Here is a 72089-nt window from a genome sequence, read left to right as displayed (position 1 = left end):
AGGGCCATTCTATTTTGAAATGTCATTTGGGAAGTGGCTTCTAGCTGTTCAGCTATACCTTTAAGAGCATCTTTGGTATCATTAACAAATCTTTGTTGATTATAATATATATAATTAATCCAGGCTACGTTTTTATTTACAGTTACTATAGGGAACAATGACTCAAAACCCGCAGCCACCTCATCTCTAGCTTTGAACTCATTTGGAACACCTCTTGGGACCCCTATAGCATCAATGTACACGTGGGGGTCAAAGCTACCTCCTGGGAGTGCTCTTTTCTTTCGATTAGCAGGAGTATTAGAGGGAGGATTGGGGTCATCGGTGATCATTAGGAGTGGCATTATGACTTTGGCCAGGGCACACTCACCATACCATGGTGTGTCTAATTTAGTTCTAAGCTTCATATCCCCACATATATAATAAATGTCGCCTAGTGATCTAGTTTGGTTAACTAAAACAGTTGTTCTTTTATTTGCACAATACCCTGGTGGGAAGGTTTTTAAATTTCTCCCTGGGGTGATGTTAGATGTATAACAGGTATAGTTTCCAGGATATATGGTTATGGTGCTTCCTGGGTTGGGATTTTTTTGACAATATGGGATATTCCCTTTTCCACATTTCGCACTGACTATCATTTGTTTTGGTGTCATTAAAAAGGCTGAAAAAACAATTTTCCTGTTCTAGGGGTATATTAAGGGGCACTGTACCTAGGTGGGGCCTAGATTTGCCACAGACATAACAGTTGCTTTTATTGTGTTTGTTAGCACTATACTTCATCCATTCCAACCAAAAATTAATGTCAGAGAAACCAGTTTCAATAGCTAGGGTGTCTTCAAAGGTAGGGTTAGTAATAGCCACCATATCTTTAGAAGTGGCAATATGGGGCTTTAAAGGTTTGTTTTGGGGAGCAATTTTAGGCTGGTATTTTGGGTTTTTATACATGTCCCACAAATAAAACATTTGTCTTGCACTATAGTACCATTCGTCAGTAACACAAATATATACTGTCTCAGACATTCCTGATTTCCTCCTTTGTTGTATATAATATTTGTCATCAGCAATTTTGGGGAACATAAAATAATCAAGGATGTATGTGGCTACGTGTGTATTGGAGGAATTGTACCACAAGGTGGGGACCCCATCTGTTTGTGTGATGTCGACTTCACATATTGTGAGGTGAATGAGGGCCAGTAGGGCTATCGAGATAGTCCCCAGGATAGAGATAGGGGACAGGTTCCTCATCTTCTTCTGTTCTTCTTTCTTCGCTAGGTGGGAGGTCAGGGCTGTCTGCCCCGGTTCGTACCTCACTGGAATCACTTGCTTCCCTCTCTAGGTCTGGTCTAGGAACCTTTTTTACTCGGGATGCATGGATCCAGGTAGGACTTTCCTCTGTCAGGACTGCTGTCCGGGTAACTGCTACGACCTCTGTCTCTGGACCATAGGTGAAGTCTCCTGGGCTCTTGTTCCTGGGGAGCACCTTCACCACGACTCTGTCTCTGACTTTAAAGGGGTGTGTAGGTTCCTGTGGATTCAAAAGGGTTTTTACAAACAACCTCATGTTCAATTACATTCAGTTTTGTTATCAGGGACCTGACATACTCTTCTCTGATGAGTTCTAGATCTCCTTCCTGTATTACTAGTGGTTTCTTAGCCCAGGGTGTAGGAAAAGGGTCTACCCATTAGTATTTCAAAGGGTGAGTATCCTAGAGTTTTCTGTGGGGTATTCAAGATGCTGGTGTTTAGCTTTATTAGGGTTGTTCCTGAGGCAAGTGATGCATCTGCTAACATACTGGTCCACAAGTGATTTGGCATTAGTAACATAAAAATCATTGGTTAGTAGGAGGAGTGTTGTGGCTTCACCACGGTGACCAACACCACGGCACTGGGCAACGAGCAAAGGGGCACTGGACTGGGGTATACAGGGTTTCCCCTCTTTGCAGATTAATCCTGATTTAGGATTTTTTCTGCAGAATTGGGTAAGTCCAGTCGGAGAGATCAGTATTAGTCGCAGCAGCTTGAAGTTGAGTGAGTAGATGGACGTTGTCAAGGGAGGGACATGCTCTAGTGAGTGCAATGAGTTCTGCAGCTTGCGCGGACTGATAAGGTATTGGTAGGGTTTCCAACACAGTGTCAGGGAGGGTGACAATGGCATAGCCAGCCTGGTATGTATTGTCATTGGGCCTACTACAGGAGCCGTCAACAAAAACTATATCTGCGCCTGGTATGGGAACGGGAGACATGTCAAGTCTGGGAGAAGTTTCAGCGTCAATGGAAGCAGCACAGTCATGTAGGTCGGGTGGTTCATCCTCGGGACCCAGAAGAACTAGCAGTGTACTTAATGGTAAGGGTAGGGTTACTCAAAAGGAGTACTTCATATCCACTAAGGCGTTGTGCTGACATGTGCTGTGTGTGCAAGCTTTTAAGTATTGCCAGGACATCATGTGTGGTGTGGAGTACTGTGATGTGGCCCAAAGTGAGGGTAGTGGCCATTTCTGCAACCATTGCACAGGCTGCCAAAGCCCTGAGGCAGGCAGGCATACCTTGCACAGACACTGGCATGACTTTGGAAAAAAAATGCCACGGGGCGCAACTTCCCTCCATGAAACTGTGTGAGCACCCCCGCCATGGTTTTACAATTGTCCCTTGCATATAGATGGAAAGGTAGTACATAATTGGGGAGGCCAAGTGCCGGACTTTTCATCAACATACATTTTAAACTTTCATATGCAGTTAACATTTCTTGTGACCATTGTACAGTTTTAGGTTTGTCCTTCAGTGTGGCTTGTCTCAAAATGTTATCATAACAAGAGCAATCAGATATCCACTGTCTGCAGTAATTTACCATACCCAGGAAGGACAATAGTTCCTTCTGGGTAGTTGGGGTGACCAGGCCCAATACAGACTGTATGCGTTGTGGACTGACTTTCCTCTCTCCCTGAGTGAGCACAAAACCTAAGTAATCAACATGCTTTTTACACCATTGCATTTTTATTTTGGACACCTTGTGTCCACATTCACAAAGCCAGTTTAGTAATGAAACACCATCCTCTCGGCAGGCCTCCTCAGTTTTACTACAGAGCAGCAGATCATCTGCATACTGTAGCAGGACTGAACCATGGTGAGGTTGCCAGGGCCTCAATGTGGCCTGGAGACAACAGGTGCGTCAATAATCTGCACCAGGTAAGTTGTTTACCCTCAAAAGAAAAGGCAAAAAGTAATTGTGTCTGTGAATCTACAGGTATGCTGAAAAAAAAGGCATTCTTCAAATCAAATACAGAGAAGAACGCAGCATCTGCAGGGATTGCAGAAATGAGTGAGTTTACATCTGGAACAATTGGTGCAATTGGGACAATTAACTGATTGATCGCTCTGAGATTCTGTACAAATCTTATACTGCCATCAGCTTTGGCAACAGGGTTCACAGGAGTACAGTATGGTGATACAATATGTCTGAGAATACCCTGTTGTAAGAATTGCTGTATCACGGGGCGGAGACCTTCTATCTTTTCTGGTGAGAGGGGATACTGCATAGGTCAGAACACAAAACACTGGTTGTTGCACCGCTGTCCACTAAAAAGGGAATTTTACTTCCATTTATAATAAGTGGCAGCAGAGGTGAATCTTTACTATGACGGGAGAGTTGAATAAAGGCTGGGATACCCTCCTCCGGGCCCCGTCAGTGCGCGGGGTCTTTGGAATCTTCCCTGACTGCGGGGTTGGTTCTGTCTGTCAAAGCGTCTGGAGTTCCGATAGTTATGAGTGAGTGGGGAAGTGAGTAAGCTTTCTGAGTTAAGCAAAGGTAAGCCAGCGTCATCTGTCCAGCAGTCCTTAAACCTTTTCCAAAACGCAGTAACAGACTATGAAGGTTTCTGTTTACAAGCCACAGCGACAGGCTAAAAAAAAAGCACAGGCAAAAAAGCCTTCCTTCATATGTGTATAGCTGCGTCCTTTGCAAGCTTTGCGCAAATAAGATATACAGCCATCGAGGGTAATGGTGGGCTTGGGACAGTGTTTTACTATTATCTAAACTCTGGGTTATTGGTGCGTTAGGGACAGAGCTAGTGGACGCACCCTCCAGCAGTGGAGTTGGAGGCGATCCCATTTAGTGTGAAAGGGTTACTGCTGCCAAGAGATTTGTGTCTCTGAGCGCAGGATACATTGGAATGCAAGGGGGAGGGAGAGAGATTTCAAAGATTTATAGTTTCTCACTGCCTCGCTTCTGTGCTGTTGGAAACTGACATTTTTTCTTAAATCTCCATATAGAAAGGGTAATTACTGCCTTCCCGTAGGAATGGGTCCTGTCCTGCTTTCTCTGTCCATCCCGCTAAATTATCCACCCATGGGTTAACTAAGTAATAATCTGTGGTGGAGTTACGGGCAACATACATCTTGCATGTCTCACCAGGGAGGGGCGGGGGATATGCAGTTTTTTACTCTGACTAGAGCCCATTGTCAGACAGTAATATAAATCAACAGTACAACTTTAAAGGAAAATATCTAAAATATACAACACTCTACTTACTATACATGCATCAGCTTAACCAGTTAATTAGTCATTGACAATATCACAATATTATCTGTATAGTGAGAACATGAAATCTTTTGACGGTACGATACTTACCATTCGTACAAGATGTCAGAAAAATACAGCGTTTTAGACAGGAAGCAAGAAAAGTGTTTGAGTAAAGATATCTGGCAGACGAAAACTTACCAGCCGTCTGGACCAAATATAAGAACTTATCTCACTACAAACATACAAGAATATAGACGATCAAATCGGGGTATTCTCTACGTTACGTATAGACCCCAGGTCTATGTTTTTTAAGTATCCCAGATACTGACGTCTTTGGAGAATTGCGCTTGGACCCCGGGTCCTTTCTCAGACGTATCTTTAAGTCCCAGACATTAAAGATTCTATGGTATCCCTGATACCTGTTTTATGCTTTTACATAAAACTTCGTAATATTAAGTCCCGGACTTAAATATTACCTTGTCACGTGTTCCCGGAACACTGACACGGATTCAGCTTCAGTGTATGACCGCAATCCTGTATGGCAAAGACAGACAATAAATTCTCTATCCTTACCATTCAGGGACGATCACTGAATTCCGGACATAGCCCCCAGCTGAAAGGATTTGCCCTTTATTCTTTAACCCTCGATGTGATGGCCTCTTAGACGTCTGGAGTATGAACTTTTAGCCACAAGGTACATGCACAACACAAGCAGTAAAAATTCACACTGTTTTATTATGAGGTTAACAAAAGTATAAAAGACAATGCATATGGGTGTATACAATATGTGCAAGCATATGATTGGATAAATAGAAGTAGCATACGACATTACATGCAGGATATTTTAGTAACACACAGAAGTAACAGTTTTGATCTGGTATGTAATTGTCCTTGAAGATAAGACACACACAAGCCTTATATTATATGAACAGACAAAGGCATCTTGTAGAGAGTGCGTACGTGTCTATTCAAACACATAACAATTCATATAGCATGTTTAACCCTTCAGTCAGAATGATGTGGGGAGATTATGGTGCAAAACTTTATAGGGAGCAAAGTTCAAACCTCCAACTTGTTGTCGTTTCTCTCTTCACAAAGAAAACTGTGTCGGCTGATTAAACACTGATATAAATAACCTGCACAACTTATATAGCTGCCCAGATTGGCACAGGGCACAAATTCAAGTTCTGCTACTTTTTAATTACATTCCCACAAAGATGGTACAAACAAACACACTTGTGACATTGCGTGTCACCTAACTTCCTCCTGCCGCCAGCTGTAATACACTGACTGAAGAAGTTGTATCACATGCCGCACACACTGTGTACGCAGTTATATGCCAACACTACTACACAAACAGTAGCTTCTTCTGATGAGCGGTGATTCAGGCTTTGGGTTTGTTTGTACTGGAGAACAGGCTCCCATTCAGCCCTGAGACCTAGGTTTGGGGAAGTCGATTGATCTCTGAATACAGTAGAGCTGTCCTGGAAGGTACTGTTAGACGTTCTATCTCCTAAGTTCCTCTGCTTTTCCATGGTGTATTCCATTCCATGAAGGACGACTCAGCTGATAACTGGCATTGCCAAACTTACTGGGAGAACTCCTGGTGCTGCCTGAAATTGGAGCCTCACAAACTAATGGCTGCTGCAATCTCAATGGCTGACCTCCGTTAATTAAGAAAAAAAACATGTAGACTAAACAGTCTGTTTCCATGGTTACAAACAGATGCATCCTCATACAGTGTGTCTTCAGTCACACCAAACTGCCCCCCTTGGTGCGCCATGTCCCAGGCATCTTTCTCGCTCAAAATGTGCGTCTTATTGGCATAAATAAAGTATCTGGAAGCGGTAAAACTACTCCGCTAGATTGTACTGATCAAATTTCACTTGTGACATTATTACATCTGTGCGTGAATGAGTCTGAATCTGTATATGAAGTGCTACCGTGCAGCAGTTGCGTTTTTTTCCCCACTCAAATTCGTGAAGCTTTATTTGTGACTGTGGGGGTCATTCCGAGTTGATCGTAGCTGTGCTAAATTTAGCACAGCTACGATCATGTTCCCTGACATGCGGGGGTATGCCCGCCCCGCACGTCAGTGCCCCCTGCAGAAGTGCAAAGGCATCGCACAGCGGCGATGCCTTTGCACTTCAAGAGTAGCTCCCGACCAGCGCAGCTTTAGCGTGCTGGCCGGGAGCTACTCCTCGTTCCCCGGCCCGCAGCGGCTGCGTGTGACATCATGCAGCCGCTGCGGCCCGCCCCCCGTTTGGTCCAGCCACGCCTGCTTTGGCCGGACCGTGCCTACGAAACAGCGGCCAAACGCAGCCGTTCCGCCCCCCTCCCACCCAACGACCGCCTCTGCCTGTCAATCGGGCAGAGGCGATCGCAGCCCTGCAATCGCCTTCGGCCGTCTGGCATGTGCCGGCGCACTACGGCGCCGGCGCATGTGCAGTGGAGACCCGGTCGCTCGGCTGCGAAAAACAGCAGCGAGCGAACGGTTCAGAATGACCCCCTGTGAGTGTTGTTTTGCTGTGAATGCAATGCGAGTAAGGAATAAACAACAAGACGGTATGCTACACCTCTCGGAGCAGTTCAGACGTGACGTATGGCAATAATACGCTAAGTGTTTGAGGACTCACCCATAAGTTACTTGGCTATAACGTCCGCGTCTTTGTAATAAACAGGAAACAACATATTTTTCCCAGAAAATTGTCATAAATGGGCAACCCACAAATCGAGAGAATGTGGCCAGAGCGTTGTATGCCATTTTCAACACTGACTATAAGGAAAGAGCTGTACCAGTCAACCAAGTGCCATAATGAGCCATAGATACCATACCCGGTAACCAAAGGGCTGTGTATGCCATATAATGCTCTGTCTCTGTGATAGCCATAACAAGGGTGTAATAACCCATCCCGTAGGACAGTAAGCCTCAGCAGTACTCACCGCTATATAATGTACAGTCCCAAGTATTGCCATAGAGCCCCATCTTATTTCTAGACGCAACCAATAAGCTCCCTCCCTAATCTTCCACAAGGGGGGAAATGTAATAGCCTGTGACAGCATTAGTGAGATCCTGGTGACTCAATGTTTTAAAGTGGCAGTCAGGGAAGAACTGGGGCTGTATTACAGACCTGGCAGTTATGTGACCGCGCACGCCTACAGTGCCCACCTACAGTGCAAAAAGGGGGTGCGGTCACGCCTCACAGGACACCCTTGTATCTCTGTGTGTTGGGTGGCTGTGCAGAGCACTAGGAGGCTGCGCTGCTCAGCCGGCCCATCTCTCTGTGTGGCCGGACCGGCCCATCGGAACATCGGCCTTCTGTCATTTATATGTGCGAATATATGTTTAATGTTGATTGCTGACGGATCTAGAGACACAATGCTCCAAACAATCCCAATACACTTGTGTGTGTATGGACTGCTGCCTGGTTTGGTGAGGTAAGTTGGCTCTTTAGGGTGCCTCTTTCTGTATTGCACATCTCCTATATAATAGCCCAGATCTGTGACTTTGTGATTCATTTGCTAATGCTGGGCGGAGTCACAACACTGGGCGGAGTTAGTCAAATGAGTCACAGATCTGGCCAAATCTATAGGAGACTAGGAGCAGAAGCAGATAGTATGGGCATGGCACAGGCAGGGGTGCATACCTCCCAGCTTTCTGCAGGAGCTTTCTTCAGGCAGAAGGAGGGACACACACTCGGCGAAAAGGGGGCGTGGCTTCACGGGAGGGCCCCCGTTTTCGTCAATGAGGGGGCATGCCCAGTGCTCTGTGAGCTGCTGGCATGCCCCCAGGGGCTGATTATGAGTCCGGGGGGCCCAGGGCACTTGTGACAGGGGAGCCCTATCTCATAGCTGTGCCTGCTGTGGGTTGGGGGCGTGGCATAATCGCGGCCCGCGAGGACACGCCCCCTTACGCAAATTCCGTTTTTGTTTTGTTTTGTTTTTACATGGAATTTTGGCCCCTCAGCTAGGGGTAAATCCAGAGGGGGTGGTCGCTCCCCTCTACACACCCGCACAGGCAGAAGAAAGCAGGGAGACTGCTGCCTCCCTGCAACACCACAGACCTGCCAATACGCAGCAGCGTGTGCTGACAGTAGCACAATGCTGCCGTTGTTGCTGGCAGGACAGGGGGGGGGGGGGGGGGGGAGCTTCTGAGCTGGGACAGAGCTACTCGAGCCGGGGGGCCCCCTAAAACTGTGGGGCCAACGGTACGTACCCCCTGCCCCCCCCCCCTTAATCCGGCTCTGCTGCTGGAACCCCCCCTTAATCCATACCCCCTGATGCCCCCTCTCCCTCTGTCTCCACTATTCACCGCTGCTCTGCTAAGCAGAACAGCGAGTACAGGAGCTTTCCAACTGACTCCCCCGTTACCGCGGGACACTGCGACCCGCGGGTGGGACAGCCGGACAGACCCAAAAAAATGGGACTGTCCCGCGAAAATCGGGACATTTGGGAGGTATGGGGGTGTGTGAGGGGGTATGCCGTACAGACAGACGGGCACCGGCTCACTGTGTGCTTGACCCCCCCCCCCCCCTCTCTGGCGCGGAGGAGCGTCACTTTCTGGCACACTCCACGCTTCTTAGCTGCAGTTTTGTGGGGCACCTGCCGCTGTGCAGGTTCCGTACTGCCTCTGTTATCTCCAGCCCCGGCAACCCCACCGCCAGCTGCAGCGCTGCCACCCACAGTGAGGTGCGCCCAGCTCCTCCACACACTTTAGCCGGCGGGTAACGCTGCAGAAGTCCGAGCTGCTTGCAGGCTCCGACCCCCTCCTCCCTCCAGCCGCAGCATCTCCTGGGGGCTAACCAGTCACTCCCAGTCTCCCCTTACCACAGTGCCCGGCAGCTGCGCGAGGTCTGCGGTGTGTGACTGAGGAGGGGGGGAGGGATGCGGACGGGCAGAGGAAGCAGGACTCCAGCCTAAGAGAGTCAGCCATGCCAAGTCTCCACCAGCAGCAGATCCCAACAGGTTGGAGTGGAACAGCAGCAGCCAGCAGCAGTGACTCCGGTAAGACACATCTGTCTGTCACCACTGTTTTGTCCATAATACCAATCTCTCCCGTGCCCTGTGTTCTGTCATGTCCCTGGCCTTGCCCTGCCACCCTTATCCTGGCCCTTTCACCCTTATCCTGGCCATTTCACCCTTATGCTGGCCCTGTCACCCTTATGCTGGCCCTGTTACCCTTATGCTGGCCCTGTTACCCCTATCCTGGCCCTGTTACCCCTGTGCTTGCCCTGTCAACCCTATACTGGCCCTGTCACCCCTGTCCTGTTCCTGCCACCCCTACCCTGGCCTGTCACCCCTATCCTGTCCCTGTCATTTCTGTCCTGGCCCCGTCGCCCCGGTCCTGGCCCCGTCACCCCTTTTCTGACCCTGTCACCCCTGTCCTGGCCCCGTCAACCCTGTTCTAACCCTGTCACCCCTGTCCTGGCCCTGTTACTGCATACCCTCCAACTACCTTTTTGGCAGGTACAGTACCCGCAGCGCCTCCAGACCTCTCCCCAATGCACCACACCTCCGCACCTTCCCCGCCACCACATGCGGCACTCCACCCCTCCCCCCACACGCTGTGCCTCCAGACCCCCTACACCACCCGCGGCTCCCACTCCTCCGCCCCTTCACCACCCACAGCACCTCCAGGCCCCCTCCACCATCCACCCTCTTTATATGTCTCCCCCCACACCTGCCCCCCTCCACCCGCAGCATCTGTAGACACCCTCCTCCATCCGCGGTCCCCCCCTACCCCACCCCTCCCCCACCAATGGCACCACCGCACCTGCCCCTCCACCACCAGCAGCACCTCCTGACCTCCTTCCCTATGCGCCGCACCACCCGTACCTGCCCCTCCCCTACCCATGGCGCCTGCGGACCCCTACCCCACCCCCGGCACTCCCGCCCCTTCCCATCCCACAGCACCTCCGGAACCCTTCACCCATCCACAACATCCCCACACCTGCCCCTCTCCCACCCATGGCACCCCTGCCCCTCCCCCACCTGCAGTGCCTCCGGACCCCTCCCCAATCTGCATCCCCCACTCCTCTGCCCCTCCTCCACCCGCAGCACCTCCCGACTCTTCCCCATCCGGGCCCCACCCCCACTTTTGCCCCCCCCCCTCCACCTGCAGCATCTACAGACACCATCCGCAGTCCCCCCCGCACCCGCTACATTCTGTACATCGTGCCCTGCAGGTGCTGTTCACGCCGTCGCAAGGGGCTGCGCCTCCTTCACCATCGCACGCCCTTTCATTGTGCAATATTTAACCACTAACAAAGGAATGCAGGTAATACTTTATATAATACAAATATTGAACCCCAGAAAGGCATGCAAGGGTTAAGGGGGCGTAGCCCCTTGCGACGGTGTGAAGATATAGCAGTGGATGCCTCCCCTCACACTTGTAGTATGGCCACTAGACAGACGGTGAATATATAGGGGTCTATTTAGAGATGAGCTGATTCGGTTTTACTCGGTTCTCAAAACCGAATCTTATTGGCTCACGGATGTCACGTGTTTTGGATAGCCAATAAGATTCGGTTTTGAGAACCGAGTAAAACCGAGTAAAACCGAATCCGTTTTACTAAGCCTTGGATGGAGATAAAATCAACAGAGATAAAGGGGGACATGTACTAAGCAGAGAAAACAGTGAAGAAGTGACCCAGTGGAGAAGTTGCCCATGGCAACCAATCAGCTGCTCTGTATATTTTTATAGTATGCAAATTATAAATGTTACGTTAATGCTGATTGGTTGCCATGGGTAACTCCTCCACTGGCTCACTTCTCCACTTTTATCACTGCTTAGTACATGCTGTCCAAAGTACCAGCCAATAGGCTCCTAACTGTCATTTTTCAAACACAGCCTGTGGCATGACAGTTAGGAGCTGATTGGCTGGTACTTTATCTCCGTTGATTTTATCTCCATCCAAGGCTTAGCAAATAGACCCCTATATCTGGGAAGTTCGTATGCCCCTTTAGAGTGCTCCTTTCCGTACTCCATGCTGTGGTTACGTCTCCCTGCTCACAAGCTGATATCCATGTGATCGGGGTTTCTGTGTGGCATAATGGGAACTGGGGGCACTAGAGTTTGGGTAACACATTTGTGGTGCTAGGAGTATGATACTATTATGACATTGCAGTCTATAATATTAACAATTTTATTGGTAGGAGCCTCCACTAGCTAGATGCCTTGGGGCCCCCACAAACCTTAGGGCCTAATTCCAAGGCGATCGCTGCAAAGGCAGCGCTCGCACTCTAAAGCTATTTGGGGAGTGCGCTCGCGCAGCGGGCACACCGCACGTGCGCACCCAGTGAGATGCGAAAGCACCTCACTGGTGCAATCGCCTCTGCCTGATTGACAGGCAGAGGCGGTCGCGGGGCGGGAGAGGGCGTGCCAACTGCGTTAGAACACCGTTGGGGGTGCATGGACCGGACTGTTGCTGGGGTGGGCCGCGGCGGCAGCGTGATGTTACACGCAGCCGATGCGACTCAGAACATGGTAGGTAGCCGCCTGCCAGCGCAGCTAGGCTGCGCAGGCAGGGAACTACTCGGTGGGTGTGAAGGCATCGTCGCCGTGAGAGGCTTTCGCACATGTGTGGGGTGGGGTCAGGGCCTGACATGCGGGGCGGACTAGCCCCGTGCTGAGCGTCCCCCCGTATGTCTGAGAATCTGATTGTTAACCCAGTACTAGTCCATGGTAAAAGCAGATGTGTGTTCCCTAACAGTGGGGGTCATTCTGAGTTGTTCGCTTGTTGCCGATTTTCGTTATACTGCAATTAGTCGCTAACTGCGCATGCGCATGGTACGCAGAACGCATGCGCTTAGTTATTTTACTAAAAACTTAGCTGTTTTGCTGTAGCATCTGCGGCGCTTTTCAGTCGCACTGGTGTTCGGTAAATGATTGACAGGATAGGGGCGTTCCTGGGCGGCAACTCAGCATTTTCCCGGCGTTGGCTAAAAAAGGCAGGCGTGTCAGAAAAAAACGCGGGAGTGTCTGGAGAAACGGGGGAGTGGCTGGCCGAACGTAGGGCGTGTTTGTGACGTCAAACCAGGAACGAAACGGGCTGAGGTGATCGCAGTGTAGGAGTAGGTCTCGAGCTACTCAGAAACTGCTAAGAATTATTTATTCGCCATTCTGCTAAGCTAAGATACACTCCCAGAGGGCGGCGGCCTAGCGTGTGCAATGCTGCTAAAATCAGCTAGCGAGCGAACAACTCGGAATGAGGGCCAGTGTGCAGCAGCCCAGTCCACCCAGCATTGGACTCACAGTCCTCTAGAGGGACTTCTAATAACAGAACCTGGCCCCTGCACTTAGAGGGTAACATGCCAATGCTGCGCCCATCCTCCCCTTTGGCTGGAGGGCCCCAAGGTAATAATGTGAAAATATAGCGCTAGCTCCAAGGACTTTTTAAATGGCTGACAGACAAGAAAGCTGAGACAGCGCACAGTTTGAGCTCTGCCGCGTGTCTGAATCACGTCTATATTTTTCTTATCCATAAGAGCCTTGTAATCCTTCCATGCTTTGTGAGAAGCAGTTATAAACCTTCCTTTTTAAAAATGATTCACATTCATGTGGTTTGGCCTAAACCTGCGACCATGGGCCTCAAATATCCTGTTTGCTGCGTCACCCGTAGTTCGCATCTGTAACCATGAAGCCCAGGGACGTAACCGGCCCACCACACTTTCCTTCCTACGCTCATAGGGCCTGAATCAGGGGCGGTCGCAGACACGGCCGAGGCTGCGAATTTGGTGGTCGCCCATCTGCGACTTATGCAGATGCCAGTACAAAGCCCTTCCCTGGTGCACATCTGTGCGTATTAAAGTGCAAGGACTGAGACACCTGTGATCAGCGTCCGCAGACACTATAATACCTCCTGGTGCAGCTTTAGACGCCACCATTGTTCGCACCATGGAGACTTGCAGCTATGGCTATGGATTTTCTGTCATAGTGTGGTCTGCAATGTGAGTGACTGAGTGTCTGTGTACCAAAACACTTCCGCAAAACACATACAACACTCGCATGACACTCGCATAAGATGGGTCATCTCCGTCTGGATCCACCTCTCCCAATCACTGCACAGGAACTCTCAGCACTTTTACAAAATCTCTCTGACATTGTGTATCTCGCAGCACCACCTCTGTGCTCAGGCGCCTTAGGAGTGTTTAGGGATTTTCGCGCACAAGCAGTAGCAAAGTGTCACTCAACTCCATGAACACTGGCACTGAGTGCCAATGTGTTGGTGGAAAGGCCCCCACTGTTGGAGAGGCATGCTGCACAGGTAGTCGCGTCTCTGCAAGTGGGCTACAGTAGGTCACGTTCCATCTGTGGCTATTGCTGCAGCTAATGACATGTAATCTGTCTATAAAGACTCGGGTGTCCTGCAGACAGGGGCTGGCTGGGCAGGGTGCCATCTGCCCCCCCCCCCCCCCCCCACACACACACACACACACACACCACACACACATCCCTGGGCCAGTGCAATTTAAGTGTTCCAGGGCCACCTGACTCTGGTTCCTTGTGAAAAGCAGGGCAGCTTGCTTGCGTCTGCCCCCGAGGCTGCAATTTGCCAGCCAGCCCTTGCCCACAGACAAGGGAGTCGACAATTTTTCGCTTCGGCTGTGGAACGGCAGGAGGGAGGTTTCTCGATACAATGGCATCCTAATGATTGTGAGGTGCATGCCACTGCCATGAGAGCATCAAGTTCCACACCATCTATGAGAAAAGGGGGAAGCCCTCTTTAAGATAGAGGCGCACCTGAAATTACCAGCATATAAAAGAAGGAAAAGCCCCTGCACAATAAAGGGCATACTGTATGTGAAAGTTCTCGGCGGTTGGTCGGAGTAAACGACACCAAAAAACATTTAAAAAAACAAATTTTGACCTCTTTCTGTGCCGGCTTCACAGCATCAATTTACTGCACCAGGGGTCACTGCAGGTGCACAGCAGTCAGATGACTGGGTGCCCGCACCAGATCACCGGTTCCTGGGTGCAGTTACTTTTAATTTACTTTTTTCTGGTTTTCCTTTTACACAGTGATCAGTCTGTGGTCTATTAGACACACATGGCTGATCACAGGGGCCAGTTTTTAGTTCAGCCTTCCCTGCCAGCCAGCAGGGAAGGTTGTGCAGGAGTCGAGGAACCAGAGGGAAGCCTGGATAATGCTATCTGAAGATAGCATTATTATCACAGGGCTCCCTCCAGTATTTTTTTTGACAATTTTATTTTAGTAAATACTGGCAGATCACATGTATGGGTAAATGTGAGCTGGTCACTAAAAAAAAAAAATGCATGGGCTAGGAGGAGACTTTTGTGATATCTCCTCCAGTTGACCTTTAGTACATTCAGGTGATACTAAAATAATTTGAAAATGACTATTTTATTTTGTTTTTATTATGTTAGTCAAAATAATTGTGATAAATATTCCTATTAGATGTGGAGATACTGCTTCTACTGTATGTCATGGGTTACTGCTATGGTTACTGCAGAATCGCTAGTTAGTATACAAACCTATAATAACAGACACGTCATCAGTGATAATATTGTGCTGACATAAATCTGTCTGGGACAGAGCTTGGGAAATGAGAGTTCAGTTACAGGACAATTATACGAGGACTGACATGTGACCAGTAGCTATGTAAGAACTATATCCTCATAGAATCTGTAAGACCCTTTTAATCATAAAGAAAACTTTATCTTGCTGTATACAGGGTATACAGGGTTTCATACAGTATAATCTAGTATTACACAAGGAGATGCCAGGTGGCATTACTAGAGAACATTAGTATATGTGCCAGGTTGGCATCAGTAGAGGATAACAGTATATGTGCCAGGTTGGTGTCAGGAGAAAACAGTAGTATATGTGCCAGGTTGATTTCAGGGGAGAACAGTAATATATATGCACCACGTTGGCATCAGTAAAGAATAGTAGGATAAGTGCCAGTTTGATGTCAGTAGAGAATAGTAGTATATATGCCAGGTTGGCATCAGTAGAGAACAGTAGTATATGTGCCAGGTTGGTGTCAGGAGAGAACAGTAATATATATACACCAGGTTGGCATCAGTAAAGACTAGTAGTATATGTGCCAGGTTGGTGTCAGGAGAGAACAGTAGTATATACACCAGGCTGGTATCAGTAGAGAACAGTAGTATATGTGCCAGGTTGATTTCAGGAGATAACAGTAATATATATGCACCAGGTTGGCATCAGTCGAGAATAGTAGTATAAGTGCCAGTTTGATGTCAGTAGAGAATAGTACTATATATACCAGGTTGGCATCAGTAGAGAACAGTATTATATGTGCCAGGTTGATTTCAGGAAAAAGCAGTAGTATATATGCTCCAGGTTGGCATAAGTAGAGAGTAGTAAAATATGTGCCAGGTTGATGTCAGTAGAGAACAGTAGTATATATTCCAAGTTGGCATCAGTAGAGAACAGTAGTATATGCACCAGGTTAGCGTCAGGAGGGACTACAGGTTCCAGCGTGCCCTTTAATGCCCTGAATGCTGGTACTTGTGTTTATCCAAGTATCAGCATGCGGGGGAGGCTTGCTGGGACCTGTAGTTCCACTGTAAAAGACAATATTAAATCTAATGATGTGCACTGGAAATTTTTCGGGTTTTGTGTTTTGGTTTTGGGTTCGGTTCCGCGGCCGTGTTTTGGGTTCGAACGCGTTTTGGCAAAACCTCACCGAATTTTTTTTGTCGGATTCGGTTGTGTTTTGGATTCGGGTGTTTTTTTCAAAAAACCCTAAAAAACAGCTTAAATCATAGAATATAGGGGTCATTTTGATCCCATAGTATTATTAACCTCAATAACCATAATTTACACTCATTTCCAGTCTATTCTGAACACCTCACACCTCACAATATTATTTTTAGTCCAAAAATTTGCACCGAGGTCGCTGGATGGCTAAGCTAAGCGACACAAGTGGCCGACACAAACACCTGGCCCATCTAGGAGTGGCACTGCAGTGTCACGCAGGATGGCCCTTCCAAAAAATACTCCCCAAACAGCACATGACGCAAAGAAAAAAAGAGGCGCAATGAGGTAGCTGTGTGACGACTAAGCTAAGTGACCCTAGTGGCCGACACAAACACCTGGCCCATCTAGGAGTGGCACTGCAGTGTCACGCAGGATGGCCCTTCCAAAAAATACTCCCCAAACAGCACATGACGCAAAGAAAAAAAGAGGCGCAATGAGGTAGCTGTGTGACGACTAAGCTAAGCGACCCTAGTGGGACGACACAAACACCTGGCCCATCTAGGAGTGGCACTGCAGTGTCACGCAGGATGGCCCTTCCAAAAAATACTCCCCAAACAGCACATGACGCAAAGAAAAAAAGAGGCGCAATGAGATAGCTGTGTGACGACTAAGCTAAGCGACCCTAGTGGCCGACACAAACACCTGGCCCATCTAGGAGTGGCACTGCAGTGTCACGCAGGATGGCCCTTCCAAAAAATACTCCCCAAACAGCACATGACGCAAAGAAAAAAAGAGGCGCAATGAGGTAGCTGTGTGACGACTAAGCTAAGCGACCCTAGTGGCCGACACAAACACCTGGCCCATCTAGGAGTGGCACTGCAGTGTCACGCAGGATGGCCCTTCCAAAAAATACTCCCCAAACAGCACATGACGCAAAGAAAAAAAGAGGCGCAATGAGGTAGCTGTGTGACGACTAAGCTAAGCGATCCTAGTGGCCGACACAAACACCTGGCCCATCTAGGAGTGGCACTGCAGTGTCACGCAGGATGGCCCTTCCAAAAAATTGTCCCCAAACAGCACATGACGCAAAGAAAAATGAAAGAAAAAAGAGGTGCAAGATGGAATTGTCCTTGGGCCCTCCCACCCACCCTTATGTTGTAAAAACAGGACATGCACAGTTTAACGAACCCATCATTTCAGCGACAGGGTCTGCCACACGACTGTGACTGAAATGACTGGTTGGTTTGGGCCCCCACCAAAAAAGAAGCAATCAATCTCTCCTTGCACAAACTGGCTCTACAGAGGCAAGATGTCCACCTCATCATCATCGTCCGATTCATCACCCCTTTCACTGTGTACATCCCCCTCCTCACAGATTATTAATTCGTCCCCACTGGAATCCACCATCTCAGGTCCCTGTGTACTTTCTGGAGGCAATTGCTGCTGGTGAATGTCTCCATGGAGGAATTGATTATAATTCATTTTAATGAACATCATCTTCTCCACATTTTCTGGAAGTAACCTCGTACGCCGATTGCTGACAAGGTGAGCGGCGGCACTAAACACTCTTTCGGAGTACACACTGGAGGGAGGGCAACTTAGGTAGAATAAAGCCAGTTTGTGCAAGGGCCTCCAAATTGCCTCTTTTTCCTGCCAGTATACGTACGGACTGTCTGACGTGCCTACTTGGATGCGGTCACTCATATAATCCTCCACCATTCTTTCAATGGTGAGAGAATCATATGCAGTGACAGTAGACGACATGTCAGTAATCGTTGGCAGGTCCTTCAGTCCGGACCAGATGTCAGCATCAGCAGTCACTCCAGACTGCCCTGCATCACCGCCAGCGGGTGGGCTCGGGATTCGTAGCCTTTTCCTCGCACCCCCAGTTGCGGGAGAATGTGAAGGAGGAGATGTTGACGGGTCGCGTTCCGCTTGACTTGACAATTTTCTCACCAGCAGTTCTTTGAAACTCTGCAGACTTGTGTCTGCCGGAAAGAGAGATCCAACGTAGGTTTTAAATCTAGGATCGAGCACGGTGGCCAAAATGTAGTGCTCTGATTTCAACAGATTGACCACACGTGAATCCTGGTTAAGCGAATGAAGGGCTCCATCCACAAGTCCCACATGCCTAGCGGAATCGCTCTGTTTTAGCTCCTCCTTCAATGCCTCCAGCTTCTTCTGCAAAAGCCTGATGAGGGGAATGACCTGACTCAGGCTGGCAGTGTCTGAACTGACTTCACGTGTGGCAAGTTCAAAGGGTTGCAGAACCTTGCACAACGTTGAAATCATTCTCCACTGTGCTTCAGTCAGGTGCATTCCCCCTCCTTTGCCTATATCGAAGGCAGATATATAGGCTTGAATGGCCTTTTGCTGCTCCTCCATCCTCTGAAGCATATAGAGGGTTGAATTCCACCTCGTTATCACCTCTTGCTTCAGATGATGGCAGGGCAGGTTCAGGTGTTTTTGGTGGTGCTCCAGTCTTCTGTACGCGGTGCCTGTAAGCCGAAAGTGGCCCGCAATTCTTCTGGCCACCGACAGCATCTCTTGCACGCCCCTGTCGTTTTTTAAATAATTCTGCACCACCAAATTCAATGTATGTGCAAAACATGGGACGTGCTGGAATTTGCCCAGATGTAATGCACGCACAATATTGCTGGCGTTGTCCGATGCCACAAATCCCCAGGAGAGTCCAATTGGGGTAAGCCATTCTGCGATGATCTTCCTCAGTTGCCGTAAGAGGTTTTCAGCTGTGTGCGTATTCTGGAAAGCGGTGATACAAAGCGTAGCCTGCCTAGGAACGAGTTGGCGTTTGCGAGATGCTGCTACTGGTGCCGCCGCTGCTGTTTTTGCAGCGGGAGGCAATACATCTACCCAGTGGGCTGTCACAGTCATGTAGTCCTGAGTCTGCCCTGCTCCACTTGTCCACATGTCCGTGGTTAAGTGGACATTGGGTACAACTGCATTTTTTAGGACACTGGTGAGTCTTTTTCTGACGTCCGTGTACATTCTCGGTATCGCCTGCCTAGAGAAGTGGAACCTACATGGTATTTGGTAACGGGGGCACACTACCTCATGCAATTGTCTAGTTTCCTGTGAACTAACGACGGATACTGGACGCACGTCTGATACCAACATAGTTGTCAAGGCCTCAGTTATCCGCTTTGCAACAGGATGACTGCTGTGATATTTCATCTTCCTCGCAAAGGACTGTTGGACAGTCAATTGCTTTCTGGAAGTAGTACAAGTGGTCTTCCGACTTCCCCTCTGGGATGACGATCGACTCCCAGCAGCAACAACAGCAGCGCCAGCAGCAGTAGGCGTTACACTCAAGGATGCATCGGAGGAATCCCAGGCAGGAGAGGACTCGTCAGACTTGCCAGTGACATGGCCTGCAGGACTATTGGCTTTCCTGGGTAAGGAGGAAATTGACACTGAGGGAGTTGGTGGTGTGGTTTGCGCGAGCTTGGTTACAAGAGGAAGGGATTTACTGGTCAGTGGACTGCTTCCGCTGTCGCCCAAATTTTTTGAACTTGTCACTGACTTATTATGAATGCGCTGCAGGTGACGTATAAGGGAGGATGTTCCGAGGTGGTTAACGCCCTTACTCCTACTTATTACAGCTTGACAAAGGCAACACACGGCTTGACACCAGTTGTCCGCATTTCTGTTGAAATAATTCCACACTGAAGAGCTGATTTTTTTTTGTATTTTGACCAGGCATGTCAATGGCCATATTCGTCCCACGGACAACAGGTGTCTCCCTGGGTGCCTGACTTAAACAAACCACCTCACCATCAGAATCCTCCTTGTCAATTTCCTCCCCAGCGCCAGCGACACCCATATCCTCATCCTGGTGTACTTCAACAGTGACATCTTCAATTTGACTATCAGGAACTGGACTGCGGGTGCTCCTTCCAGCACTTGCAGGGGGCGTGCAAATGGTGGAAGGCGCAAGCTCTTCCCGTCCAGTGTTGGGAAGGTCAGGCATTGCAACCGACACAATTGGACTCTCCTTTGGGATTTGGGATTTCGAAGAACGCACAGTTCTTTGCTGTGCTTTTGCCGCAAGTCTTTTCTTTTTTCTAGCGAGAGGATGAGTGCTTCCATCCTCATGTGAAGCTGAACCACTAACCATGAACATAGGCCAGGGCCTCAGCCGTTCCTTGCCACTCCGTGTCGTAAATGGCATATTGGCAAGTTTACGCTTCTCCTCAGACGCTTTTAATTTTGATTTTTGGGTCATTTTTTTACTGATCTTTTGTGTTTTGGATTTTACATGCTCTGTACTATGACATTGGGCATCGGCCTTGGCAGACGACGTTGATGGCATTTCATCGTCTCGGCCATGACTAGTGGCAGCAGCTTCAGCACGAGGTGGAAGTGAATCTTGATCTTTCCTTATTTTTTTAACCTCCACATTTTTGTTCTCCATATTTTAATGCGCACAACTAAAAGCCACCACAGGTATACAATGTAGATGGATGGATAGTATAGTATTATATTACTTATGGACGACGAGTGCACTGACGACATAGAGGTAGGTACAGCTGTGGCCTACCGTACTGCTTATATATATAATATACTGTATAACGGACCTGGTGGACACTGTCAGCAGACTGCTAAACTAGTATGAAGGAAAAAAAAAACACCACAGGTATACAATGTAGATGGATGGATAGTATAGTATTATATTATTTATGGACGACGAGTGCACTGACGACACAGAGGTAGGTACAGCCGTGGCCTACCGTACTGCTGCTTATATATATAATATACTGTATAACGGACCTGGTGGACACTGTCAGCAGACTGCTAAACTAGTATGAAGAAAATAACAAAAACACAGGAGAGTTTTTCAGGCAGACAAACGTATACTGGACTGGTGGTCACTGTCAGCAAAACTGTGCACTGTACTCCTGCTATAACTGCTCCCCAGTCCCCACAATTAGGCAGTGTGAGCAGAGCAGTGCACTCAGCACAGATATATCATGCAGCAGTGCAGCACACTGAGTGAGCACAGATATGGTGGAGCGTTTTTTTCAGGCAGAGAAACAAAGGATTAAACTCACTGGTGGTATAATCAAAACCCTGCACTGTACTCCCTAACAGCTGCTCCCCGTCCCCAATCCTCCCCACAATTATAACTAAGTCACTCAGTCTTTTCTACTATAACGGAGAGGACGCCAGCCACGTCCTCTCCCTATCAATTTCAATGCACGTGTGAAAATGGCGGCGACGCGCGGCTCCTTATATAGAATCCGAGTCTCGCGAGAATCCGACAGCGGGATGATGACGTTCGGGCGCGCTCGGGTTAACGGAGCAAGGCGGGAGGATCCGAGTCGCTCGGACCCGTGTAAAAAAATGTGAAGTTCGAGCGGGTTCGGATCCTTCGGGCGGGTTCGGATCCCGAGGATCCGAACCCGCTCATCACTAATTAAATCTAATCTTTACACTTAAAAGCCATCAACTCGGCATCCACTGCTAAGGGATTCTGTGGTTAACCCCAGGTTCAGCCCTGGCCTTCGGTGCCCTGGAGCAGGAGACCCTTTTATTGGGGTGTCCCCAATCCCCAAGGGTGTCGCAGGCAGAGCGGCTCAGCTGTTTAGTAACAGTGGCCGCCGAGGAGCTCCTGCTCAGTCAGTCTTGCGGCATAGGGAAGGGAAATCCTGCAAGACAGTGACTTCACGACAACGGCATGTGCTGCTTCAGCGATGCCATGAGTGACCTCCCTGCTCCGTCCAGAGAGTGAGTGTCGATGTGTGCTGCTACAGCGCTGCCATGTGTGACCTCCCTGCTCCGTCCAGAGAGGGAGTGTCGATGTGTGCTGTTCCAGCACTGCCATGGGTGACCTCCCTGCTCCGTCCAGAGAGTGAGTGTTGATGTGTGCTGCTCCAGCGCTGCCATGGGTGACCTCCCTGCTCCGTCCAGAGAGTGAGTGTTGATGTGTGCTGCTCCAGCGCTGCCATGGGTGACCTCCCTGCTCCGTCCAGGGAGTGTGTGTGTGTGTGTCTGTCTGTCAATGGGGGGGAGGCTTTGCCAGAGACATTAGTAGTGGGGGCCCTGACAACCTTTATTGCCATAACCCCCCCCCCCCCCCTTCCATCAGCCTTTATCCGTCCGTGCTTGATCTCGATCAGACACTGATAAAATGTGAATCCTAGTAGATTTACCCCTTAGTTACAAGTGAACTTATTCAGTTCCCTGGGTAACGATCTGAGGTAAAACTGCTCAGGGTCACTCTTTAATGTCCTCCAACAAATGATCTCTGTGAAAAGCTCAATGCACAGCAACTGCTCTTACATTATGTGAAAGCTAAGAGAAAGGAGTGGGAGGGGCTCCGTGCAGCAGCACCTACAGTACATGCATACTGGAAGGTGCAAAGGGAAACCCCCAATCACCCAGAATTGTCGTGTGGTTGGTGATTCTGAAGACTGCTAGACTTGGTGCAAGACAGTGGGGAAGGGAAGTTCTCCTCTGGTGAGGTCCCAGTTGTGATACTCATCAGAGGGACTAGAGATGGGCCACCAATGGGAGAGGCAGAGTAGACACAAATTCCATTTTGTTTTGTTTGGGGTTTTTTTTTTTTTTTTTGGGGGGGGGGCAAACTATTGGGCGTCTGTAGGAGCAATTCAGTTGTTGCTCCGATCGAGCACCAATTACTTTTGACTTGCCAAAAGCACCGGGTTTAGCTGGGTAAAGCGGCTAAACCTGAGTGCCACTAGTTTGTCCAAATGGGACACTTTGCATATTTCTACTCACCACCTTGGGAGGCTGCGAGCAGAAATGTTGTCACCTACTGCACTCTCACACAAACAGCAGAATAATTTAATTGGTGCCGGCGGGCGCCCAAATAACAATTGAATCGCCCCCTAAGAGTGAGCAGGAGAAATATCAAGATTGCGAAAACTTTTGAAGCCCAATAGAACCAACTCCGTTGATTTCCCTGTTCTGATTTCCCACCCCCTCCCTTTCCTCTTTCTCTTAATCTTTATCAATGGACTTTCTCTTCTTTCTTCTTCGCAGTTTTTCTTCTCCTTTTCTTTGTTTTATTTTATTCTTTTCCTCTTTTTTATATATACAAAATTTCGGGGTGACTAATGTAGTAGTAGGTGCAGACTTATCTATATATTGTTCAGTGTCGCTGCTTTAAGTAAATACAACAGCATTATTGCAACTGTACCTGTATTTGTGTTATAATAACTGCTGCTACCAAACTTTACGACATGTTTATTTTTCCCCGTATCTTGTGGTGTGTGTGTACACAGTGTTCTATTTGTACTCATCTTGGTCTTCTCCAATAAAATTACCTTGTTTTCAAATTCACAGTAATGCTACTAATTTCCAGCAGATTGTAAAGTATATATCGATAACAGTGTTTACACATTCACTCAACCCTGGACGTGTAGTGAGGTAAATGGCTGAGGGGGCACTGGCTAGCAAGGATGCGCAGTCAGGGGAGGCAGTGCCTCCCCTGTCATTAGTGGTTAAAATAATACAAGAAGATACTTATAACACATATTCTCTGTCATAAGTATCTGCTTTGTATTATACTAGCCCATGTTACATTAAAATTGGGTTTGGGAGGCACCGATAGCGGTGCCTCCCGGTGACAATAGCAAAGCTGCTGGAGCAGGGGGCGGGCGGGGGCGGGAACAAGCCATGGGTAGTAAAAGCCGATTGGAAATAACATTGAAAGTGGCACTAGTTTAAGTGCCTCGGTGACAGGAGCGTGCTTTCACTGCACATGAAAGTACGCCAATGTCACTCAGCCAGATGTGATTGGACAGCGGATCTGTCACTGGATTCACGGTGGTGCGGGCGTGAGCGGCGGCTGGCATGACGGCAGGACTGGATCCTCTTGGTTCCAGTCCCTGCCTGTCATTTTGCAGAGTTCGGCAGTGGAGTGGCTCCAATTTAAAAAATGGCGCCGTTAGCATCATTTTTTAAATCTAAGATGGCCACCGCGAGCCAATCACAGCTCACCGCGTCAGCTCCCCGCCCTTCGGGGCTGGCTTATAGACGCAAGAGCGAGGCGACAGCTGTCAGTCCGCCGGCGGGGAGGGAGCATGCAAGAGCTCCCGAAGACGTAAGACGCCTGGAAGCCCTGGGAGGCGGCGGGCCTGCAAAAGAGCTGCCCAAAGGCCGCTGCCCGCCAGGTGCAGACCGAAGACGCCTGGAAGCACTGGGGAGGTGGCGGCCATGCAAAAGAGCTGCCCAAAGGCCGCCGCCCATCCAGGTGAAGAGAGAAGACGCTGGGAAGCCCCGGGGAGGTGGTAGCCCCCCAGGTGAAGAGAGAAGACTTCAGAAGTCCTGGGGAGGAGGTGGCCATGCAAAAGCGCTGGCCAAAGGCAGTCGCCCCCAGGTGAAGACCCTGTACAATAAACTTTTTTTTGTTTTAAATGTGTTGTGTATTTATTTTAATATTTTCTTTACAGGAAGACTACAGGTGCCAGTGGGCACTTTATGTCCGGGCATGCTGGCACTTGTAGTTCTCCAAGTGCCGGCATGTTGGGGCAGGCTTGCTGGGACCTGTAGGCTGCCTGTAAAGAAAAATATTAGCATGGCATGAACCCCGCACCCACCGCCACCAGGGGTGCGGGGCATAGCACTGGGCTTTCAGCCCAGTGCTGGCTGTTGCTCGGTAGGGGAGAACCCCATAAAAAATTTCTGGGGTCCCCACTTTCTGAGGAATTTCAGCCCTGGGCTGACTGGTTTGGGGGGAGTTTAATGTGATGTCAGGGAGACCCCATACCGAGTGTCTCCCCTGCTATGGCATTACTCCCCCTGGCTGGTTCAGCCTAGTGCTGGTTTTTGTTACCTATGGGGAACCCCATTTCTTTTTTTTCTTTTTTTAAATACACTGGGGGGCGCTAGTGAATCATCCAGTGCCTCCCCAGCCACAGACCTCACCGCACGTCACTGCTGGCTAGTACCAGAGACAGAATTACACACAACGGGGGTGATTCAGCGGTAGACGTAGATCGCTGCATACACAGCAAAATATCTGGGTCCATCTCCTCACATGCTGGGGGCCGCCCAGCACAGGGCAAGGCTGCACTGTCAGGGAGTCTGCCACCAATTTTTAATCAGAGCGACTATGTGTGACATCATGCAGCGCCCCCAAAACGCCCCCATTTGCCCCCCACACGCAAAACTGCCGCTGTCAATCACCTTGCAGCCGCAGGTGTACTGAAGCGCATGTGGGCATTATACACAGGTGCAGCAGTATATACATGTGGGCATTATACACACGTGCAGCAGTATATACTAGTGATGAGCGGGTTCGGTTACTCGGGATCCGAAACCCCCCCCCCGAACTTCACCCATTTTACACGATTCCGAGGCAGCCTCGGATCTTCCCGCCTTGCTCGGTTAACCCGAGCGCGCCCGAACGTCATCATCACGCTGTCGGATTCTCGCGAGATTTGTATTCTATATAAGGAGCTGCGCAACGCCGCCATTTTCACTCGTGCTTTGGAGATGATAGCGAGAGGACTGCAAATATCTGTGCTCAGTGTGCTGCAAATATCTGTGCTCAGTGTGCTGAAAATATCTACGTTCTCTGCCTGAAAAACGCTCCATATCTGTGCTGCATTGTAGTATATAGTAGGAGGTCAAGTATACTATGCATCCATAACTGTGCTGCATTTTAGTTGTGCGCAGTATATAGTAGGAGGACAGTGCAGAATTTTGCTGTGACCACCAGTATATATATAGCAGTATGGTACAGAAGTCCACTGCTCTACCTCTGTGTCATCAAGTATACTATCCATCCATACCTGTGCTGCATTTTAGTTGTGCGCAGTATATAGTAGTAGGACAGTGCAGAATTTTGCTGACCACCAGTATATATATAGCAGTACAGTACAGTAGTCCACTGCTCTACCTCTGTGTCGTCAAGTATACTATGCATCCATACCTGTGTTGCATTGTAGTTGTACGCAGTATATAGTAGGAGGACAGTGCAGAATTTTGCTGACCACCAGTATATATATAGCAGTACGGTACAGTAGTCCACTGCTCTACCTCTGTGTTGTCAAGTATACTATGCATCCATACCTGTGCTGCATTTTAGTTGTGCGCAGTATATAGTAGGAGGACAGTGCAGAATTTTGCTGACCACCAGTATATATATGGCAGTACGGTACAGTAGTCCACTGCTCTACCTCTGTGTTGTCAAGTATACTATGCATCCATACCTGTGCTGCATTGTAGTTGTGCGCAGTATATAGTAGGAGGACAGTGCAGAATTTTGCTGACCACCAGTATATATATAGCAGTACGGTACAGAAGTCCACTGCTCTACCTCTGTATCGTCAAGAATACTATGCATCCATACCTGTACTGCATTGTAGTTGTGCGCAATATATAGTAGGAGGACAGTGCAGAATTTTGCTGACCACCAGTATATATATAGTAGTACGGTACAGTAGTCCATTGCTCTACCTCTGTGTCGTCAAGTATACTACAAAAATTCAGTAAAATTACCCAAAAATCTAAATTATAAAAGTCTGATGAGAAGCATAAACTTGCCAATATGCCATTTACAACACGGAGTGGCAAGGAACGGCTGAGGCCCTGGCCTATGTTCATGGCTAATGGTTCAGATTCACATGAGGATGGAAGCACTCATCCTCTTGCTAGAATACTGCAGTGCCACTCCTAGATGGGCCAGGTGTTTGTGTCGGCCACTTGGATCGCTTAGCTTAGCCATCCAGCGACCTTGGTGCACCTCTTTTTTTCTTTGCATCATGTGCTGTTTGGGGACTATTTTTTGAAGTGCCATCCTGTCTGACACTGCAGTGTCACTCCTAGATGGGCCAGGTGTTTGTGTCGGCCACTTGGGTCGCTTAGCTTTAGTCATCCAGCGACCTCGGTGCAAATTTTAGGACTAAAAATAATATTGTGAGGTGTGAGGTGTTCATAATAGACTGGAAATTAGTGGAAATTATGGTTATTGAGGTTAATAATACTATGGGATCAAAATGACCCCCAAATTCTATGATTTAAGCTGTTTTTGAGGGGTTTTTGTAAAAATCACCCGAATCCAAAACACACCCGAATCCGACAAAAAAATTTCAGGGAGGTTTTGCCAAAACGCGTCCAAATCCAAAATACGGCCGCGGAACCGAATCCAAAACCAAAACACAAAACCCGAAAAATTTCTGGTGCACATCACTAGTATATACATGTGGGCATTATACACAGGTGCAGCAGTATATATATGTGGGCATTATACACAGGTGCAGCAGTATATACATGTGGGCATTATTCACAGGTGCAGCAGTATAAACATGTGGGCATTATACACATGTGCAACAGTATATACATGTGAGCATTACACAGGTGCAGCAGTATATACACAGGTGCAGCAGTATATACTGCTGGAAATTTGGTGAGTTTTGATCAGAGATAAGGTAAGTGGGGGGGGGACTGCCTATAAAAATTATTAGAATACTGCAAAGAAGATACTTTTAATATATTCTTTGTATTTTTCATACACTTTATACAGTCAAAACTCCGACGTATACGTTAGTATGACAGGAAAGGCTCTGCCTCACCTACCACACCTCACAGCACGTCACTGGATTCAACCTACCTGGGCAGTAAGGCTGCATTTAGTGATACCTGGGCAGAATACGCTGAACGCATTACAGAGATTTTAGGGGCAAATGTATTAAACCCTCTGAAGAGTGAAGTGTATAGGTTGGACTTATTTATGTAGATAGGTGTCAGGAGATGTGCGACGTCTGTGAGTCCACATGATGAGAACCCCTAACCAGGGCTGACGTTTATTAACAGGCAGGAACAGGTGCAGGGTAACAGGGTTAATGCATGGCAGCAATTATGCTCATAAAACAGGTGCAGCATATGCACGGTTAATACCGTCTGTACATGCTCTCAGTGGCTAGAGTGGTATTAATATATATATACAGCAGTGGTGGCACAGCCGATGAGCAGATTCTAATCTGTATTAGGAGCAGTCCCTGCATACACGCGTCATCCATTTACCTGCTCTCCTATCTGCTTACAGAGTGATACCCCAACCCCCACCCACAGGACACTGCGGCCCGCGGGTGGGACAGCTGGAGAGTGGCCGTAAACTGTGACTGTCCCATTGAATTCGGGATGGTTGGGAGGTATGTTACAGTAAGAAAACAAGAGAAAGACAAAATAACCTTGTGTGGAAGCACTCTTTGGTTGAATATGAAAAAAATGTGAAAAAAATGTATGGTAGAGGGGAGGACCCTTTCGAGTCCTTCCTCTATGAGATTGGATAAAACTTGACTTTTATTAATTAACTATAAAAATTCACTGAGGTGAACAAAAGAAGATGATGATAAAAATCTAGATTGCCATTGTACCAAATATGGTTCTAGATAAGGCAGGTGAAAATATTGTTGTAATTGTTGTATAATTGTTTGGAGAGAACAATATATACAGGTCACAGAGAGGATCGGAATGTAAGGTAAGCTTGGAGGAAAGTGATATTGAATTTCCTGAAGGAAAAAGGCCCACAGCACCTAGTATTCCCTGGAGGTCTCCCATCCACGTACTGACCAGGCCATACCTGCTTAGCTTCCAAGATCAAACGTGATCGGGCGCATTCAGGATAGTATGGCCGTGGGCCGATTGTATCAGGAATCACTGGTGATTTTTGTGCTGATTGGGAAAATGGCCTATGTGTTCAGCTGAAAAACTAATAGAATATGAGGGAATAATTGATATAATGTGAAAGTCTCCTGAAAAAATGGCCCACAGCACCTAGTATTCCCTGGAAGTCTCCCATCCATGTACTAACCAGGCCATACCTGCTTAGCTTCCAAGATCGGACGTGATCGGGCGCATTCAGGATAGTATGGCCGTGGGCGGTTTAATTCACGAAATGAGTAAAGACAAATCTACTTTCTGTGTAGATTGGAGACAGGGATTGTAAGTCCCAGTCATAAATGTCAGGTGTGAGAGTGTGTATAAACGGTATTTCTACTGTCTGTAGATTGAATAGGAGCACCAAAGAAAATTCTTATGCTCATGTGTTGAAGAATAGGAAATTGCTGTGTGATACCCAATTACCTGTTAATTAGGATTAGTCCTAGAAAATAATAATTGAAGAGCAGGTTCTAAAGTTATTGGACCCACTAATGGGGTCAAAAGTAATGCTATTGACCAGCAGATTGGTTATTAGGATAATCCTGCAGCAAGATGGTCTATTTTTTTAAACATAAAGGTTTGCTGCTGTAATGAATGTGACTATCTAATGGGTTTCCCTGCTGTAGATAGCAAATATTATGATAGAATATGCTAAATAGAAAACAGCAGAGAAAAAAAATTATTTTTCTTATATTCCTGTGTTAAGCAAATTTATAATGGCTAGCAATGCAATTACTGATTAACTATAAATAGGTTCAGTCCTAAAAATAATTACAAAGCAGGCACTTGGATTGTTGGACCCAATAGGGGGGTCTGATGTGCCGTTTTGATACAGACACAATGTTTGGAGTTGCCACTTCCTATTAAGTTTGCCTGTGTAAATAGCAAATAATAAAATGGATTGTGTTGGAAAAAATTAGATGAGGGCAGCAAAGATGAAAGTCTTTTGTCCCTGTGTGGAGACGATAGTAGCTTACAATACAATTCCTAATTGACTGTTAATAGGTTCATTCCTAAATAAAAGTACGTAGCAGGCACTGAAGTTGTTAGTCCCAAATTGGGGGTCTGAAGCGCTGCTTGAAAACAGACACAATGTTTAAAGTTACCACTTCCAGTGATGTAGATATCCCGGCAACCGGTGGGTGTAACTTGACTGAAGATCGTGACCGTGCTCCGTGTTCTGTGACCGTGCGGTCGCCCGTTCCGGAGAGGGCGAAGCCGCAGTGACGTCACTGAATGGACGTCAGATTCCCGACGTACGTTTCACCTATGAGCTAGGCTTGTTCACGGAAGCCCCGTGTTCTCTATCCGCCTGGTCTCCATATAAATAGGATATACAGACCAATAATGTGTTTGGGAGTTGATTGAAATTAAATATGGTGCAGCTCAGCTTAATAGGATTGTTGATGGGATTAATTGGAAAGTGGTGGAGGACGATTGAACATTGGAAGGTGGAATAAATATGTTAAATGAATGTGCAAAAGCTAAGGTTTTCTTTCTCATTCATAAAATTTATTTTTCAAGCTGGTGCAGATCCACAACCTTGTTTTCACAATTTACCTTGATACTGAGGTCTTCCTCAGCTCTTGGATCTTGCACAGCGGTCAGGCTTTAAACAGCCACCATCATTACATATTACATACAATTATTCTTCTTCCCTGTGTTTCTCTCTCCTTGGTTCTCATTTTTATGATATATTACTATAGCTCAGTACTTTCACAATTTGTTATCTTCATTTACTCTGTACCAACATTGCAATGAGAAATTTCAGTTTAAAAACCGAACTATCAAGCAAAAGACCGACAGAAGATTTGGACACGATTTTTCCTATCCAACTAACGGAGTCGGCTCCAGATAACAATTGGGAGGACGATCTGTTCCATTTAAAGAGAGTTCTCCAACGTCGAATTAGAGTTGATTGGGATGTAACAAGTTTAGAACACTATCTCAAACAAAAGATTACTCCAAGGGGTCTACGACCCAAGCTTTTTCCTTCTTTTGAACTTTCCACTGACAATTTGAAAAGAGAGTGGGAGACATGCCTCCTGAAATGTTCTCAGGAATTAATGAGTGTGCTGATTAAACACAACCACTTAGTCCTAGAAGAGTGCACCAAAGAAGTGGACAGATTAGGACTCAAATTAGAACAGTGGGAGAAAAACTCCACCTTCCAGATCTGCTTTGGAAAAATCAAGAAAGATTTGGAATCCTATGAAGACGGCATTATAGATCGGAAGAAAAATAAATTTTCAAGAGACAAACGGGATTTCACCTCAGGACACATCTTCAAATGGACTAATCCAACACGTAGGAGAGAACAGACAAGACAAGAATACACTCCATCTTCCTCTGAAATTGAACCATCTGACACTGAAGACAACAGTTCCTCAAACGTCGATCTGAGAGAACCCTACCAACAAAGGAGAGACTTTAGTCTCCACTCATCATCCTCCACCACCTCTTTTTTAGAGGAAAACAGGGGCAAATTCCGAGGTCGCCCCGCAAAACAAAAACAAGGCGGGGCAGGAGGAAGAAACACAAGAGAAAGATGGGGATCTCCCCAATCCCGTCGATATCCGTCCAGAAGGAGGAAATAAAAGAATCTACCACTTCAAGCTTGAAAATAATCAACCTATCAACTCATAACTTAACAAAAGATCAAACCGAGGTTTTGGAGAAGGGTCTCTCTTTTTCACCCACTACCAACTTCAATAGTTTCAAATGGGAAACTCACCTCAGACTCTTTGGTCGCAAACTCCTTTTAAAAAAACACTTTAGCAAGAGCGACACGGGACAATCTTTATTCACCAGTGTATCATCAGATCTATCTCTTCAAGAACAGGAAGCGCTGTTGAATCTGGAAGAATTATCCGAAGAACAAACTCCTTCAACAACAAGGCCAATATGTAATAAACGGTCCACCTTCTATCCCCAGGATAATATATGCCCTGAGGTAAAAGTTTTTCTTAACCTAGTTTCTCGTGACTTTGACACACTGTATCGACAACAGCGAACACAGGGAATTGCAGGAAATCTATCAAAAAACCAAAAGGATGCTCTTAAGGAGATTCAAAAATGGGATGATGTCCAAATCAAAATGTCAGATAAAGGGGGCAACATAGTGATATGGCCAACAACATTATATCTCAAAGAGGCTAACAGACAACTAAAAGATGCCACCTGTTATAAGACCACATTATTCAATCCAACATCTAATTTTCAAACTCTATACAACAAAATTATCAACAGACATCTACAACTTGGAACAATCACGAAAGTTGAATGGGATTACCTCAACACACCACACCCTAGGACCCCAACTTTATATTTACTGCCAAAGATACACAAAAATCTGGAAAACCCGCCTGGCCGACCCATAATTTCAGGTAATGGGGGTCTACTGGAAAAAGCAAGCTGCTTCCTAGATGTCCACCTGAGACAACATGTTCTGAGTCTTCCCTCTTATATCAAAGACACGACCGATGCCCTTAAAAAAAATCCAGGGTATACACCTGGAGGAATCCTACCTATTGGTAGGGCTTGACGTCGAATCATTGTATACCTCCGTTAAACATGACCTGGGCATAAATGCTGTCAAGTATTTTCTATCTATGGAAGGGCTATGTGATTTCCATGAATTTTTATTGAAACTACTTCACTTTGTACTGAATCATAACTATTTTCAATTTAACAATCAATTTCACATCAAAATCAGGGGGACCGCCATGGGGGCAGCATGTGCCCCCACCTACGCTAATCTTTTTTTGGGATGGTGGGAACGCGAAATAGTCTTCCACGATAATCAAGAAGACTATACCAACCACATTGTCATCTGGATACGTTTCATTGATGACATCTGCTTGATCTGGGATGGCACACAACACAAATTGGATCAATACATTTAATTTCTGAACAACAATAACATAAATCTCAAATTCACTCATGTCAGCAGTAAAGTCAGTATTCCCTTCTTAGATCTCAGGATATATCGGGACTCAGAGAACAACATAGCAACTGAGATCTTTAGAAAGGAAACTTCCACCAACAGCCTCCTACATTGGTCATTTTCCTCCAACCATCAGGAACATCCCCAAGGGAGAATTTCTCAGATTGAAACGCAATTGCTTGGATGAGTCTACTTTCAAGTCTAAGAGCCTTGAATTAACTGAGAGACTAAAAGAAAGGGGTTACAGCAATCGCTTAATCAAAAAAGCCAGATCTGAAGTCGAGAGAGTGCCACGTGACTCTCTGGTATTCCAAGAAAGAAAGTCCAAGGATGACAAATCCACACTGAGATTTATAGGTGATTTTTGCAGCAACTGGAAAGAATCCAGAAGAATACTACAATCCCATTGGCACATCTTGAAAATGGACGAAGATATGGCCAAACACATTGGAGACAATGTCAGCATGAGTTGGCGAAGAGCACCCAATCTAAAAGACAAACTGGTCAGGAGTCACTTCTCACATCCATCAAAGCCCAAAACGACCCTAAAGGGCAGTTACCCATGTGGTGATTGTCGAGCGTGTCCACATGTCAAGAATCACACTAACATAACAGACAAATTCAATCAATTGATCAAGATTGACGATTACTTTAACTGTAAAACAGTAAATGTAATCTACTGCATCACATGCCCATGCAAACTCAAATATGTGGGCATGACATCACGCATGCTCAAAGTGAGAACTTTAGAGCACATAGGGAATGTACGCAATGCTAAGTCGGACACAGCCAGATTTAGGAAACTTACTACTGTTGCTAGACATTTTCTTCATCATCACAACAGTAGAATTGATGACCTCAGCGTTTTTTGTCTTGAACATGTCAAATTGGGACTAAGAGGAGGGGATATTAACAAAGCTCTACAAAAGAAAGTAATCAGAATGAATCTTTCGATTGGATACCCTCATGCCGAAGGGTCTCAACGAATACATTAACTATAGTGTCTTTCTTTAATTCTAGGTAGCAAGGGCATCATTCACCTATGAATTCACCATAATTATTCTTTCTCAGATTTCACTATCTCTGTTTCCTTCTGCTCCCGTCCTACCTAGTTTTCATCATCTGCTCACATATCTCACTTTCCCTGTTCCCTTTTCCTCCATTCCTCTCTTCCCCCCTCCCCCCTTCTCCTCTTTCTTTCTTTCCCCCCCCCCCCTTCCTTTTCTCTTCCCCCCCCCCTCCAGTCTCCCATTTCCAGTGTTTTCTCCAGCACAATTATTTCATCCATTCACTTTCTGATCAACATATCCCCAGCTATTCACCCACTTATATCATTCAAGGTCACCCATTTTTTTACACATGCAACCAGACTTTATATTTTCAATTTTCACACATTCACTCACTGATATACTAAGATAGTAGGTATATACAATTCATGAGCCCTCACCTATCACTCACGCAACTCAACTCATTTTCCCAATTCATTCACTTTCACTATCCAAATTTTTCCTCTTCTTTTCCCACCTTCATTCTCCTTTCCCATCATCATTGTCCCACCTTATCCCATTATCCCCTCTATACCCCTATCCCCTTCTTCTCCTTTCTTTTTCCCTCACTCCCCTTCACAGATACGCCTTCACACAACACCACACTACATCCTAACCCCACATAGGCACACAAATATCACCCCATACATGCACCCAACCCCCCCCCCCCCCCCCCGCCCCCCTTCCACCCTCCTCCCCCGTCCCCACCTCTTCATACCCCTTTTTGCACCTTATCTTTTGTCACACATCATTTAACCCTAAAAGTAATTATCATCATTATAAGTGTACCATTCCAAATCACTTTTTTATCACTTCTTTATCTCATCACATTTAATATATTTTTTTATATATTTTTATATATATTTTTTATACACATATATATATTTAATCTTTTTATATACAAAAAAATTTTTTATATATATTCTACATACATTTTTTCAGATATCAAATACATGCAATTGTTCATCTCTTACATGAGTGAACAGCAATATAACCTTTCATTCACATAATTCATTGTTCAATTTGTATACTCCTTTTATTTAAAAAAAGAAATGTTTTTTCGATTTCTTTTCAAAAAATTTCCTCTACCTGCACACACATATAAATTTAATTATTTTTATAATTTATATCTTTCAATCATAGTCCAGGATCACGCGGTGTTTTATAATGCATAATCCAATACTATTAATACAACATGTTCTAGGATCATCAAATCATTACTATTAGGTTATCTGCTCTGACTAATTTGTCCGTAATACCTTAGCTTTTGCACATTCATTTAACATATTTATTCCACCTTCCAATGTTCAATCGTCCTCCACCACTTTCCAATTAATCCCATCAACGATCCTATTAAGCTGAGCTGCACCATATTTAATTTCAATCAACTCCCAAACACATTATTGGTCTGTATATCCTATTTATATGGAGACCAGGCGGATAGAAAACACGGGGCTTCCGTGAACAAGCCTAGCTCACAGGTGAAACGTACGTCGGGAATCTGACGTCCATTCAGTGACGTCACTGCGGCTTCGCCCTCTCCGGAACGGGCGACCGCACGGTCACAGAACACGGAGCACGGTCACGATCTTCAGTCAAGTTACACCCACCGGTTGCCGGGATATCTACATCACTGGAAGTGGTAACTTTAAACATTGTGTCTGTTTTCAAGCAGCGCTTCAGACCCCCAATTTGGGACTAACAACTTCAGTGCCTGCTCCGTACTTTTATTTAGGAATGAACCTATTAACAGTCAATTAGGAATTGTATTGTAAGCTACTATCATCTCCACACAGGGACAAAAGACTTTCATCTTTGCTGCCCTCATCTAATTTTTTGCAACACAATCCATTTTATTATTTGCTATTTACACAGGCAAACTTAATAGGAAGTGGCAACTCCAAACATTGTGTCTGTATCAAAACGGCACATCAGACCCCCCTATTGGGTCCAACAATCCAAGTGCCTGCTTTGTAATTATTTTTAGGACTGAACCTATTTATAGTTAATCAGTAATTGCATTGCTAGCCATTATAAATTTGCTTAACACAGGAATATAAGAAAAATATTTTTTTTTCTCTGGTGTTTTCTATTTAGCATATTCTATCATAATATTTGCTATCTACAGCAGGGAAACCCATTAGATAGTCACATTCTTTACAGCAGCAAACCTTTATGTTTAAAAAAATAGACCATCTTGCTGCAGGATTATCCTAATAACCAATCTGCTGGTCAATAGCATTACTCTTGACCCCATTAGTGGGTCCAATAACTTTAGAACCTGCTCTTCAATTATTATTTTCTAGGACTAATCCTAATTAACAGGTAATTGGGTATCACACAGCAATTTCCTATTCTTCAACACATGAGCATAAGAATTTTCTTTGGTGCTCCTATTCAATCTACAGACAGTAGAAATACCGTTTATACACACTCTCACACCTGACATTTATGACTGGGACTTACAATTCCTGTCTCCAATCTACACAGAAAGTAGATTTGTGTTTACTCATTTCTTGAATTAAACCGCCCACGGCCATACTATCCTGAATGCGCCCGATCACGTCCGATCTTGGAAGCTAAGCAGGTATGGCCTGGTTAGTACATGGATGGGAGACTTCCAGGGAATACTAGGTGCTGTGGGCCATTTTTTTCAGGAGACTTTTACATTATATCAATTATTCCCTCATATTCTATTAGTTTTTCAGCTGAACACATAGGCCATTTTCCCAATCAGCACAAAAATCACCAGTGATTCCTGATACAATCAGCCCATGGCCATACTATCCTGAATGCACCCGATCACGTTCGATCTTGGAAGCTAAGCAGGTATGGCCTGGTCAGTACGTGGATGGGAGACCTCCAGGGAATACTAGGTGCTGTGGGCCTTTTTCCTTCAGGAAATTCAATATCACTTTCCTCAAAGCTTACCTTACATTCCGATCCTCTCTGTGACCTGTATATATTGTTCTCTCCAAACAATTATACAACAATTACAACAATATTTTCACCTGCCTTATCTAGAACCATATTTGGTACAATGGCAATCTAGATTTTTATCATCATCTTCTTTTGTTCACCTCAGTGAATTTTTATAGTTAATTAATAAAAGTCAAGCTTTATCCAATCTCATAGAGGAAGGACTCGAAAGGGTCCTCCCCTCTACCATACATTTTTTTCACATTTTTTTCATATTCAACCAAAGAGTGCTTCCACACAAGGTTATTTTGTCTTTCTCTTGTTTTCTTCCTGTAGGCTAACTACAAAATCCATGGGAGCACCGCCAAAACTTAGTACTATTTATAATTTATAATAATAGTCAGTATTTTGGTACTTTATAGATATTTTCTTTCTCATTCATAACATTTATTTTTCAAGCTGGTGCAGATCCACAACCGTGTTTTCACAGGTATGTTACAGTACAAACCCTAGCAGAATGGCTCTGACTAATCGACCAAGGAGAGAAGGAGAGGTGAGGAGATTTAATGGAATCGCTAAGTATTTGTAGGAAGCTCAGGCGACAGTATAATACCTCTGTAAGAGCAACTGATAGACCAAATCCAGGAGTCTGGGGCTAAGAATCTTGGCACTGGGAGACAGTGGGGGGCAAATTTGTCTGGTTCCAAAAAAAAAAACCCAAGACTCTTGACAGAACTATGGGGGTCATTCAGACCTGATCGCTCGCTAGCGTTTTTTGCAGCGCAGCAATCAGGTCAGAACTGCGCATGCGTATGAACCGCAATGCACAGGCGTGTCGTACTAGTGCAAAGTGGATCGGCGCCCAGCGATGGATTCTACGACGAACCCATTGGCACGGGTGTTCGCAAGGAGATTGACAGGAAGAAGGCGTTTGTGGGTGTCAACTGACCAATTTCTCGGGAGTGGTTGGAAAAATGCAGGCGTGTCCAGGCGTTTGCAGGAAGGGTGTCTGACATCAATTCCGGGACTGAACAGGCTGAAGTGATCGCAGCGGCTGAGTAAGTTCTGAGTTACTCAAAAACTGCACAATTTGTGTTTGCATCTCTCGGCTGCAAAAGCGATCGCACCCTTGCACAGCAAATATACACTCCCCGGTGGGCGGCAATTATTCGTTCGCACGGCTGGTAAAAACAGCTAGCGAGCGATCAACTCGTAATGACCCCCCATATACAGTATAATAGGAGCTCTTTGTTGCTACTGTGCTTTATCCGTTGCCGGCCATATACTAGAAAATTTCGACTGTACAGTGGCCCATTGGCAATACAGGAAGCCTACCAGCCCAACAATGAGGTCTTTCAGTAGAAGCATGTACTTACATATGCGATTAGCATTGCGAAGGACAGCTCTTCCGGTAAGAGCTGTCCTTCGCGAAATCTGGCAGCTCCCTGACTTCCGGGTTTCAGCACCGGGAATTATTATACGCATGCGCAGAGTGACGGGGGCGGACGCAGGGCATGCTGGGAGGTATCCAAACAGATCCCTCACACCAGCGCTGCGGACAGAAGCCCATAGGCTTCTATAGGGTATCACCAGCAAAAGCTGGTGATCCCCTCCGCGGAGCTGTCCCGGCAGCTAGCAGTAAGTGCATTCGGAAAATGCGGTAAACGGGGGTCTACCGCATTTTCCATTTAGTACAGTCTGTCAGATTGTGTTTTGGCTGTGTCCCCGGAGGGGGCGCTAGTGGGTCAGTGGAGGTAGCTGGGAGAAAACGAGGAGGCTGGATAACGTTCCTGCGCATGAGCGCAATGATATTTATTAGCAGATGATATAACAGAATGGCAGCAGAAATAATAATAACAAATGGAAATGTCAATCACACAGCGTAATAGCTGAAAGTCTATGGCAACAGGATGACAGATGACTGGAGAAATAATAACCGGTAATATGTTAAACAGAAGAACAGGTGTTTGTAGAGATGATTCTGGTTTGGAAACCAGTGCAGGTTTTAAACATGAAACTTGGCAGTGAGATGTTGAATGGCAAACCTGGTAGCAGAGGCAGGAGTCTGACTATCCACAGTGCAGGTGGTGAAGCACTGACAGCAGCAAGCTGTATCACAGGTGGAGGAATGGAGCACACCTGGAGTCAGTCTCAACTGCAAGGCTGAAGCACACAAGGTGGTGATGAGTGTGAAGCCTGTTTGAAGTTGCAGGTATTGCTGGGCCTTGAAGTTCCACGGAGCTGTGCAGAGTAACCAGAAGTACAAGTCTTTCAGTAGAGAGCCAGGAACACGGAAGGAACAGGTACAGATCCTTTCACATGGGTCGCAGGAGTGACACAAAGTCCAGGATGCCTGCAGACTGATCCTGCAGTCTCTTATGTACCCCTTGGTGCACAGGCATTGGATGAATGAGGGAAAGTGGGTGCGGCCAAGCACCGGATTGGCCGCTGTATGCTGGTTGTTGTGAACTGTCATGGCGGCGCCCATGCCGCGGCCTAGCGGGAACGCGGCGTGCTACACGCCTGCTGTCTCAGGAGCGCTCCCAGGCCCGTGATGGCGTCCAGAGGCAGGGACACGGATGACAGGTGACCGCAGGGAGCCAGGTCGGAGTCCGCAACGGCGGACGGATGTCAGCTTGGTGAGTCGATTCCTGACAGTACCCCCCCCTTTAAGGGTGGACACCGAACACCCACGTGGCTTGGATGGATGAGTGCTGTGGAAGACACGGACCAACCTTGGAGCATGGACATCCGATGAATTTACCCAACTTCTTTCCTCTGGGCCATAACCGGACCAATCGACCAAGTACTGGAGACGTCCATACCGGCAACGAGAGTCCAGAATTTTGCCAATCTCGAATTCCACGCCCCGCTGAGTTCGAATTTTGGGGCCAACTGGAAGGGCACTCTGAAAACGGTTCAGGACTAGAGGTCTGAGGAGAGAAACATGAAAAGCGTTAGGTATTCGAAGAGAAGGTGGTAACTTCAGTTTATAGGCCACAGGGTTGATGACTCTTTCGACAGGGAAAGGACCAATGAAACGGGGTGCAAACTTCATGGACGGAACCCTAAGACGGAGGTTACGGGTTGACAGCCAAACCTTGTCCCCAGGTTTCAGGTTAGGAACCGCACGTCTCTTGCGGTCGGCAAAGTACTTGTACCGGCTGGAGGCCTTTTTGAGAGACACGTGAATCTTTCTCCAAATTAATGAGAACTGAGTCAGAGCAGTAGTGGCAGCAGGAACATCCATATGAGGGAGTTCTTGGAAGTCTGGAACACGGGGATGTTGCCCATATACTGCGAAGAATGGTGTTGTTTCAGTAGCAGTATGATAGCGGAAGTTGTGGGCAAACTCGGCCCATGGGAGCAGATCGAACCAGTCATCCTGGGAAGATGAAACATACAATCTTAAAAACGTCTCAAGTTCTTGATTAACCCTCTCTGTCTGCCCATTCGTCTGAGGATGGTACGATGACGAAAACTTCAGCTTGACTTGCATGGCAGAACAGAGGGCCCTCCAAAACCTCGCTACAAACTGTACCCCCCGGTCAGATATTATTTCCGAGGGTAGACCATGTAAGCGGAAAATCTCCCGTAGGAAGATTTGGGCAAGTTTCGGGCAGAAGGGAGACCCTGGAGAGGAACAAAATGAGCCATCTTGGTAAATCTGTCCACTACAACCCAGATGGTATTGTATCCTTGAGAAGGAGGAAGGTCGGTGATAAAATCCATGGACAGGTGTGACCAGGGACGACTAGGAACAGACAATGGTTGTAACTGACCTGCTGGAGACTGACGAGGAGTCTTATGCTGCACACACTTAGGACAGGATGCCACGAAATCCTTGATGTCAGCCTTCATCTTAGGCCACCAGTACGTCTCGGAGAGAAACTTGAAGGTCTTCAGGACACCAGGATGACCGGTGAACTTGGATTGATGAGCCCAAGATAGCAACTTGGGACGGAGTTCTGGGGAAACAAAAGTCTTACCAGGAGGAGGAGCTGGGGAGACTTGAGATGCAGCGAACACCACTGGACTCAGGATGGAATGAGGCACTGAGTCAGGCGTTTCCTCTTCGGATTCCATAGATCGGGATAAAGCGTCAGCTTTAACATTCTGCGAACCTGGGCGGAAATGAAGCTTAAAATTAAAACGTGAGAAAAACATAGCCCACCTGGACTGGCGAGGATTAAGGCACTGAGCTGCCTTTAAGTATAGCAGGTTTTTATGATCCGTGTAGATGTTGAACGGATGTTTGGCCCCTTCTAGGAGGTATCTCCATTCCTCGAGAGCCAGCTTGATCGCCAGTAGTTCTTGGTCTCCAATGGAGTAGTTAGCTTCTGCAGGAAGGAATTTGCGAGAATAAAATCCACAAGGGTGGACTTTCCCATCGGTTCCCTTCTGGGAGAGAACAGCTCCAACCCCAACTGTAGAGGCGTCCACCTCCAACTCGAACGGTCTGTTTACATCTGGCTGAGACAGAACTGGAGCAGACATAAAGGCCAGTTTGATCTTCTGGAAGGCTGCTAAGGCTTCTTCTGACCAGTTGGAATGGTTTGCCCCTTTCCGAGTCAGGTTGGTAATAGGAGCGATGAGAGTGGAGAATCCCCGAATAAATTTCCTATAGTAGTTGGCAAAACCCAGGAACCGCTGGATAGACTTGAGAGAATTTGGAATGGACCAATTGGCAATAGCTTCCAATTTTGTCGGGTCCATCTGAAGATCCGATCCGGAAATTATATAACCCAGGAAGGGTATAGAGGGAACTTCAAAGGTGCATTTAGAAAGTTTACCGTAGAGCCGGTTCTCTCGAAGACGTCGGAGGACTTCACGGACTTGTAGACGATGAGATGGCAGGTCTTGGGAGAAGATGAGGATATCATCCAAGTAAACAACGAGGTACTTATACAGGACATCACGAAAGATTTCGTTCACAAAGTGTTGGAACACTGCTGGAGCATTACTCAACCCAAATGGCATTACCAGGTATTCGTAATGGCCATCTCGAGTGTTAAAAGCTGTCTTCCACTCGTCACCACTCCGGATTCTGATGAGATTGTAGGCACCGCGGAGATCTAACTTGGTGAAGATGCGGGCTCCTTTAACTCTGTCAAATAATTCGGTAATGAGTGGTAATGGATAACTATTTTTAATGGTAATGTCATTGAGACCCCGGTAGTCAATGCATGGACGCAGTCCTCCATCCTTCTTTTTAACAAAGAAGAAACCTGCACCAGCGGGTGATGATGAAGGGCGGATGAATCCCTTTTGTAGATTCTCCCTGATATATTCACTCATCGCCTCGGTTTCAGGAACAGACAACGGGTAGGTGCGCCCCCTAGGTGGCTTCTTGCCAGGAAGGAGATCGATGGGACAATCCCATTCCCTATGGGGCGGTAGGACATCAGCGGCCTTCTCACTGAAGACATCTGAGAAATCTTGATAAACTGCTGGGAGACTTGACTGTGTCTTAACTTCGGTAGACTTTATGGGACACACTTGGGCTAAACAGGACTGATGGCAATGTGAACCCCATGAGGTAAGCTGCAACGTTGACCAGTCAAACTGTGGATTATGTAGCTGGAGCCAGGGCATGCCCAAGACGATCTCCTGGGTGGCTTGAGGGATGACTAAGAACTTAATCAGTTCAGAGTGTAGGAATCCAACTCCCAGAACCACTGGGGCAGTTTGATGAGAAATATTCCCCTTGGAGATTCGACTACCATCCACAGCGGTAATATAAACTGGACAGGAAAGTTCACATATAGATAAGCAAAATTTATTTACCGCAGCTTGGGTGATGAAGTTACCTGCAGCTCCACAGTCCACTAATGCTGATGCGGACTGGAGCCCAACTGAAGTCTCTAACGTCACAGGAAGGATAAGGTCTTGTTTAGAAGGAGCTTGACTAAAAGATCCCAACTTGACTCCTCCTTTACAAGTCAGGATCTGGCGTTTCCCGAACGCACTGTGCAGGAGTTAATCTGATGGCCCGCAGCCGCACAGTACAGACAGAGTCTCTCACGCATTCTTCTTGTCCGCTCTTCAGGAGTTAGGCGGGACCTATTTACCTGCATAGGCTCGTCAGAAGAAGGAGACTGGAACTGTACCGAAGGTATCATCCTTGATCTGCGTGGCTCACTCCGAGCGCGTTCATTATTGCGTTCGCGGATGCGAGAGTCCAACTTAATGCACAAGGAAATCAATTCAGACAATTGTACAGGAAGGTCGCGGGTCGCCAGTTCATCTTTGATCCGGTCAGAAAGTCCATGCCAGAAAGCTGCTACCAGGGCCTGATTATTCCACTGAATCTCTGCGGCCAACGTCTGGAACTGAATGACATATTGTCCCATGCTACGGGTACCTTGACGAAGTTGAATCAGGTCAGCGGAAGCTGATGTTGCACGACCCGGCTCGTCAAAGATCCGTCTGAAGGTTGACACGAAGTCTGTGTAGTTGTTAATCAGAGGGTCAGCACGTTCCCACAGAGGAGACACCCAGCTCAGAGCAGATCCAGAAAGTAAGGAGATGATGTAGGCAACCTTGGATCTTGGCGTGGGGAAATTATGTGGCAACAACTCAAACTGGATTTCACATTGGTTGAGAAACCCGCGACATAACTTTGGACTGCCATCATACTTGCTTGGCACGGGCAGGTGCAGACGTGACACTGGAGCTGATGCCGCCGGCATAGAGGAACTCACAGCACTGGCAGGTGCTGGAGTAACAGGAACAGTAGGAGTGAGTACACTAGGCAGGGATTGCTGTAGTGTATCAATCCGGGAGGACATCCCTTGCAGGAATTGAAACATCTGCTGCTGCGCAGCCTCTTGACCATCCAGACGGGAGACCAGTTTTTGCAAGGCCTCTGACCCCACACTCCGTCCACCATCCGAGTCCATCGATCCTGGACTTACTGTCAGATTGTGTTTTGGCTGTGTCCCCGGAGGGGGCGCTAGTGGGTCAGTGGAGGTAGCTGGGAGAAAACGAGGAGGCTGGATAACGTTCCTGCGCATGAGCGCAATGATATTTATTAGCAGATGATATAACAGAATGGCAGCAGAAATAATAATAACAAATGGAAATGTCAATCACACAGCGTAATAGCTGAAAGTCTATGGCAACAGGATGACAGATGACTGGAGAAATAATAACCGGTAATATGTTAAACAGAAGAACAGGTGTTTGTAGAGATGATTCTGGTTTGGAAACCAGTGCAGGTTTTAAACATGAAACTTGGCAGTGAGATGTTGAATGGCAAACCTGGTAGCAGAGGCAGGAGTCTGACTATCCACAGTGCAGGTGGTGAAGCACTGACAGCAGCAAGCTGTATCACAGGTGGAGGAATGGAGCACATCTGGAGTCAGTCTCAACTGCAAGGCTGAAGCACACAAGGTGGTGATGAGTGTGAAGCCTGTTTGAAGTTGCAGGTATTGCTGGGCCTTGAAGTTCCACGGAGCTGTGCAGAGTAACCAGAAGTACAAGTCTTTCAGTAGAGAGCCAGGAACACGGAAGGAACAGGTACAGATCCTTTCACATGGGTCGCAGGAGTGACACAAAGTCCAGGATGCCTGCAGACTGATCCTGCAGTCTCTTATGTACCCCTTGGTGCACAGGCATTGGATGAGTGAGGGAAAGTGGGTGCGGCCAAGCACCGGATTGGCCGCTGTATGCTGGTTGTTGTGAACTGTCATGGCGGCGCCCATGCCGCGGCCTAGCGGGAACGCGGCGTGCTACACGCCTGCTGTCTCAGGAGCGCTCCCAGGCCCGTGATGGCGTCCAGAGGCAGGGACACGGACGACAGGTGACCGCAGGGAGCCAGGTCGGAGTCCGCAACGGCGGACGGATGTCAGCTTGGTGAGTCGATTCCTGACACAGTCCGGCCAAGACTTCCCAATGCACCATTCTCTGTCTTGGAAACATTTAAATGACGTTCCTCAACCTTATGGGGAAATGTACTAAGCCTTGGAGAGTGATAAAGTGGAGAGAGATAAAGTACAAGCCAATCAGCTCCTAACTGCCACGTTACAGGCTGTGTTTAAAAAATGACAATTAGGGGCTGATTGGCTGGCAGTTTATCTCTCTCCACTTTATCAGTCTCTGGGCGGTATTCAATTCTTTTCACCCCCTTCCACACCTGTTCTGTTTCTGCTGACGGGTGTGGTATAATCAATTTAGCTCGCTGCCACCGGGGTAGCGAGGGCTCCCAACCCTTTACGCAGCTAAACCTGATTACTATGGGCACGATATGCGCGATAACGGGGATCCCTTTAGAAAGAAGAATGGGCGTGATAAATCATTTGAATACCGCCCTTCAAGTCTTAGTACATCTGCCCCATAGCAGCTATCAAATTAGGGGTCTATTCATGAAGCAGTAAAAAGAGTGGAGAAATAGACTAATGGAGAAGTTGCCCATGGCAACCAATCAGCATCTCCCTTACATTTTATAGAATGCACTTGATAAAGGCTTCCTTCAAAGCTTATGTAACCAATCGAATTGGAAGGGCCGCTCAAGCTGTGTTTCCAAACAATATGTAATAAGCAGCTGTCTGAATAGGCTAGTCACGCCTACAACATCATACAAAACAGAAACAAACCAAAGTAGACAGCGCTAACTGAGATGGATTGTAAAAATACTGTACTATTTATTAAAATAACAATGATTTAATAAACATTTTTAAAAAAAATGTTAAAATCTAATTTCACTGCACTCTTAAGCTCATAGTCACCATACATATGATAATTGATCGTTTGTTGTTTTATCCAATGTCCCCATAAGGTCCGCACATTCAATGTCCCGTATCCTAGGGTTGTGGCACAATCCCTGGGCCGATACCCACGCTGGAGGAATGTCTATCCCGATAGTAAGCAATGCAATGGGAAATGTCCTCACCAGTGTTGCGTGCTGAATTTCTGTTCGGTCCTTATAAATGGATGGGGTGCAAAGTTGCGCTGTTTGGCGGAGTCCTCAGGGGTCCAGGCAGTATTGGATGATCAATGTAGGTGACACAGGTTCACACCTGACGCGTTTCTCAGCTGACTGCTGCTTTCTGAGAAAGCAGCAGTCAGCTGAGAAACGCGTCAGGTGTGAACCTGTGTCACCTACATTGATCATCCAATACTGCCTGGACCCCTGAGGACTCCGCCAAACAGCGCAACTTTGCACCCCATCCATTTATAAGGACCGAACAGAAATTCAGCACGCAACACTGGTGAGGACATTTCCCATTGCATTGCTTACTATCGGGATAGACATTCCTCCAGCGTGGGTATCGGCCCAGGGATTGTGCCACAACCCTAGGATACGGGACATTGAATGTGCGGACCTTATGGGGACATTGGATAAAACAACAAACGATCAATTATCATATGTATGGTGACTATGAGCTTAAGAGTGCAGTGAAATTAGATTTTAACAATTTTTTTAAAAATGTTTAGTAAATCATTGTTATTTTAATAAATAGTACAGTATTTTTACAATCCATCTCAGTTAGCGCTGTCTACTTTGGTTTGTTCCTTCAAAGCTGATTGGTTGCCATAGGCTACTTCTCCACTAGTCTATTTCTTCACTCTTTTCACTGCTTCATGAACAGACCACTTAATATGAAGGCATTGCAAATCACCTTGAAGTGTTAAGTTAATACTTGCCTATTAAAAGACATAGGGCAGGGATGGGCAACCTTCGGCCCTCCAGCTGCTGTTGAACTACACATCCCAGCATGCTCTGCAACAGTCACAGCATGGCCAAATAGCAAAAACTATAGCAAGGCATGCTGGTATGTGTAGTTCAACATCAGCTTGAGGGCCGAAGGTTCCCCATCCCTGACATAGGGGAATATTTACCTAAGCTTGGAGAGTGATAACGTAGAGAGAGAGATAAACTACCAACCAATCTGCTCCTGTTATTTTTCAAATACAGCCTGTAACATGAAAGTTGGAGCTGATTGGTCGGTACTTTATCTCTCTCCACTTGACCACTTTTCAAGCTTTGTGAAATCTCCCCATAAACCTTCCTGAAGAAGCAATGCACTGTACAGCAGGAAACATTGCTCTACCACCAGATGCACGGAAAGCAGTAGTTTCTGTCCTCCCTGTGTGGAGGGGCAACAAGGAATAGCCTTGTTGTGGGACAGTGAGTATTCCGTCCTGAGGATCAACCACTGAAACAACAAAAGGGAGAAACAACAGGACACACCTCACCTCTCTCACCACAAGTATCTCCCATCCATCCTCATTACTTATTTTTATTGTACATTCCTTTTATGTATCACAGAAAACAATGTCACACCTTGAAACTGCAGGGAACAAAAAAAAAGCCCCCACATTACTCATACTTACATAATGCTCAGTCCTAGCTGTCACTTCCCAGCTGGGGCCAAAGTGCCCCCAGGGCTGTGATAACAGTATAAATAGGTGAATCACGTAAACATGCCCAGCTTCAGACTCCGTATCCCTGACTGAGACACCGTGCAGGACTGAATACCCAAGTGCCCAAGGATGGTGCCCTACCCGCTGCTGTGTCTCATGGTCATCTGTGGGGTTCATATTGGTATGTTCTGATGATGATGATGATGATGATGATGATGATGATGACAATTTAGCATTTAATCAAGTTTAACAAAATGAAATGTCTTGCACCAGTTGGTGTGATTCTCCTATAATATACTTGTGCTTCATTGGTAAATATTTAAACAATACTAATATATACTATACATACAATACATACAGTATATATATTCTTGTCTAGACAATGGTCCTTTGAGGACCAAAGTGTTGACTGCATTTGTGAGTCGAATACTGTAAATTATCTATTTAACTGCATGATATTGGTGAGTGAGTGTCCATCTTTCTACATTTGGACATATTCATCTAAAAAAAGACAAGCTGTATATATATATACATATATATATATATATATATATACATATACAGTATATATATATATATATATATATATATACACACACATATGATGTGTGTGTATAGATCATACTTGCCTACTTTTGAAAAAGCATTTCAGGGAGATGTGACAGTAACACCTATCAGCGCAGACGTGTACTGCTACATCTGAGAGGCGTGTCATGAAAACGACTTACATCCAAATGTAAATGAGCCCCAAAGTTAGTATACTGTATACACATATACTGTAAGTGGCCATGAGAAAACTTATTTAAAATGCATGTAGCCATAGGGATCATTGTGCCTTATTACCAATGCAGGGAAATGGCGCTGATGATCCCATTTGAATGTATGTACAGTATCTCTGATTTATTTTTCCCCTAAAGAGCTATATAATGGGGGTAAGCATCAGGGAGATTGTTGGTCTCTTCAGGGAGTCAGGGAGATTGCTGCTATTTCAGGGAGTCTCCTGCAGAATGAGGGAGGGTAGGCAACTATGTAGATAGATAGATAGATAGATAGATAGATAGATAGATAGATAGATAGATAGATAGATAGATAGATAGATAGAGTGTGCGTGGGCAGACTAGATGGGCTGAGGGGTTCTCATCTGCCGTCAAATTCTATGTTTCTATGTAAACCAATATCTCTGAAGGTATACAAGGCTGGCATCTGCTGCAGCAGTATTATAAATGCCAGCCACAGACAGGGCCATTTTAATAATCAGACAAAAGGGGTAATTGTACTGGGCCCACTGAGCAGGAAGGGGGGGGGGGGAGGCACACTCCATTGGTGTTAGAGACCTTTACAAGGACGTGTCTTGGTCACTAGATATCCTAATCCTACAGGAGACTTGGCTAAGATCACTTCTACCAAAAACGGAGAGTCTCCTCCTTTTGTTGTCTATTTATTAATAATCGAATACTCAATGCGATCTGGGTGCAAAAAATTGCAGCACGTGATTATTCCAGTAAGATGTATCACTCTACACCGGTAGGAACAGGAGGCCATCCCTGAGATGTGTCCGTAGTGAATGTACTGAACACGCATGCCATTGCCGGCCTCTGTTGGTTACTTTTGCAAAGTGTAGACCATAGGCTACAACAGGCTAATGCTACCTACAATTAGTGGTGTTGTGCACCTATGCACTGTGCCTTGATACACTATTATGGCTAGCTGCTGCACATCAATAGGTAACCAGCCTATATACAGATAAAAATGTAGTGTAGGGTCATGTGCTGCGCTCAGCCCAATGTTGTGGTGCTCTTATGGTAGTAATCTTTATGAGCGAATAATCAGGATTACTATAAAATACTTTTACTTCAAATAAACAAATAAACAAATATGTTTTTGACAAATCGTATGTCATAAATTCATATGATTGATTGATTGATTGATTGATTGATTGAATGAATGAATGAATTTTGTCCAAAAAAAAAGAGAGAAGAGAATGAAGAAAGAAGAAGAACTAGTAGGTATTGAAGAGAAATGTTAAAATGAGAATGATAAAGAAAATTAAAAAAAATAGAAGGATTTGACTAAATTTTTGTGATAATGCAATGACACAATTGTATATGTGCACTGATGTAGTTATGATCGATCACAGGTAGATATAAGAATAAACATAAAAGTAAATATAAATATAAAAGTCTCTTTATGAAATGTGGGAGACAGAATTTTTTATGTTTATTTTTATTTTTTATTTGTATAGCTACCTGTGATCGATCATATCTACATCAGTTCACATATACAGTTGTGTCCATCTATTTTTTTCATTTTCTCATTTTCTTTATCTTTCTCATTTTAACATTTCTCTTCAATAACTATTGGTTTCTTTTCTTTCTTCATTTTCTTCGCTCTTTTTTTGGACAAAATTCCTTCATTCTTTCAATCATATGAATATATACAGTAGTGTGTGCAATTTATGACATACGATTTGTCAAAAACATATTTGTTTATTTGTTTACTTGTAGTAAAAGTATTTTATATTAATCCAGACTGATTATAATGCCATCTACAGATGGCAACAGCTACAGGGGCCAAACTCTGGAATGCAAAGCTTGGTTAATCTGACAGCATTGCATATCCCTGAGCTTTCTATGGGGGCTGCGGCTGCTGTTGCACATGAAGGGATCGCAGCAGATATCACAGCTATCTGCTGCTGTCCCTCCTTCATATACGGGGGTGATACTAAATATTTGTAGGTATCCCCAAAACAGCCGCAAATATTTAATGATAAATAGACCCCTTTATCTTGAACAAAGAATGCAAATTAGATTACTAATGTCAAGTGAATGGACGTTGCCCTAACATTCACATACTGTAATCCTCACATTAACTCAAGTCCTACATCTGACCCTTCTCAAGCATTAACCCTAAACATACGTTTTGACAAATGGAATGGAGTCCAGGGGCTTAATAACGTGATTGTTTCCCTGGCTGTAAGGGAGCAGTGAACAAAATACAAAATCACACAGTATCCTGCAGATGATGTTAGAGCAAAGGTCCAGATTTATCAAGCCTTGGGGAGTAATAAATTGCACAGTGATGAAGTACCAACCAATCAGCTCCTTTTTCGGGAAGCAGTTAGCTTACCAACGAACGGGATCCTGGCAGTCGATATACCGACGCCGGGATCCAGAGGGAGGACACAATCCCTGTATCAAAACACAGACGCCAAATGGAATGCCGCATCAAAATGCCGGCATCCCGATCGACCTGACAGCGAGACATGCTGCCGTCCTGCCGCGTGCGTGCAGGGAAGGGGGGGGGGGGGTTTAGGGAAGGTTAGTTTTAGGCACAAAGCGGGGAGTGTTAGGTTTAGGCAGCACGGAAGGGAGGGTTAGGCACCAAGCGGGGAGGGTTAAGGTTAGACACCACCAGGAATGGTTAGTGTTAGGCACCCACAAGGATGGTTAGGGTAGTGAAAAGGTGAGGGTTAGGGGGCAAAATGGGGGGCTGTAGAGATTATGATGGACGCGTTGCCGCTGTCTGTATACTGACTGCCGCCATCCCGTTCATCGGTAACTCATACTGAGCCCCATTTTTTCAAACACAGCCTGTAACATAACATGGCAGTTAGGAGCTGATTGGTTGATACTTTATCACTGTGCAATTTATCACTCTCCAAGGCTTGATAAATGGGGGCCAAATTTGTGCCCAGCACCGAAGCAAACATCACACAGAGAATACACAGAATGCAGACCTGGCGTTTTGGCCAACGTACTGCATCCTAAACCTCAACAAACATAAAAGGCTTTTTGATTTACTTGTTACCCAATAATTTCATCTTGTAATTTCATAATAATAATACCCCATAACAGAGAATGTCTGAGCTTGGGTGTGTCCATCTTCAGCGGGAACATGCTGATCAGAGAAATGAATGACAGACTGTGTGTGACAATGACAAAAGAAACCACATTATAGGACTCCTTCCAGAAACTGGTCCTCCTTTACATTCTGTCTCTGACCACAGAGTGCGTCAGTAATAGCACAATATTGCTCTTTGCAACACATTCTAAAACACAGCTCCCGGTTTTGCTCAAATGGGAGCAATGTCTAAACTAGCATTAACCGCAATCCCATAACAAAAAGTGTTTTGTTTTGCAATCATAAATCACTGTGGCAGGCTATAAGAAGAAGCTTGGTAACGAACATGATCCTTGTTTTGTTTCTTCAGGCTGCTGTTAATCATTATTATTCTGCATAGTGTCATGTGACTACCATGACAACCACAGCCTCGTGGAATATAATGTAGCAAGCAGAGAGGCTGTGGAATGCACCTCTGAGCTCTAACTACTCTACATACTGTAAGATCCCATCCCTTTCCCCTTCTCTGTCATTATATTGCATGCTGAGAGTCTGAGACTGTGTATGTGACTGGCAGTCGTACTTGTCTTCCCTCCAGTGAAATTTTTATACACTATGTGGTGTTAATGCTTTAATGCCTTGTTCTCCTAATGTTATTATCATTTTCTTTGTTTTCTTGCAGGACAGGTTCACGCTCAGAAAGAGTGTAATAAGTGTGACTTTAAGTTCTATTCCCGGTGTATGTTTACCGCCAGCCAGAGCGTCCAATGCATAGATGACTCGTATAACTGTGGAAATATTAAGTTCTTACTAGGTAATGTGGGTTCTTTATTACTTTGTAAACTACAATAGTATTAATGCAGCACTTGATAGCTGAGGGTCCCCTTTTTCCGGGGTTACCAGATTTTTTAAAATCATCCCTGGGGAACCGGAGATATCAGACTGGGTGTGGATCATTAGATCGACAGTGTCTAGGTCGACGATGTTTAGGTCGACCACTATAGGTCGACAGTCACTAGATCGACAGGGTTTCTAGGTCGACGGGTCAAAAGGTGGACATTCGTTTTTTTGTTGGTTTTTTTTGTCGTTTTCTTCGTAGAGTGACCGGGAACCCCAATTAGTGCACCGTGTCCCTTGCATGGCTCGCTTCACTCGTAGTCCACGTGGATCGTTAAGTATGAAAAAGTAAAAAAAAAAGAGAAAAAAATTGAAAAACTCATGTCGACCTTTTGACCTGTCGACCTAGCACATGTTAACCTTCCAGCCCTGTCGACCTAGTGACTGTCAACCTAGAGTGGTCGACCTAAACATTGCCGACCTAGACAGTGTAGATCTTCAGACCGGATCCCATCAGACTTCTAAGCAGTGGTCCCCATCCGAGCCTGTTAATTGCTCTTTCTAGCCAGATATCTCGGGTTCTATCTGACTTAGACTTTTTCTGAGGGTATACTCCAACAGCTGGGAATCTCTCCTTTTGATGAACACTGGCAGCTTGTCTCTGCTATGCCCAGAACCAGAGATATCAGCCTTCCAGCAGCTGGTCCCTGCTCCAGCCCTCTACACCTGGTATTCAGTTTTATGTTTTCATCAGTGGATTGCTCTGGCTCCTGAACTCTGACCCCCAAGTCCCCAGGACCACCTGCAACGTGGGACTATCTAGTTTTGTATCCCATTTAATGCTAAAAAATCTATTTCCAGTAACTGGAGATATCTGCTGTCAAGCAAGCTGCCCTCCCACCGAAACATTATGTATATTAAGCCCACTCCACTATTCATGCCTCCCCTGTGTATTAAACACCCCCTACCAACCTGGAAGTCATGTACTGGGGCCCCTTTATTCAGGCCAATGCCCCCTTCTACAGTTTAGTGTTCTCCCTCCCGTCCCTTCTCCCACCATATGTGCAGTAAAGGACTAATTTGCAGAAATTACTGCTCCAGGTCCTACATGCTGAGCGGAAGACAGAATACCCCCTACCGCCCGCTGGACATCAAAACTGCCGCTGATACCAGCCCCCAACCCTACTGCTGGAGTATGGGTCGGGGCCCCAGTGCATTGCTTTGCCCAGGGGCCTACACTGCTGTTAAGACGGCCCTGGTAAATAGAATAGTTGTTGAGTATTAGAATGAGATTTGACAGGCATTTTGGCAACTGATTAGGTTGTTTAGGTCTAATTGGCAACACATTGAGTAGAAGGATCCAAATCCTATAGTGAGGCGTTACATCAGAGAGCAGGTCATTCGGATCGGATGACGACTGCATCTGACCCTATATATTGCCATTATTGGTACACGTTAACTGTGCCCATGTGACTTATGCCTAATGATCATACTGCCCAATGTACTACCTTAAGATTTACCGGATGGCAAGATTATGGATCTAAGATTGCATTAGCTGATGAACAGAAGTAAAGGGTTTGATGCATGTTTATTGGGGTTGTTGGCAAATACTGTACAAGAGGAAGAATCAATATACAATATGTTTTTTTTGAATAGCTGATAAGTACAATAGGAGAATCTGACAATATGTATTGGGCAGAAGACTAGGATATGGTAGATGTTTTTCTGGTTGGTAAGCAGAAGAGGAGGATAATTTAATATGTATTTATTGAAATAGCTGATGAATGGCAGAAGAGGATCTTATAGATTTTTTGGGGGTTGGTGGTGATTAGAATAAGAGGATCTGATAGCTGTTTGTTGGGATGATTCATGTTAGGAAGAGAATTTGATAGATTTTTTGGGCGGATAGCTAGTTAATAGAACTTGATATATGTTAGTTGTGGTAGTTGCTGAGAAGCCCTTATAGATGTTTGTTATGGTAGTTGGTGAGAAAAAGAAGAAGACCTAATAGATGTTAGTTGGGGTAGTTGATGAGGAGAAGAAGAAGACCTGATAGATGTTAGTTGGAGTAGTTGGGGAGAAAAAGAAGACCTGATAGATGTTAGTTGGAGTAGATGGGGAGAAAAGAAGAAGACCTGAGAAATGTTTGTTGTGGCAGTTGGTGAGAAGAATAAGAGGATCTCATAGATGTTTGTTGGAGTAGTTGGATGAGACAAAGACAAGAGCCTGATACAGTAGATGTTAGTTGGGGTAGTTGGTGAGAAGAAGAAGCCCACATAGATGTTAGTTGGGGTAGTTGGTGAGAAAAAAAAGCCCTGACAGATCTTTGTTGGGGTATTTGTTGAGAAGAACAAGCCTTGATAGATGCTTGTTGGGGTAATTGTGAGTAGAGAAGGAGGATTAAATATGTCTATTTAGATTGTAAAGCAAATTTAAAAGTGACAAGCCATGAAAAACTTGTGCCCTAATTCTATAAATGATGGGAATACCGGTGCCACGGGCTTTTCTCCCTCTATGGGTGTCCACGACACCTATAGAGGGAGAATATAACCTGTGGCGAGCCACCGTGCCCTCAGCGTGGCGAGCGCAGCGAACCCACAAGGGGCTTTCTAGCGCTCACCCCACTGCCAGCATACTGGTGGCCAGGATGCCGCTGTTGGGATCATGACAGCTGGGATCCCGGCCGCCAATAAAACGTATGTATTCCTATTAAAGAGAAGAGCAACATAGAATTAAATTGCTTAAATGTTATTGATTTTCTTGTTCCTTAAAGATATTCCTATTTTCCTTGAAACATCTTTTCGAAATGTATTAACTGCAGGGAATGTGATATGCCTTCTACCACAAAATCCCTAAAAACGGGAAACATGTAATCATGCTATGAATCATATATTTTGTCCTGATAACAAAGACCCCTGTTCTTCTTCCCATAACAGGAGGCCAGCACGTCTTTGACAAGTACGGATGTATTCCACAAACTGACTGCAATAGAAGTGCCACAGTATCTGGCGTGCTCAATGCATTCACGTACAACTCTACCTGCTGTTTATCGAGTTTCTGCAATGGGGCCTTCACAGCGCGAGCCCCCCACCTCCTCGTTTTAGGAACACTCAGTGCTTTTATACTGTACATTATATCTTGAAGCAAATAATGATTCTGTGAAGGGTGTTTAGGGGCTCATTAATGTGACACATTCATGTCTACGTCATTATTTTGCCCACTACTTGGAAACATATGGGGTGAGGGTATAACACTGTGCACACACAAGATGTACTAGCTTATATAAAGGATGATTGCTCCAAAGCTGCTCAGTACAACCATTGAGATTTGTATTTGGCTATGTACAATTAAATTAAAGAGAACATGTGATTGGCTGCATGGTTTCAGAGACATACTCTCTGATTGGAAGAGCAATATGAGCCTTGCTATTTATAGTGAATTTAAAACATTTTTCCTATAGCTGAACTAATATGATTTATTCCAAAAACCTGGTTCAATAATAACCCAAACCACAAGTCCAGCAAGGGTATGGCCATGGGCACCATCCTTGCCAGTAACTTGCCTAAAGATGCCTGTAATTTGAGCAAAGCCCCAGGTTGTGTCGTGTTATAATATATCACACTTTACAGGATAGGTGGATATCATTACAGACACAAGATGGTAGTACTTCAGGGCAGGGTCTGGGTCATCTTCCCCATGAGTGAGAACCTTGCCTCAGATGGAAACATCATATGTTTGGCACAGACAAGGTTATCGCCTAATCTCCTGCCCTCTAACACTCCTCTACCCCATGCCTGCACCACCCTATTCACCATTCAGTAATTGATTACAGACGTTGCACTAAATGTTCTTCCTCTTTCACTACTCCATCCACCATGTCATTCAGCGCTACAGCAGTGAGTGGCATGGAGGATGGGGTCTGGATTGGGGGTGGGACGCTCCTGGCTGTTAGGTCCATCACCTTCAAATGCAATTAGACATAGACCCCCACAAAATAGATACCCTAGCACTAGCGCACGCAGGGGGGGTTTCTGAGTACCCAGAAACCCCCCCTGACAGACAAAATTATTTTTTAAGCAAAAAAACCCTGAGCCGCGGTCCGCTATTTAGGCTCCGCCCCTCCAGAATTTGGCCCCGCCCCTTCAAACACCTTGCCCAAGCTGTGCTGTGTGTGTATTGGAAGCTGCTCTGATTGCCTCAGTCCCCACTGGTTGCTGCTTCCTGTTACTACCCAGCCCACTGTCTGATCTTCACTTGTAAGTGCAACAATTATACTTGCATATATTTTTCATCATGCAGTATCATTATATATGTATATATATATATATATATATATGTGTATATATATATATATATATATATATATGCACACACACACACACACACACACACACACATATTTTTTATATATATATATATATATATATATATATATATATAAATAAATATATTTATATCAGTAGCGGATCTTGCCACGGGCAAGCAGGACTTTTGCCCGGGGCGCCGCCTTCCAGAGGGCGCCAGCGCCATCCGGAGGGCGCCGCACCATGGCAAGATCCGCTACTACTGTGCCCTCCGCTGCCCTCTGTGTCCCCCCGCTGGTTCCCCGCTGTGAAGGGAACTAGACGCTACGCGTCTAGTTTTCCTTCGTGGAGAGGACCTTTGCTGTGCGGTGCGTGATGACATAATCACGCACCACACAGCATTGTGGGACTGACACTGACCTCTAGTGTCTGTCTATGCCAGATCCGAGGAGAGGAGCGCCGGCGGAGGTCTGCAGCGGTCGGGAGCAGGGATAGTAAGTATCCATTTTTTTCTTTTTCAGCTGCGCTACTCTACTGTACAGGGGGAGTAACTGACCACGCCCCCTGTATGAAGCCATGCCCTATTTCCCGCCAGGGGCGCCAAAAGGGCAAGAACCGGCCCTGATTTATATATATGTATATGTGTGTGTGTATATATATATATATATATATATATATATATATATATATATATATAGAGTATGGCCGGCACTCCCTTATGTAAAATATAAAACTCTGGTGCCCTCCAGCAGCAGCAACAGTCCAACAGAAAAGAGGCGGCATTCTGAGATTTAAAATAGTGTGAATAGTGTGTTAAACACACATATTGACAGACGACGTTTCTGGGCCACTCGCTCCCCTTTGTCATCTCATCTCATGTAGGTCTGTCTATCTACAATAGTTTAACGAACCCAACATAGACTGGGTCACTCCAGACACCACCCCCATGCTTGGCTCCTCCCCCTCTGGAAACCCCCTCCTTCAAATCCTGCGTTTGCCCCTGCCCTAGTGCAGTAACAGAATACTTGCCAGACTTTATCATTAAATCAAAGCATCTCTCAGTCATTAAGGGGTCTATTTACCAAGCCTTAGATGGAGATAAAGTGGATGGAGATAAAGTACCAGCCAATCAGCTCCTAACTGCCATGTCACAGGCTGGGTTTCAAAAATGACAATTAGAAGCTGATTGGCTGGTACTTTATCTCTGTCCAATTTACACCCATCCAAGGCTTAGTAAGTAGACCTCAAAGTGCCTTTGGGCAGAATGCACTACGTATTGTATCTGCAATGCAGTACATCCCACCACTTATCGAGTACATACCGGTGATAATACCACCAGTATGTACCGAGAAATGTGATAGTGTCCTTTGCAATCACTGGATTTTTGGGTTTAGGACCCAGGAGCCTTTCTGTGCGTGTGCAGAATGGCCCAGGCGCTTTGGTGGGGTGGTGGGTTGGGAGGCATCCAATTGGATCCCTCCCAGAGAGAAATGCGGAAAGAAGCCCATAGCCTTCAAGCTCTGGAATGAGTCGCATACAAAGGTGCTGAAATCCAATCTTCAAGTCTTTTTACAGATGAGGTTAATGAGGGGTCAATTTGAGCAACCCTAAAAACTTTACCTGTTAGGTGACTTTGAAGATCTTAAAGAATGGACCTTGGGCTCCACAAACACTTCCTCTAATGTCATGTGGGTGGTTCCACTGGCAACACCTGTTCGCACACACTGTGATGGCAGCCATTTTCAAAGGAATGGAAAATGTATTAAGAACTAGTGGCACCCATGAGGCTGGCTGAACGTTATAGGTGGCAGCATTACTCTGGGCTGCAAGAGAAACATGGACATTTAGGAAAGCTGATGCACAAGCAACTGTGTAAATTTTATGCGGTAACCCAATGCAAGCAATCAAACATTCCCTTTTATTTGTAAATGTACTAAGAAATTGACATAATTTTTCCTATAGCATTTTCATTTTAGCCAATATATTTTTTTGCTACTTGTGAACCTGCTTTCCCAAAACTCCGGCATTGTGCCTCAGTGATGTCACTAGCTCATAGTAACTTTATTGGCTGCTTCCTGGATATAAGCTCCGCCCACACAATGATTGACACCCACAAGTTTAAACAGCAAGCGATCTTTAGGCTTCACTGATAACATTGTGTAAATTGGCCAAACGTGTTGTTGCCCATAGCAACCTACTGTATTTGGTTCTGTTAACTTAAATTGTACTATACAGTACTGTAGTTATACATTTCACCAATCTGTGACTGATTCATGGTGTTAAATATTACCATTCTGCCAAAGTCTATATTGCTGCTGTATTCGGGAAATGCATGACATTACCAACCACGCAATCTATGTACAATCAATGTTGCCCACACACACTGCAAAATGAGGTGGAGGTAAAGGGCAACTGGCTTCCTATTGCTACAAGTAGAACCCATATGTAACATCGATGGTCCATAATGATCCTATTGACAATGATAGGTTGAGTTGGGACAGTCTTATCTACCTACCTCTATGGGCCCTTTTTAAAGAGACCAGTTCCCTGTTTCCGCATAGTATACCCCTTTCCTCCACAAAACTGGACTGTTTTAGAAACAAACAGGACTGTTGGCAGGTATTCAAATAATATGCAAATACAAAGGGACCCAACATGGGGCAACCACTGTGCAGATACTATTCTACAAAAGATTGCAAGACTAAGGGGGACATTTACTAAGCAGTGATAAGAGCGGAGAAGTGAGCCAGTGGAGAAATTGCCCCATCAACCAATCAGCAGCTCTGTATAATTCTATAGTATGCAAATTATAGATGTTACTTCAGTGCTGATTGGTTGCCATGGGCACTTCTCCACTGGCTCACTTCTCCGCTCTTATCACTGCTTAGTAAATGTCCCCCTAAACTGGTAACATATATTTTGGAGAGTTTAAAGGAAACCTACTGTGACAGCAAGAAATAATTAAAGTGTATCAGTTGCTTAATTAGATTTTATTTCTCCTGAACCAACTATGATTTGAAGCACGAGACACTTGCTTCAATGGTATCAATGGTTCCACTCTTGTTAATTTTGTAAATAGGCCACACCCCTTATCTATCTAGATCAATGCCCACTTTATTCATAGCCACACCCCATTTGTCATAACCCCAGAACCTATTCAAAATCATCACAGTCTATTGCAGAGGTTCTCAAATGCGGCCTTCAGGGCACCCCAACGGTCCAGGTTTTAGGAATATTCACAGCTCAGCACAAATGGGTAAATCAAATTGACTGAGTTCTAGTTTAGGGGCTCTATTCATGAAGCAGTGAAAAGAGTGGAGAAAAGGTCCAGTGGAGAAGTTGCCCATGCAACCAACCTGCTTTGAAGGAAGCCTTTATCAAGTACATTCTATAAAATGTAAGGGAGATGCTGATTGGTTGCCATGGGCAACTTCTCCACTGGTCTGTTTCTCCAGTGTTTTCACTACTTCATGAATAGACCCCTTAGTCACCTGTGGCCAAGCATGGATAAACTTAAAACCTATATGTTCTAAGTTAACTGACAAGTTGTATATTGCTCCAGCGGGCAAAATTGCTGCCTCACCTGTGAGTAGCAGGTCAACGTTAAAGGGGCTGTAATGTGGTAACAATAAGAACTGATAATAAAAACCACAAAGAGAAGCGCTGTCACTAGAAGTATTAATATATTTTATTAAAATAACCTTAATCACATTATTAAGAATTATAAGAAAACCTAAACATCCTGTGACTTTAAAAAATACTTACAATGCAATAAGAACTGAGCTGTTCTAGGTGGCAATCAATGCCGCCATATAATATCGCACAAAACCTAAAGATTATCCAATATTTAAAAGCCTTTTGCAGCCTCCACAAACATATCTGTAAATAGTTTCTTACTACGACATGAGTTAAAATGTTTGAAATTGTATGAACAGTTTTTTACCTCAGTGTGAGTTATTGTCCTCTGTTATCACCCATTAGAGGCTGAGACTGCAGTGCTATTCAGAGCGGTTACTGACAGGAAGTCTGATGTGCATAGGAAAATCACCTCCGCTTGATCAAACCCTTGTCCCATATAGCTTTATTTCCATAAACACTGGACATATATATTTTTGTAAATGTTACTGTAGCTGTTTTCAATAAAGTTAAGTACAATTTGGGTTTAACAGTCATTTAGAAAGTCTCCATTGTATTCTATGACTGCCTGTATATATTAAATGTATTTGACTTGACTGTATGTAACATACGTGTACCGATGATCCAATTACATACTGTAATGATAATATAAATGATTGTTAATGTCGGAGATTATTGTCTATTTTCAAAATTAAAGAACTAAACTGCAGTAATTAAGTTGATCTTTGTATTTATCTTGTTTGTTTCCCCCAAAAAATGATATATGTTATATCAAAAGCCCCAAAACGTGCACAACATATAATAACATGTGGAAACAGCTGACTGCCTTGTGTACATGCTTTCATACATATACTGCGTTGTGTCTCAGTCATGTCACTAGTTCATCAACTTTATTGGCTGTTTTTTTTTCCTCAGTCCACAAAATGGCTGCCCCATAATGATCCTATTGATAGGTTGAGTATTAAAATAGAATAAAGGGCAATTTTAGAAGAGAGTAGTCCTCTCCTGAAATGTTTTGTGTTGCTGTGATCATCCTCATGATCTCATTGACTACAGGTTCTATCCTATCCTACTACAGAAGAGGAACAAGAGATGAATGATATCAAAATGGTGCTTTCATTGTTGGCAAGCATATGATAAAACAGCATCCCACTATCAATCTCCTTCAATTGTCTGTTCGTTACCCTTTGTTTACCAATCGATTGGGAATCCCAGGAAGCAGACAACACACGTAGTTATGTCCATCAAAATGAGACTGGCTTCACTTTATTTAGCATGACATTATATAGAGAAGAAAGGTACTAGCATGAACACTTGATAAATGTCATATTTCAAAAACAATAATGCACCTCTTCTCATAACTCCTCTCAGGCTGACACCCTCCTAAGTGTCCTTCACCATAAGTCTAAACACACAGAGACTGTCTAATAACATGTTTTCAAGACTTATAGCTATGACCTTGCTTCGCACAGAACGTACTAACAGTGAAATGTCAGCATTATTATGATTTAACCAGTAAAGCATACTTAGACTGTCTACATCATGGCTGCTACTTAACAAAATGGCTGACATGCTTAAGCGAAATACATCTATCTTCCTCAACAGCTTGCTAAGTACCATTTCTGAATGTATCTGAAAGTCATTCTTTTTAACTGTCACAATACAGATCATTTCTCCTTTTCAAGATCTCTCTGGAGGGAGACCAATATGACTGTCAAAAATTATAATAACCAAGTTTCTTTTTATATCCTGCCACAGTGATTTATTTAATGACACTCTTTTTGTGATCACTTTAGATCACCTCCCAGTCTCGGCCCTGAAATACCCATGGATCTCAGAAGCTTCTCAAGCGCAAATGCATACGACATCACACACTGGTACACGAGTGTGCAGTAAGGGTCTCCTAGGTTATTCACGCATGTGCAGTGGCAAATAATCGCTCTACTGCGCAAACGTCAGCACTACGTCCCTCTCTGAATCAGGCCATATGTAAATAACAGCTGCTTATTTGTTAATGAAATTATACTGAATCAAGTTTATGTAGTTGTAATTCACATAATTTGCTAATAAAAAAATGAAGACTTTTGGGGACATTCTTGGAAAAAATACCTGTATTATAGTATGGGCCCCAATTATGAACAAGATTTATAACCCCATTAGCACTCTTTTCTCTGTGGTATCTGACAACATCAAGCGATTTTGCTGTCACCATACTTTTGTATTGACGGAAAATCATCTGAATGTATTAAAAAATGATATTTGCTTCTTAACAGGTTTTTTTCACATATCGGCAGGCGTTACCTGCAATGTGTGGTGGCTGCTGGGGTCCGGGCTGCTCACGTGAAATATTGCGACTGTTGCAAGATCTCGCGCATGCCCAGTGGAGCTGACCAGGGAGGGGAGAAAGAGCTTAAAGGGACATATACTAAGCAGTGATACAAGTGGAGAACTGAGCCAGTGGAGAAGTTGCCCATGGCAACCAATCAGCATTGAGGTTAACATTTATAATTTGCATACTATCAAAGTATACAGAGCAGCTGAATGGTTGCTATGGGCAACTTCTCCATGGGCTCAATTCTCCACTTATATCACTGCTTAGTACATATCCCCTGATGCGCTTTTGAGCTGTGACAGGGATCGCCAGCAGCTGAGATGTTCACCAATCTCATCAGTAGGCTGAGGTGAAGCAGGAAGAGCTGTAGTGGCACGATCAGTGGCGCTGTAATACTTCTCCCCCTGTATCAGTAATGCCATCAGTAGATGAGATAGCGATACAGTCCCCATTACCGGCAGTGGGGACCCAGTGCAGCTTTTCCGGCTTCAGCAAAACCTTCCAGGCACTGCCGAGTCCCGGCCAGGTGTAAAAGAGGGGCATTTATCAATGTTAGCACCCAAGAACACATTGCAGGAAGTGATTTTACCATCACCATTATTTTACACCCGTAGCGACAGGGGCTCCCTGTAATGTGCTCAGTGTGGTGAGGGCACCCCTAGGCAGAGCAGTAACGGGAATCCCCCATCTGCCTAATTTTGTTATTTTTATTGATTGGTTATAAGCCCTCATACGATGATGACCAATTTAATAGAAAAAACAAAACACTATGACATTTGTTTTATTTTTGAATATGTATACATATTTACTAGGTAGGACAGCTTACAGGGGCAGTCTCTGCATGTCCTGCCCGTGTGCACTCCATTCAAGATGGCATATGGTACATTACAGTGGAAATATTTTGCACTTTTTGGGCAGACAGCACCAACACAAGCATCCAAGTGCCATCCTTAGCCATGTGCCCCACATGCCAATGGGAATTTCTCCACTGTACGCAGCCAGGGCCGTCTTTTCGTATGGGCTCAATGGGCACTTGCCCTAGGGCCCCAGTGGTCTAAGGGCCCCAGGCTGATAGCTCAGGTATGTTTACCGTCAGCCAGAGCATCCAATGCATAGATGACTCGTATAACTGTGGAAATATTAAGTTCTTACTAGGTAATGTGGGTTCTTTATTACTTTGTAAACTATAACAGTATTAATGCAGTTAGAAAATGTAAGGATGAAGGTGGAAGAGTTGACTAAATATATCCGCCATATTCCCTGAGACTTGCAGTATGATGACTTGTAGATGGTAATTAGCAGGGCCCTCTTTTCGTATGTGCTCAATAGGCACTTGCCCATTGTCTAAGGCCATACAAAAGTCTAGGGGCCCTAGGCTGATAGCTGAGGGTCCCCTTTTTCCAGGGGTACCAGATTTTTTAAAATCGGCCCTGGGGAACCTGAGATATCCGACTTCTAAGCAGTGGTTCCCATCCAAGCCTGTTAATTGCTCTTCCCAGCCAGATATCTCGGGTTCTGTCTGACTTAGAGTGTTTCTGAGGGTATACTATAAAAGCTGGAACTCTCCCCTTTCAGTGGACACTGGCAGCTTGTCTCTGCTATGCCCAGAATCAGAGATATCAGCCTTCCAGCAGCTGGTCCCTGCTCCAGCTCCACACACCTGGTATGCAGTTATATATTTTTGTTGGTGGATTGCTCTGACTCCTGAACTCTGATTCCTAAGTCCCCAGTACCTCCTGACAGGTGGGAATCACTAGTGTTTTATCCAATTGCTAAGAAATCTATTGTCAGGAACTGGAGATATCTGCAGTCCAGCAAGCTGCCCTCCCACCAGAAAATGATGAATATTAAGCCCACTCCACTATCCACCCCTGCCCTGTGTATTAAACCCTGCCCCAGTCCTACCACCCTGTAAGTCATGTAGCGGGATCCCCTTCATTCAGCCCAATGCCCCCTAGTACAGTTTAGTGTTCTCCCTCCCGCCCCATCTCCCACCATCTGTGCAGTAAAAGAGCAATTAGCAGAAATTAATTCCGCCCAACTTTGATAAGGGAGGAGTGACTTTTGTGGAGTGTAGCCACTCCCGAAAACAAAAAGGGAGTGTGGCCTGTGGTAAAGGAGCGTGGCTTTGTGGGAGTGCCCATGATCGTGAGCCACACCCCATTTTCATCACTGAGGGGTAGGGATAGCCATCAGTGGGTTATCCATTGATGGTTACCATCAACTGTACCATCGGTGGATAACCTCGATGGTGGGCAACCATCTGTAAGGGAACCATCGATGGTTTTGCCCATTGATGGGCCCCATTACTTTAGTATTGAGCCAGACGCGGGCCAATCAGAGCCCGAGGGCGTGGCTTCACGGGTTGTCTGGGGCGGAGCTATGCTCCGTGTCCCTGACACTCTAAAGAAAAAATAAGATTTTACTTACCGATAAATCTATTTCTCGTAGTCCGTAGTGGATGCTGGGGACTCCGTCAGGACCATGGGGATATAGCGGCTCCGCAGGAGACAGGGCACAATAATAAAAGCTTTAGGATCAGGTGGTGTGCACTGGCTCCTCCCCCTATGACCCTCCTCCAAGCCTCAGTTAGGATACTGTGCCCGGACGAGCGTGCATAATAAGGAAGGATATTGAATCCCGGGTAAGACTCATACCAGCCACACCAATCACACCGTACAACCTGTGATCTGAACCCAGTTAACAGTATGATAACAACGAAGGAGCCTCTGAAAAGATGGCTCACAACAAGAATAACCCGATTTTTGTAACAATAACTATGTACAAGTATTGCAGACAATCCGCACTTGGGATGGGCGCCCAGCATCCACTACGGACTACGAGAAATAGATTTATCGGTAAGTAAAATCTTATTTTCTCTGACGTCCTAGTGGATGCTGGGGACTCCGTCAGGACCATGGGGATTATACCAAAGCTCCCAAACGGGCGGGAGAGTGCGGATGACCCTGCAGCACCGAATGAGAGAACTCCATGTCCTCCTCAGCCAGGGTATCAAATTTGTAGAATTTAGCAAACGTGTTTTCCCCTGACCAAGTAACTGCTCGGCAAAGTTGTAAAGCCGAGACCCCTCGGGCAGTCGCCCAAGATGAGCCCCCTTCCTTTTGGAATGGGCTTTTACCGATTTTGGCTGTGGCAGGCCTGCCACAGAATGTGTAAACTGAATTGTATTACAAATCCAGCGAGCAATCGTCTGCTTAGAAGCAGGAGCACCCATCTTGTTGGGTGCATACAGGCTAAACAGCGAGTCAGATTTTCTGACTCCAGCCTTCCTGGAAACATATTTTTCAGGGCCCTGACAACGTCAAGTAACTTGGATTCCTCCAAGTCCCTAGTACCCGCAGGTACCACAATAGGTTGGTTCATGTGAAAAACAGAAAACACCTTAAGGAGAAATTGAGGACGAGTCCTCAATTCTGCCCTGTCAGAATAAAAAATTAAGTAAGGGCTTTATATATGATAAAGCCGCCAATTCTGACACACGCCTGGCTGAAGCCAGGGCTAATAGCATCGTCACCTTCCATGTGAGATATTTTAAGTCCACAGTGGTGAGTGGTTCAAACCAATGTGACTTTAGGAAACTCAAAACAACATTGAGATCCCAAGGTGCCACTGGGGCACAAAAGGAGGCTGTATATGCAGTACCCCTTTTACAAACATCTGAACGTCAGGCACTAAAGCCAGTTCTTTCTGGAAGAAATTCGACAGGGCCGAAATTTGAACCTTAATGGACCCTAATTTTAGGCCCATAGACAGTCCTGTTTTCAGGAAATGTAGGAAACGACCCAGTTGGAATTCCTCTGTAGGGGCCTTCTTGGCCCCACACCACGCAACATATCTTCGCCAAATGCGGTGAAAATGTTTTGCGGTTACATCCTTCCTGTCTTCGACCAGGGTAGGGATGACTTCATCTGGAATGCCCTTTCAGGATCCGGCGTTCAACCGCCATGCCGTCAAACGCGGCCGCGGTAAGTCTTGGAACAGACAAGGCCCCTGCTGGAGCAGGTCCTTTCTTAAAGGTAGAGGCCACGGGTCTTCCGTGAACATCTCTTGAAGTTTCGGGTACCAAGTCCTTCCTGGCCAATCCGGAACCACGAGTATCATTCTTACTCATCTCCCTCTTATGATTCTCAGTACTTTTTGTATGAGAGGCATAGGAGGGAACACATACTCTGACTGGTACATCCACAGTGTTACCAGAGCGTCCACCGCTATTGCCTGAGGGTCCCTTGACCTGGCGCAATATCTAGTTTTTTGTTCAGGCGGGACGCCATCATGTCCACCTTTGGTTTTTCACAACGGTTTACAATCATGTGGAAGACTTCCCGATGAAGTCCCCACTCTCCCGGGTGGAGGTCATGCCTGCTGAGGAAGTCTGCTTCCCAGTTTTCCACTCCCGGAATGAACACTGCTGAGAGTGTTATCACATGATTTTTCGCCCAGCGAAGAATCCTTGCAGTTTCTGCCATTTCCCTCCTGCTTCTTGTGCCGCCCTGTCTGTTTACGTGGGCGACTGCCGTGATGTTGTCCCACTGGATCAATACCGGCTGACCTTGAAGCAGAGGTCTTGCTAAGCTTAGAGCATTGTAAATTGCCCTTAGCTCCAGTATATTTATGTGGAGAGAAGTCTCCAGACTCGATCACACTCTCTGGAAATTTTTTCCTTGTGTGACTGCTCCCCAGCCACTCAGGCTGGCATCCGTGGTCACCAGGACCCAGTCCTGAATGCCGAATCTGCGGCCCTTTCATAGATGAGCACTCTGCAGCCACCGCAGAAGAAACACCCTTGTCCTTGGAGACAGGGTTATCCGCTGATGCATCTGAAGATGCGATCCGGACCATTTTTCCAGCAGATCCCACGTAAAGGTTCTTGCGTGAAATCTACCGAATGGGATCGCTTTGTAAGAAACCACCATTTTTCACAGGATCCTTGTGCAATGATGCACTGATACTTTTCCTGGTTTTAGGAGGTTCCTGACTAGCTCGGATAACTCCCTGGCTTTCTTCTCCGGGAGAAAACATCCTTTTCTGGACTGTGTCCAGAATCATCCCTAGGAACAGTAGACGTGTCGTCGGAAAAAACTGCGATTTTGGAATATTTAGAATCCACTCGTGCTGTCGTAGAACTACTTAAGATAGTGCTACTCCGACCTCCAACTGTTCTCTGGACCTTGCCCTTATCAGGAAAGCGTCCATATTTCTTTTAAGAAGAATCATCATTTCGGCCATTACCTTGGTAAAGACCCGGGGTGCCGTGGACAATCCAAACGGCAGCGTCTGAACTGATAGTGACAGTTCTGTACCACGAACCTGAGGTACCCTTGGTGAGAAGGGCAAATTTGGACATGTAGGTAAGCGTCCCTGATATCCAGTGACACCATATCGTCCCCTTCTTCCTGGTTCGCTATCACTGCTCTGAGTGACTCCATCTTGATTTGAACGCTTGTATGTAAGTGTTCAAATATTTCAGATCTCACCTAGCCGTCTGGCTTCATTACCACAATATAGTGTGGAATAATACCCCTTCCCTTGTTGTAGAAGGGGTACTTTGATTATCACCTGCTGGGAATACAGCCTGTGAATTGTTCCCAATACTGCCTCCCTGTCGGAGGGAGACGTTGGTAAAGCAGACTTCAGGAACTTGTGAGGGGGAGACGTCTCGAATTTCCACTGTACACCTGGGATACTACGTGTAGGATCCAGGAGTCCACTTGTGAGTGAGCCCACTGCGTGCTGAAACTCTTGAGATGACCCCCTACCGCACCTGAGTCCGCTTGTACGGCCCCAGCGTCATGCTGCGGACTTGGCAGAAGCTGTGGAGGGCTTCTGTTCCTGGGAATGGGCTGCCTGCTGCAGTCTTCTTCCCTTTCCTCTACCCCTGGGCAGATATGACTGGCCCATTTGCCCGCCTGCCCTTATGGGGACGAAAGGACTGAGACTGAAAAGACTGTGTCCTTTTCTGCTGAGATGTGACTTGGGGTAACAAAAGGTGGATTTTTCAGCTGTTGCCATGGCCACCAGGTCCGATGGACCGCCCCTTTATACGGCACTACTTCCATGTGCCGTCTGGAATCTGCATCACCTGACCACTGTCGTCTGGCAGATATGGACATCACATTTACTCTTGATGCCAGAATGCAAATATCCCTCTGCGCATCTCGCATATATAGAAATGCATCCTTAAAATGCTCTATAGTCAATAAAATCTTGTCCCTGTCAAGGGTATCAATATTTTCAGTCAGGAAATCCGACCAAGCCCCCTCAGCGCTGCACATCCAGGCTGAGGCGATTGCTGGTCGTAGTATAACACCAGTATATGTGTATATACTTTTAGGATATTTTTCAGCTTCCTATCAGCTGGCTCCTTGAGGGCTGCCGTATCTGGAGACGGTAACGCCACTTGTTTTTATAAGCGTGTGAGCGCCTTATTCACCCTAAGGTGTGTTTCCCAACTCGCCCTAACTTCTGGCGGGAAAGGGTATAACGCCAATAATTTTCTATCGGAGGAAACCCACGTATCATCACACACTTCATTTAATTTATCTGATTCAGGAAAAACTACAAGTAGTTTATTCACACCCTACATAATACCCTTATTTGTGGTTCTTGTAGTATCAGAAATATGTAACACCTCCTTCATTGCCCTTAACATGAAACGTGTGGCCCTAAAGGAAAATACGTTTGTTTCTTCACCGTCGACACTGGAGTCAGTGTCCGTGTCTGTGTCTGTGTCGACCGACTGAGGTAAATGGGCGTTTTTACAAGCCCCTGACGGTGTCTGAGACGCCTGGACAGGTACTAATTTGTTTGCCGGCCGTCTCATGTCGTCAACCGACCTTGCAGCGTGTTGACATTATCACGTAATTCCTAAATAAGCCATCCATTCCAGTGTCGACTCCCTAGAGAGTGACATCACCAATACAGGCAATTTGCTCCGCCTCCTCACCAACATCGTCCTCCTACATGTCGACACACACGTACCGACACACAGCACACACACAGGGAATGCTCTGACAGAGGACAGGACCCCACTAGCCCTTTGGGGAGACAGAGGGAGAGTTTGCCAGCACACACCAAAAACGCTATAATTATACAGGGACAACCCCTTATACAAGTGTTTTCCCTTATAGCATTTTTATATATGTAATCATATCGCCAAATAAGTGCCCCCCTCTCTGTTTTAACCCTGTTTCTGTAGTGCAGTGCAGGGGAGAGCCTGGGAGCCTTCCTCACAGCAGAGCTGAGCAGGAAAATGGCGCCGTGTGCTGAGGAGAATAGGCCCCGCCCCCTTTTCGGCGGGCTCTTCTCCCGGAGTTTGTGAGATCTGGCAGGGGTTAAATACATCCATATAGCCTCAAGGGCTATACGTGATGTATTTTAGCCATAAAAAGGTATTATACATTGCTGCCCAGGGCGCCCCCCCCAGCGCCCTGCACCCTCAGTGACAGTTGGTGACTGTTGGTGAAGTGTGCTGACAACAATGGCGCACAGCTGCAGTGCTGTGCGCTACCTTATGAAGACAAAGTCTTCTGCCGCCTGTTTCTGAACCTCTGGACCTCTTCAACTTCGGCATCTGCAAGGGGGGTCGGCGGCACGGCTCTGGGACGAACCCCAGGGTGAGACCTGTGTTCCGACTCCCTCTGGAGCTAATGGTGTCCAGTAGCCTAAGAAGCAAATCCATCCTGCACGCAGGTGAGTTTTCTTCTCTCCCCTAAGTCCCTCGTAGCAGTGAGCCTGTTGCCAGCAGGACTCACTGAAAATAAAAAACCTAACTTAAACTTTTATTCTAAGCAGCTCAGGAGAGCCACCTAGATTGCACCCTTCTCGTCGGGCACAAAAATCTAACTGAGGCTTGGAGGAGGGTCATAGGGGGAGGAGCCAGTGCACACCACCTGATCCTAAAGCTTTTATTATTGTGCCCTGTCTCCTGCGGAGCCGCTATATCCCCATGGTCCTGACGGAGTCCCCAGCATCCACTAGGACGTCAGAGAAAAATATTTGATTGTCTTTATCATCGATGGCGGGAAACCATCTGGTTCTCCCCCATCGATGGTAAAAGTAGTTACCATCGGTCATAGACCATCAATAATTTTGAATCATCGATGGTCGATGGCCATCCCTACTGAGTGGGCATGCCCAGCGCTCTTTGAGCTGCTGGCATGCCCCCTCTCCCTCTGTCTCCAGTGAATAGGCGCTGTGTGCACAGCATCTATTCACCGCTGCTCTGCTAAGCAGAGCAGTGAGTGACAGGAGCCTCCCAACTGCCCCCCCCCCCCCCCCCCCCCTCACGCCCCCCACCACGGAACACTGCGGCCCGAGGGTGGGACAGTCCCAAAAAAATGGTACTATCCCGCAAAAATCGGCACAGTTGGGAGGTATTGAAATTACTGCTCCAGGTCCCACATGCTGAGTGGATGATAGAACACCCCCAACCGCCCACGGGACATCAAACCTGACGCGGATAGAACCTCCCACCCCTGCAGGTTGGGTAGGGGCCCCAGTGTATTGCTTTGCCCATGGGCCTACACTGCTATTAATACCATACCTCCCAACTGTCCCGATTTTCGTGGGACAGTCCCATTTTTTGAGGACTGTCCCACCCGCGGGCCGCAGTGTCCCGCGGTGGGAGGGGGGGCAGTTGGGAGGCTCTGTCTCTCGCTGCCCTGCTTAGCAGAGCAGCGGTGAATAGACGCTGTGTGCATGCGCACAGTGTCTATTCACTGGAGTCAGAGGGAGAGGGGACATGCCAGCGGCTCACAGAGCGCTGGGCATGCCCCCTCAGTGACGAAAACGGGGCGTGGCTCGCGATCGCGGGTCCTCCCACAAAGCCACACCCCTTTATTAAACCACACCCCTTTTCGGGAACGCGCGCGGCTTAGCCGCGCGTGTGTCCCTCTTTTAACATATGAAAAGTTGGGAGGTATGTAATCAGATCTCTAATGCCGATCCCACCCGGGTATTGGAAACGGGTCCTTCCTGGGTGAGATCCGGCATCAGAGCCTCTGCGCTGGCTTTCCAACCTGGCAACATACCGGGTCGGTTGCCACAGCGACGGGCTGGGCGGAGCCGGCAGCGGGGGCCACGCTGGGAGATGAGCTTGTGATAGCCGGGCAGCGGCAGGTCCATCAGTCATTTTAAAAAGCATTGCACACCAGGCCGTCTCATCACATAAGCAAGCAGTTTATTCACAGATCAGACAGGGTTATCACGACAATAACATTTAACTTCTTTTTCTTCTCAACAGCACAATATTCATATGGGTTACATCAGGTTACATCTCCTTTCATTTGCTTCACTGGCAATAACAGCATTGACAATGATGTGACAGCATTACAGTACAGTACATACCAGCGCAGTCTCTGGGAATCAGTAGTGCGGCTTCCGCAAACTGAGATTCATTTCAGTGTGCTCTCCCCCATTCGCTAGGGGCTCTATCTAAACGGGATCTCTCATGGACACGTTACTGGGGGCCTTCCGCCAAACGTGATTCCTACCACTCGCCCAGCTCGTCCTCTCCCACAGACTCACACCTCCCGTCCTGCTTCTTGGGTACACCTGAAGGTCCTTTGTTCCTGGTTCCTTCCACTGTACTCTGCATACTGTGGCTCTCACACTGCACTCTCCATCTCTCACTGAAGCTGCTGGCTCTCCTGTTACACTGCAGATATGGGCTCTCCCTCTCTTCATAGCAACACCCACACGCTGCTCTTCTCTCCATCATGCCAGGGACTGTGGACCATGCTTGTTCCACAGTCCCCGGACTGCGTTTCTCCTGGACACTAGCCTGTGCCCTCCATCCTCAGACCTCAGCTCCCACTGAACTGATCCTGTGCTTTGTTCCCCTGCACTTCCTGTCCTAAACCCCTACATGTGGCAGGGTCTGCCAGAACTGGTTTTGGGGCCATAAAACTCCCCTACTCACTGATAAGAATTAAATGGCTTTTGGAAATTTCCAATATCTCTTGTCTCCTAACATTCCAGTATGC

At 46.0% G+C, this 72089-nt stretch overlaps 1 long non-coding RNA gene and 4 pseudogenes across 1 annotated transcript; 3 read left to right on the top strand and 2 right to left on the bottom strand.

The window, feature by feature from the left end:
- Positions 1–28718: 28718 nt before the first annotated feature.
- Positions 28719–28836, bottom strand: LOC134950165 (5S ribosomal RNA; annotated as a pseudogene).
- Positions 28837–28959: 123 nt separating this feature from the next.
- LOC134950159 (5S ribosomal RNA) lies at positions 28960–29077 on the bottom strand (annotated as a pseudogene).
- Positions 29078–36377: 7300 nt separating this feature from the next.
- LOC134950157 (5S ribosomal RNA) lies at positions 36378–36495 on the top strand (annotated as a pseudogene).
- Positions 36496–36619: 124 nt separating this feature from the next.
- Positions 36620–36737, top strand: LOC134950131 (5S ribosomal RNA; annotated as a pseudogene).
- Positions 36738–47226: 10489 nt separating this feature from the next.
- On the top strand, positions 47227–56105 carry LOC134947933 (uncharacterized). The gene is made up of 3 exons (XR_010182869.1): positions 47227–47317; positions 51659–51790; positions 54750–56105. It is a non-coding gene; the product is annotated as an uncharacterized LOC134947933 (long non-coding RNA).
- The last annotated feature ends 15984 nt before the right edge of the window (positions 56106–72089 follow it).

This window comes from Pseudophryne corroboree, chromosome 8 (assembly GCF_028390025.1).
Source record: "Pseudophryne corroboree isolate aPseCor3 chromosome 8, aPseCor3.hap2, whole genome shotgun sequence".
Classification (NCBI taxonomy): Eukaryota; Metazoa; Chordata; class Amphibia; order Anura; family Myobatrachidae; genus Pseudophryne; species Pseudophryne corroboree.
This window is presented reverse-complemented; position numbering and strand designations above follow the sequence as displayed.